The following is a 72,089-nucleotide window of genomic DNA, read 5'->3' as shown; positions in this document are numbered from 1 at the left end:
TTATCCTTTTTGAAAAGATAAGATTAAAGAGTTTGAAATTGAATAAAACTTTTCTTACTTTTGTTGAAAGTCCTAATTCTATTCGAATTGAAAGACGTTCAAAGATAGACAGATATTATTTTCGTGCCTCATAGTTTTTATCCAAATTTTATATGATTGGATATCCCATTAAATTATCTTTCCAATGAAATATTATAATATCAATTCAAGCTATAACGGAAAAGATATGAATAAAATATCAAACTCTATCCAAAACTGACACTATCTCACTATTTCGGCCATATCTTTTATTCTTAAAAATGTTTTAACCTGATTTTAAATGGGTTAGAAATTAGACTTCAAGAGCTTTCCAACGATATCTTATTTATCTTATTCTGATTTCTGGATCAAAAGATATGATAAAAACAAAACCGCAAAAACTGCAATCTATCGAATTTTATTCCAATTTAATTCGGACCTTATCTTGTTTTTTCGACCCTTCTTTTTTCTCTATAAATAGAGGTCATATCTCCCCATTTTTAGGGATCAACAAGCTTGATCATCAAATAATTCTCTTCTCCCTCTTTAGCCTAAATACTAGTCATCTTATTCTCTCAAAATACTTCCCTTGAGCACTCAAGGAGTTCATACTTAACCCGAGGTTCCGTCCTTAAACCAAAGCGTGAAAGGTATAATTAATTGACGGTTTGGAACGAATCAACTCTAATTTTTATTTAATTTAATTGTTTCAATTTGATTTATTTTTATTGAAGTTACTAACGGTTTATTCATGATGTAGCAATTCAAGGAAACACGGAAAGTGAGTAATTAATCACTTAATTACTCTTATTTTTATTCTTGTTGCTAGTATCATGATTAGGGTTCTTATTTATTGTTTGATTTGACTAACGCTATTATTATTAAATTGCTTACAATATTGATGTTTATTATATTATTATTTATTGATCACCATATTGCATGTTAAAGGGAATATGTAATTGAAACTCACGACTAATAAGATAATTTGGACAACCGGTTTAGGTTCCTTTTTAATCTTGTTATTAAATCAAGTGATCACGATATTTTAGAATTATATGTTGCATTAATATTCAACCAATTTAGCTTAATAATAGTTTGGAGCAAATTGAATATTTTGTCTATATGCCTTTGAGATCACAGGAATCACTTTTCACAATAAGAATCGAGTAGAGGCCAATACGGGCAAATGTGACTCCATGACTCACTTCGTACCATCATCCCCGATCCTCCTTTAGTGAATCCAAACCATATGGAGTTAGTAATCTCATGGATTATGAATGGGGTGTAACCTTCACGGGTCAATCATATCGTTGTTGCCTATCATTGTCCCTTTAATCATGGTTGCCTTTTATGATCCGTGAATGGTTTACAAGTTCCTTAAAAACTGTTGGCGGCTCCCTACTTTCCTTTTCCCTAATCGTATATGTCAGTTCTCACTTCCTATGAGTGTCAAGCATATTCACACATGCTTTAACGTAGGCATACTTCGAGCGACGCCTACACCACCCCTCTTTCAAAATTGACTAATATGGAAGATTTCATCACTCGGGATTTAAGCAAAGATGGAGTTTTTAACGTCAAATCTGCTTATCATTATCTTTTAAGAGGAAAGTGTTTAGTTTCCACAAATATAAAATCATGGAAGAATTTATGGAAAATACATGCACCTTTTAAATATAAGATGTTTTTGTGGAATTGTGCTCACTCTATATTGCCAGTAGCCAAACCTCTGTCTATTTACATGCCTTTGATATCTCCTACATGTACTAGGTGCAATTTCTACTCAGAGTCTCATATCCATATTTTTAGAGATTGCTTTTCTTCTTCAATTTTGTGGAATGATATATTTGCTAGAGTTTATCTTCCAAACAACTTTTTAATATCTTTAAAAATTCTTCTTGAAAGATATGGATAAATTATAATCTTGGTTTGGATAAAAATTGGAGATTGATCTTTGTGACTGTGTTGTGGCATTTATGGTTGCACAGAAATAGCACAATATTTGATAATAAGCAGATTAGTTCGGTTTCTCTTTTCACTAAATTTTGCTTGGACTATCAGATTACTAACTCTATTTTACAAGATAAAAAGAAAAGAAAGGGCAAGGAGCCATTCACTTCAACCACTGATTGGGAAGAACCTAAGGAAGGATACTTCAAAATCAATACGGATGGCGCTTGGATGAATTCTGATGTCTTTTCAGGAGGAGGTGTTATTCGAAGGTCAGATTTCTCATGGTATGTGGGATTCTCATGCAAGTATGATGTTGTCTCCCCCTTTCTGGCTGAATTGTATGCCATGAATGATGGTCTGTCTATTGCGGAGGATTTGAGAATAAAGAAGGTGATTGTTGAAACAGATGCTAAGCTTTTGCGTGATATGCTCCTTACAACAGGTCCTAATCCTCGCCATGAATTAGCTGCTGCAATTTGTGATGTTGCAGCTTTCCTGTCCAAATTTGAAGTTGTTGTGTTTAATCACATACCAAGGGAGAAGAATGAATTAGCCCATCGTATAGCTATCTTTGGACGAGTGATGGCAATTGGGTACAAAACCCACTATCTAATTCCTGATTGTGTGTCTAAGCTTTTTGAAGCAGAGAAGGCTATGGTGGAATCTACTTCTACTTGACAGGGTTGTTCCAGTGGTCCTGGTTATGGATGTTGTAAGCTTTTGGGTTGTTATGTAATGTAAATAGTTCCCTCTTATTAGGGTGTTTAACGATTTTAGTTGTTGCCTTCTCTTAAGGCTTATTTTGCAATCACATAAATTTTCATTGTAAATACTATGTGATGATTTATGTAAATATTAAGGCTTTAGCCTTTTAATATCATCTATATTTTCTTTGTGTTAAAAAAAAAGTTATTTATATATCAATTTAAGTCAAAAAATGCAAAAAAAAAAAAGTATTTATTTTTTTGGGGCATTAAGGGCACCGATTCTGAACTGAACCGATGCTAATAGTTGTGTTATTGCCACCGATTCTGAACCGAATCGGTGCTAATAACTGTGTTATTGCCACCGGTTCTGAACCGGTGGCAAAAACTCTCACTTTTTTGCACCCCTCAAATAAACACAGTTATTAAACCGATGCCTTTTTGTATTTTTCTACTAGTGATTATTCCATACCTTGGGATGAGAATGGTGCAAAGAGATACAAATAAGAGATTAGGGGAACGAAACATAAGAGGGGGGCACAAAGTTAGTCTAAACCCAAAAGGAAAGATTAAATGTAAAAGAAAAAAAATCGTTCTAAACCTAAAATAAAACTTGTCAAAAAAATAGAAAAAGAGAGAGAGAGAGAGAGAGAGAGGACAAGGAAAAGGCACCAAATGTAGGAAGTTGCCACACAAAGCAGAAAGGTTTTAATTTAATAAGCACCAAAAGTAAGGGATTATGGGAGTATACTTGAGCCTGTCCATTTTTCATAACCCCAAGCCTAGCCACGTTACAACCTTAGAAAGGCCCTCCTTGAGGTAGACCATAACCATATACCAAAATCATCATTCCATGAAAATATGGCCAATCTTAGGCCTTTGCACATATGGACCAACTATTGAGTAGTCATGCCCATATATAAAATGCATGAAGTGTTGAGTTATGATTACAAGATCATATAAAAAAAAAAATTCAAATGATTTGGATGATTTGATAGCCATTGGCTTGATTACATCATGTTAGTAAAGCAATCGAATCAAACTAAATTCGATGTGTTCCCTATCTTTTGCCAAAAAAAAATGAGATGACTATCATTTAAAAAAAAAAACACAATCATCTTATTTCCTTTTAATAATAAGGCTATTTATTACCAAGGTAATTCAGGTTCTATATACATTGCCTAAAAAGAAAAAAAGTTAATACAATAAATTGATTTGATATATCGACAGCCTCGACGTCAACTTTAGATGTCTGTTACAACTCTTGAGCATTGGTCTTCTCACTTATCATGAGCAACTAATATGTTCGTCTACGTGATATATCTCCATCTTCTCTAATAAGCGAGGAACATTGAATGAACATGATCGCTACATGAAAAAATGATCGTTATCACTATTACACGTATAACTCACTGCCAAGTCATCACAATGATTCAACTATTAAGTCAATAATCTTTGCTTTCGAAAACATGTCTAATTCTCTTTCTTTATTATTCTAAGGGAAAGTTGGATTCGCCTTCCTTTTTTTGCAAATCTGTCTTTTTTGTTCATTTCTTTTTTAGGGGGTAAGTCGGGATAATCCCTCCCATTTGGCAACTAAAATACTTGAAAATAGTATAATTTTTTTAAAAATAGTATAATTTTTTTAAAAATAGTATAATTTTTTCACTCTTTGCCTCAAACAGGGGGCTTAAAAAGCTTGAACATTCCTACTTCTGTCTATTTATAGATTTGAACACGCTATTTATACTGCGAAATCAATGTCATGCAAAGCTTATTACGAATCATCTTAATAACTTTAAATGACAAAGGGAAGAATACCACTTCCTATTATTTGACCAAGATAATTAATCATGTTACTTAATCAAACAATTTATGATAAACATATACTCCCTCCGCTTCATGTTACTCGCAACAAAGGACATGTTTGCGGAGGGCGAGGCAAAAGATTGAAAGTATGATTATGGAAAAATAAGGGTATATGTTTAACTATTAATCCAACCCAAAAAAAAAAGGAAAAACAAATTCGACCTTAATTAAATTAAAAACCCACCACCACCCACACCACCAAGCAGCAACCGAAGCTAACCACCACCACCTAACATCACCGAAACCACCCATCACCACCACCACCCAGCACCACCGACGCACCCAACACCACCTACAAACCCTCCATAGCACCAACCACCCAACACTGAACCCTGCACCACCACCCAACACAACCACATACCCAGCACTACCACGAACCCAACACTACCACCCAACACCGATGCATCCAACACTACCCACGAACCCTCCAATCAAAACCCCAAAACCATCGTACCCCACAGCAACTGAAACCAAAACCCCAATCCAACCCATGATGCCCAGAACCCCACTCAAACCAAGAACTAGCAATCAAACCAATTCCGAAATCAAACCCACAAATTGAAACCAAAACCAAACCCACAGTCGAAATCAAACCCACAATTTGAAACCGAAATCAAACCCACAATCCTTCTCTATAATCAATTAGAGCTTGAATTAGTTAAATGGATTTTTTTGAAAATAACACCACATATTTTCAAAAAAATGGACTATAACACCACAATTTTTCAAATTTTGATTATAACACCACAAAAAAATCAAAAAATTTGGTTTCACCACCATCTAACGATGTTTTGGATGGAATCCGTTAAAGGGACCCACAATGGACACGTGTCAAAATACAATTTGTTTTAAAAAAAGAAAAATATCACAAACCCTAACCCAACCCAGCCCACCACCAGAACAGAACCACCTGCCCCAGCGGTCGACAACCCAAACACACTCGCCAGAACCTCCTGACCCCACCAAAATCGCCGGAACCTTCTGACCCCACCAAAACGCCGGCTCCACCATCTTCCCCCTCCCCGAAAACCACTCCAGCAGCCTCCGCAACCACCTCACTCCCGCACCAACGGAAAGCAGCCGCTATACCTACCTTACGCACCGCACTGACCCTAGTTAACTCACGCACTCTCTCCGTCCTTGAATCGACAAATGTGGGCTTAAGTTTATCGATTTCAGTCATTATACGTGGGGAGGTGGTGGCTAGGGTGGTTTTCGGGGAGGAAGAAATGGGTAGGATCGGGTTTTCAGTGGTTGCGGCGGCTGCTTTCTGTTGGTGGATTGGTGCTGATGCACGAGGTGGTTACGGGCTGGGGTGGTTTTCGGTGGGTTGGTGCCGATGCACGAGGTGGTTACGGGCTGGGGTGGTTTTCGGGGAGGGGGAAGGTGGTGGAGCCGACGATTTTGGTGGGGTCATGATGTTCCGGCGGCTGGCAGGTGGTTCTAGTGGTGGGGCTGGGTTGGGTTAGAATTTTGGGTTTTTTTAATTTTTTTTTATTTATTTAATTTTTTAAACAAATTGCTGAGTGACACGTGTCTATAGTGAGCCCCACTAACAGATTCCATCCAAGAATCCGTTAGTTGGTGGTGAAACCAAATTTTTTGATTTTTTTGTGGTGTTATAATCAAAATTTGAAAAATTGTGGTGTTATAGTCCATTTTTTTGAAAATATGTGGTGTTATTTTCAAAAAAATCCTAGTTAAATTTAACCATCAAAACTCTTCAAAACTCTAGATCTAGACTTTTGATGGTTAAATTTGACAATAAACCTTTCGAATTTGGTTTCATCGCCTATGAGGAAACAAAAAGCAAAGGGAAGAGAGAGAAAATGAGACGGAGATGTTGGTGGTGGTTTCCATTAAAGATGGTGGTCGGTGGTAGTGGCGGTGGTGATGGTGGTGGTTGCTGTTGAAGGTGGTAGTTATTGTTGAAGGTGGTAGATTATGAAGGAAGAGAGAGAAAATTATGAAAGAAGATGTTGAATGTAGATGAGGAGGGGAATAAATTAGGATGGATGTGGTAGTAAGGTAAAATTAATTAACTTTAGGGATTAATGTAATAAGAATATATTTATAATTTAATTAGGATGTTTTAAAAAAAAGTAAGGGCATAATTGTCATTTTGTAGCCAAAAACTTACTAAATAGGGAAAGAAAATGATTTGTTGCAAGTAATGTGAATCAGCCATTTAAGGAAACTGTTGCGATTAATCCGAAGCGGAGGGAGTACAATATTCCACAAATTGAAAATACAAATCTTGGGGCTTTAAATAAACATGAGAAATATCCCCCTAGCATATGTATACATGAATTCTAAAAGCCACCTAAGTCTACACTTGGGGGCTTCAAATATAGGTCTCACCTTAACTTTCATTTTAAAATAAGACCATATTTTGGAAAGTGATTCGAATGATTTTAAAAATTATTCTAACACTTCACCAAACCTAGGTTTGATAAACATTCATTTTCAAACTACGGTGCTTTTTTAATTGAAAGAAATTCACTTTCAATTAGCAAAATATGCCAATGATGACAAACTGAAAAACATAAACAAAATCAAATATACGAAAGTGTGCTCACATTTTCATATCTTTGTTGAAATAAGTTGCAAATTACAACTTATCTTCATCAATCTTGGACAAAAAAGTCACACTCAATTAGGAGCTAGACTTTTCTTTCCATTTTGGGTTCAGTTTTGAGAATAATATAATTATTGGACCCCTTTTCAAACTTTGAATTCTAGTTCGAAGCAACATGTTTCTAATAAAAATAGTATTCAAAATTTCCTTTCTGAATTTTTGTTTTCTCAAATAAATAAATTTTCAGATTCTCAATAACCGTTTGGATAATACATGTATATACATAAATATTTCCAAAAGGAATGAATTAAGAATCGGCTTCTTCTTGACTCAAACTTATTCTCGCTTAGTTCTCCTGCAAATATTGGCTAAGGGATGGTAAACAAACCGCCTACAAGACCAAAATCAAAGATTGATAAGAACGAAGAAAATATTTGATGTTCTAAATCAGCTTTGAGAATAAAATCACCGCAATGATCTTTACAACCGTTTAGACTTAGATAAGATTACTAAACCTTAAACACAATTGTTTTGGTTTATAAACAAGCAAAGAACTAACTTACTTTCTTGAACATGACTTTAACTAAAATGCGAAAGCCATGTCATTGTCCTAAATATCTCAAAACAAAAATAGGACATATACATAGGTCCGTCTCAGTATCTTATGAATGGCCTAAACAATAGCAAGTCATTAGAAATACCCCAAATTGGGGGCTCCAAGACTTGTGAAATAGCAAGAATGCGCATAACCCGACACATGGGGGCTCCAATATCCACACAAAAAAAAAATAATAAAATGAAATATTCATGCCATTCGAGCTACTTTTGGGAATCCCCTAAGCTACAAATGGTTTACGTAGATCTCGAGCCTTACAATTTTCAAATGCATCACAATGATTTAATAATCATTTTGTTCCTTTGAAAACTAAGTTTGCAACTGAACTTGGCCATTAAACAAGTTACATATTCGAGCCATTTTCAAGTTCAACTTCAAAAACTAATCTTAGTGCATAATTGTTGTTTCGATACTTCAATTTACTCTAAAGGTTAGAGAGTAATGACTAGTATAGAGCAAATTAAAGAAACAAAATCATGATACATACTTGCTCATACAAAAGTTTAGTACTCAATCATTCATCATGAAAATTGTATCAAGACACTTTATTAACATAAGACAAACAATTTCATGAGTTAGAATGTAAACAAAAGACTCCTAAATTCTAAATTAAGGAGTCTTCATTTAAAATTATTCTCCATTGTTGCACACATTGGAATTTCGCAAGGAGGATAACATCTACTTTCTCGAGCTTCAAAACAGTGACAAAATTTGAACTCAAAAGAAAGAACTCAAAAGTAGCAAGAATAGACGAAAAATTTGAACAACATTTCATTTTTCCTCTCACCTGTTCAAATGAATGACCAATATTACTAGACTTAGCAAATTTCCTTTGTTAAAACTATGAATGGTCAAAAACGATTTTAACACACTTGTTTAATCGTTTCCAAGATCCTAGTTGTTATCATAATAAGAAGAAACACAGGATTTTTAGACTCATTTCAAGCAACATGAAAGGGTCTAATTATTAACAACAAGCAAATCATCGAAGTCACCCAACACCGGGGGCTACAACATTCGAAAATATAAATGGGGGCTTACGAACCCAAAATATAACCAAGCTACACCAGTTCGATGATCTCTTCAAGAATTTCCTAAACTAATTAGTTTTGTGCAAATCTTGAAATCACAGTTTTATAAGTGAATAATAATAACCATCGGTAATTTTTGTCATTGATAAAGCCAGATTTGCATCTTACGCATGAAAAAAAATAAACATGATTCGCAAGAACAAATTCATGCTATTATCATAGTTCAAAATTTCATTTATAATTTTAATGCATAATTGTTGTTTTAAACACTTCAATTTACATTAAAATTAACAAGTATAGTCTATGTGAGTAAAAAAGAGAAATAAAGTTCAAGCACAAATTTAAAATTAGAATGAACAAAAAAACACATATATGCTTGACATGCTCATACAGGATCAATACTTTACAACTTCACATGAAATTTGTTGCCATATATTTCTTAAAACAACGACAAACAAACAACTTCATGAAAACAAGTCGAATCAAAAACCTCAACTATAAGTTAGGATTCTTCATTCGATTTCTCCATTTTATTGACCAAGATCAAAGTCTGGTAAAATAAAAGGAGCAAGATTTACTTTCCTTAGCTTTAAATGACAACAAAAAAATGGTAAGAGATCAAAATTGGAGAAAGAGGAGAAGAGTGTGAGCTGCAGATCGCGCTTCTCCAACTCTTTTACTAATTCAAATGTTGCGCGTGGCATCCCAGTGCAACTTGGTTTCTTGTGGCGCCTGGCAGTGCGACTTACTATGTTGCGCATGAACACTGGTCACTTAAAAGACCAGTACTCAGATTTCGATTGGTTTTGAATTTTTCCCAACGGTTTTGTACGTTGTTAGACGTAATAACGCGCAAATTATCGAAATCTTTAAAATTGCTTTGCATCCAGTAATTTCTTTTCTTCTTTGATAGTATTTTACATTATCCTGCATGCACACCGTGCTTTGTGCCTTCCTTAAGCATGCGTTTTGAACGTTTTTCGTAAAAGTGTCTTAAGACGTTCCGTAGTGGTGCTTTACGTAAAAGCTCCCATAAACAGGTTTGTCATTTTACTATACTGACGTTATAAATGTCCAGCTTTTCTTATTTTTTTCACGTCCACAGCAAAAAGGAAGGCGTCATCATGAAGTGAAAAAATGCAAGGCGTTATCATACAGCGTAAAATTGTATGGCGTAGGTGTTGCGTAAAATTTCACTTTTTCCGATCCCCAGCTTTGCGAGATCTACCTCTCAGAACTAAAAGGTAGAGAATTACTTTACTTTAGGCGTTAGCTCACGAGTCGACAGGCACGCCGAACCATTCAGGAACAGACACTTCTTGATTGGAACCAAATATGATATTTAGTGAGCTTAGTAGCTTACCGGACAGTTAGGGTGTCGTCCACCCCCTATATAAAGAGTGACGAGACGATGTGGCACCTATGTAGTCACGTGCCCCTAGTCCCGAGACACGTGTACTCATCTTGTGGACAAAACTGCTGAGAGAGTTGCCGATTTTCTTCCTTCTCACTGGATTTGGATATATGCCTCCAGTCTTGAGACATGTATTTCTATCTAATGGACATCGAGTATTGCGTTTTGACAAGCGAATTGTCAAGAACTTTATTCCGGTTGCGAAAGCTGAAATGTTTAGGCTGCAAAAGCCGAAACATTCTTTTTATAATCTTTTCAAATTGTTAAAATCAGACTAAAGTTTCAATGACGTATCGAGGGACTTTAGACCAACGATGACATAATTGGGAGGACATCATCCCCTTTTAATCCTTTCTAAACCGATTTCTTCTCATGACATGACATCACCGAGAACACCTTTACTTGTGAAAGTGTTCTGCATTTGCAAAGGATCAATCTAGATTCTTTAGCGCACTTAGACTAGAAAATACTTTTTCTTGCCTTAATAGCTACTTGTCTCGAACACTTAGCGAATCAAGGATCGTTTCAACATCCTTAACATTTCTCAACGGTTCTCTATTCTTTGAGAACTTCGCAGAATGAGTCTCAGATTTATTTCCTTGACTACTTTGATCATTGTCTATTCTAGACAAGATCAAAGTGGGGGCTAACTGTAGACACCTTTTGGCCTCTTGTCCCGAAATGAAGTGCAATGATGTTACAAAAATCCGTTCTTCATGTTAGATCAAAGTTGAAGTAAGTTAAAACTCATATTTGAGACCAATTAATCTTAGAGACTTGTCCGATTACTAATTAGTCCTAAAACGTGCTCATACATGTTTAAACTTGATTAATAACGGACCAAAATGCGGTAAATGCAATGATTCGATCCAATGGATCTTACATTGTTGAAAACCAAGCCAAAAAGATATAACAACCATCATATTTCCATTCATGGCCTATACATATGGATATTCCTTTCAAAGATATTTCCAACGGTATATTACAAGCCCAATTCCGAGTTAAAACGAAGAAGTTATGATCAAAACACTAAACCGGGCCTTAAAACCGACACTCTTGCAGTACAACGACCATATCTTTTGATCCATAATAGATTTTAACCTAATTCCAACGGAATTGGAAAGTATACATTCAGAGATTTCCAATGGTATCTCACACGCTTAAATCCAACTTCGCAATCAAAAGTTATGAAAGTTTAAAAAATGCGTTTTCGTATAAGGCAAACCGCATCCCAGCGCAACTCAGTAAGTTGCGCGCAACTGGCGCGCGCGACTCATTGAGATGCACGCGGCACCCAGCGCGACTCGGAGAGTTGCGTGCGCCACCTGACGACGCGGCTCTAAAACCCTAAAACTAGATCCCTAAGCCTATAAATAGGGGTCTTCGTTCAGCATTACGGGGACCGAAAAGTCAGAATTAAAACCCTAGCATTCTCAAAACCCTAATCTCTCAACTTCTCTTACTATCATACTACTTTTTCTTCTCTCTTCCCAAATACTTTCCAACCCTAATCGAATCCATTGAAGTCATTGGAGGTACGAAGAAGAAAGAAAGTCCATAAACGCATTAAACGAAGACTTAACATAAAAGAAGAACGGTTACTTTCCCGAGCACTTAGATAAATCACTTTTCTTTTATTGTTTAAATAACTTTAATTGAATAAGTAGTGTTATTTGATCACTTTAAACAAACTTTTAATTAATTAAGTCACATAATATTCTTTCGTTTAATCAAGACTAGAATTTGATAATTAATTGTTGTTTTATCACTTTAGACAAGGCGAATATTGTTTATTTTGTTCTTTTCACGAATATTGATTAAACAAAGAATAATGACTTTTTCAATGTAATTCCTACGTTATTAATGCTTGTAAATAAAATCAACTAACTTATTCTTTAGGTATCATGTTGCTTATATTGTTTGGTAACGAAATTGTGAAAAAGGAAGAGCTAGTAGAGGTCGTACTAGGGCTAAGATAGCGATTCCCTTCTAAAGGGAACGTTATCTTAGTACCCTCGCTCCCGAACTCATTCCTGGTTTATGTAGACCAATTTGGGCATGGGTAAACTTACGATTCGTGCTAATTATCCCTTGAACTCTACTTGGGAGAAAGGCATGAATGAGGTTTATGAGTTTTCCTAAAACTCATTGGCGACTCCTACTTGTTTCTTACAAAAAAGCGTGATGAGAGTATCATTTCTAGTTCAAGGTCTCCCAAACAGTTAGGAATTCAAATCCTAATACACCCTAACAAGTTTAAAGTCCTAGCTAGGCTTTTAAAGGGCCATGGGCATCTAAGGAGAAAGATCCCCAACGATGGGAACACCCTCCTTACAATATTCATCCCCAAATTGTATGGAACCATCTCCTTTAACCCTTGTAAAAAGCCAGTACGCAAATTTACGAGGTAAGTAACTGATAGGTTTACTTAACAAGCCACCAAACCCCATTTCATTGACCACATTCTTCCTAGAATAATCATACCGCTCAACAACACCATTCAGATTTGGAGCTTACAAAAAAAAAAAAAAAAAAAAAAAAAAAAAAAAAAAATCAGAGAAAGATACATTCACCAATTGCATTCCCACTAAACAAAATTATTTCCATACAACCACAAGTCAGGACACACACCCCACATAGCTAAGAAACAACCAATTCCATCAAAAGTACACTAGCAAGGGCTAAAGCATTTACAGTAATTCATATATACGTATTTCATAGGAGCACAAAATAAACTTTTATTAAATTTCACAAGCAATTCTCAAATTTCTAACAACAAAATATTTAAATTATTTACAATAACGTACTTCTTACAATTACTAAGTTAGAGGACTTTAGGGGAAATAAATCCAAGTAGACTAAAAAAAGTAATACACAACAAAATTCACCGAGTCCCACAAATAAAAATTGGACTATTTTTAAAAATATACACAAACAATTATAAAAAGATACATTCACCTGTTGCATTCCATTAAATAAAAAAAACCTCTAAAAACAAATAAGGATACACACACACATTACACTAAAACAACCAATTCCATGAAAACAAGAACCTTAATACCTTCTACGTCCTTCGTGACTGAAATTTCACCACAATCTCCTTCGCCTTCGCCTTCACCTTTTCACCCGCATAGACATGCGACAAAATTAAAACCTTATTGAAATTATAAGCCAATTAACCTTCAATATTATCAACAAAAATTTACAATTTTCAAAACATTGATTACATTTACCTTTGCCCTCTTCCCTTTCTTTTTTTCATCCTGACCACCCTTACGTTTTCCACTTTTGACACGATTTGGCAGCAACATCACAAGAAGCTCCTCCAATGTCGGTTATCGAGATTCTTGTTGTTCATCCTCACTCTCAGATTCCACATTTTCCTCAGTTGCCTCATTTTTCCTTATTAGCACCATTTGAGTCAGTAGCTGCATTGGTAGAACAATCTTCTTCATAATCCCCATTTTGATCGTCAACATCATCATTAGATTCAAAATCACCCAACTCCTCTACCTCAAACACGAGATTCTCATTTATTTTCTTGCCTTTATTACCACCTTTGCTTTTGGGCACTTCTTCATTGACCCGACTCAATACTGCTTTCGATGACACCTACATCAAGGTTTTAAGATATTTAATATCACCAAACAAACACAAGTCCCATTCATATTTCACACACAAACTCACCAAATTCTTCCTCACAGCACCTGAGGACCCTTCACCACCTGAATTCTTCCTCTTCTTCATTTACACTGCCCTCACAACAAACAACAACTTCCACATTACCATCATTTCCTCATTCAATAGTCAAAACACGCTCAACACAACTAATCAAATTAATAATACCACAATCCATATCAAATTACTAAATCCACATTCCATATCAAATACTAAATCCGTAATCCATATCAAATACTAAAATCCTTTACTAAATCAAATACTTTACTAACAATTATATCACAAAACTTCAACAACATTAATAAATCCACATTCCATATCTAATAAACCCATACTTTACTAATAATTGATTAACAGAACTTCGTAAACGATCACATTATCAATTTCACAATGCCTAATATAAAACAATTTCCAATTTTACGTCAAATAACAAATTCATCCACTTGCCCCCAAAATGCAAACCCCAATTTCCTACAAAACACCACATTTCTTAAATTTTAAGCAATTACCAATTTACGAATCCAAAATTAAACAATATTAGCAATTTACAAACAAACTAAATCAATAATTATATGCAAAAACCTAACTTTGACAAAAACAACAATTTTCAACCCTAATTTCGACTACACTACTTCGTTGCATTAATTTCGAAGTATTTCACCCCTCACCACGTACACCTCTCAACACAAACTTAATGGATATATAAAAGGTTTTCGACCACATACTTGCAAACACCACGCCCTTTCGACGAATACCCGCACAAACTCACTTCCTTTCTTTAAATTCTCTGTCCCCGACAAATCCCATTGTCGACCAACAAAGGAGAATGTCAACAAACACCACCGATAATTAACCGCTCTCACGAAAATGGTCCTCAAGTAAAGAGCTCAGAGTGCGAGAAGAGAGAGAAAATTATTTGAGTTTTTAAAACAGGGAGAAGAGAGATAAACATTAAGTCCTCTGCCTTTTCACTTCCCTTTTAAAACTCCGTTACAATTCAAAATATTACAAGCCAGCGAAAGGTCAAACTACATCAACTTTTTAGTTTTTTAAAATGCCCCAACTGAAATGACTTACCTGTCCTCCTATATACATAGCTCACGTATAGGAGCTATGCGCCTAGGGATACTCCTTTAAATATATAATCCATAACCTTTCTTACCTTTATAGAACTCCAATGCCTAATCATAGATCCTTTCCAAGATTGCTATCATGTATAGTCAACAACATATTACCTATAGACAAAATAACTTTCTGATTCCAACTACTTATCTTTTAATACAACAAGCTATTTTGACAATACATTAAATTAAGCTCCCATAATTAGCATGTTAATAACATCCCAAACAACGAAACACGATCATATCCACGTAGCTTACATATCTCACCGTGAGGGTAGCGCGTGCTCTAACGACTAGTATATATAAAAAAAAGTAATCTAAAAAAATGTCTTTAAGTAAGGAAAAATAAGTAAAGCTGATAAGGCACTCTACACTTTATTTTTGCTATAATGAAATTATTTTTATTGAAATGAAATTATTTTTGCTGAACTAAAATTATTTTTGCTGAAATAATCTTATTTTTGTTGAACTAATTATTTTTTTTTACTGGTTTTCTATTATGTTTCTTCTGTAAAATTTATTGATATTTACTGAATTGAAATTATATTTACTAAACTAAAATTATTTTTGATGAACTAAACTTATTGAACTGAAATTATTTTTATCAAATATTTTTCTTTTTAACCTGAATTGAATAAGGCGTAAGTATTGTAACTTCCTTACATAATCCATGTAGCAATTACTTCCTCCGTATTCTAATAGTTGCAACACACACTTTTTTACGACATTTAAGAAATGTGGAGTTCACATGATATAATACACTTTAAAATGAGACGAGTGGTTATTAGAAGAGTAGTTTAGTGGACCATTTGCTTTAAATAAGGGAAATAGTTTAGTTTTTTCCTAAAATAAATTTCCATATATAGTGTGTTACGAGTAATGTGACATTTTTATTTTTAAAACTGTTGTCCAAAAAAAAAAAAAAAACAGGAAGTATGTAATAATCTGATTGTTCCACCTAACAATGAAAATTTATCCAAAATCTCAAATTCAATTTTTAGTTTTTTTTTGGGTGTGTATAGGTTGGATTTTATAACTTTTCCAAAAATGAATGATACTTCAAAAAATAAAACGCGGACGAAGGTGTGTGGATGTTGGTGAGCCACCACGTTGCCAGCTGGCTGTCGGACACTGCTTCTTTCCCCCTCTAAAGATCTCACAACAACAACACTCCTTTTCTCTCTTTTCTCTTTCTCTTTCTCATACCAGCACGTGACTCACGTCCTCCCTCCCTTCCTACCCCACCCTTTTCTCTCTCCTCCATTTCAATTTTCTCACTTTCTTTCAGATCATCTTCAACATTAACAAATTAATTCACTCTCTAATAAAATCGAAATCAATAAATCTTCCATTTTTCATTTCTCTCTTCTTTCTTTTGGATCCGACTACTGGGTTTTCTCATCAATCATCCGAGTTCTACATTTTTGCGCACTCTCAATTCTCCATTGAAGAAGCTTCTGAGTTTTCTCTCTCCATTCAAACCAGATTCTGAGGTAACATTTTTGTTATTTTTTTTGATTTCGCAATCTAGGGTTTCGTTGATTTGATTTAGGGTTTTATTTCTTCAACTATTTGTTATGATTATTCTGGATTATAACGACCGATTTTGTTGCTAGAGAATGATTTTAATGCGTCTAATCTTGTTTGATTGAGTCAGATTTGGTTGCTAATGTGTTGTATATAATCCTTTAATTGTTGTGATTACTCAAGATCGTATTAGGGTTTTAATCGTTCTGCTGTATTTTCGGAAAATAATTAATCTTTTGCTAATTCGTTAGATTTTTATTTTGGAAGAAAGCAAATTCGTTAGTTTAATGCTTACGAACTATCTGGTTTCGTCGTTGAGGGTCTTTTGATCAATGACGACTATGACATTTGGAAATCTTGTCAATGGTGTTAAGAATTGTGAACTTAAATTTTGTGCACCACTTAAAAAACTCTTGTTGTGTATTCTGTACTACTATGCATTCGATTCGTCGGGCAATCATCAGATATCCTTTTGTTAGGCTAACTAGTTGCGCCGAGAACTCTAAACATTTGTATAGGTTTTCAGGTGATGGTTCATTTATGACTTGCTGGTTGTAGTAATATTAGAATATCCTTAGCAGTAAGTTGTCATTGCAGGATTGCAGGAAGCCGGGGATTTTGTTGCTTCATATATTGAAGCATTAATTAACTATAACTAAATAGGAAAAGATTATAATGAGCCACTTTTGAAATAACATTGGTGGCTATGCTGATGCCACCTACTTCAGCTAAATTGATCTCGTTACTTGCTTTTGGTTGCTGACCTTTGTGTTAGTTTGTGAATTCAGAAATCTTAGATCAACATTATTGGGATGTCATTCTGTCGAGTTACCAACGATCGGGGTTCTTTGCAAATTAATTGATCGCAACAAAATGTGTACGGAGTTTCATATATTGATAATACCCTATATGTCGTTCTTGTAATTTTCGTGAGTAGTGTTCTTATTTCATATACTTCCTGTGTTTTTTTAGATGAGACACTTCTCTTTTCACGCTTGTCAATGCATGTCTCCAACCATTAATATCTCTAATTATCAATAGTTAAAAACTATTAAAAGAAAATATATACCGAGCCGAAGCTGAAAGGAACCCACATTAATATATCTTTCCTTAAGTATAAGTAACCAAAAATAGAGAAAGTAGAGTAAGTGTATAGTTTCTGACAAAGCCAAATCTATCATGTAAGTTGGATATCTCAAAGAACAATTAATAATCTTTCTAGAAGAATATGTAGACAAGGTTTTCTATTAATCATTTCAATGTTATTCTTTATGGAGGGTCTTCTCAACCTTTGGCTCCCAAGAGTGGAAAAATAAAGTATAGTGGGAAATTTTCTATAAAATATGTTGTCATGTTCTACTGCATTATTATTATGTATGTTGTTTCTTTAACCAGCACAAATATTATTTATTAAGATCTGTATTCTGTGAGGCCTTTGATTTAACCGTGTAAAATATTGTGAATGATATGAGAACATCTAATTTGTCGAGTTGTTATGTGTGTGCTTGTAACTTGTGTACTCCATTTATATCTTTTTTCATCCTAGTAGTGTTCTGGATGTAGCTTTGGGATGAAAGTCTGGTCAGAATGATTTAGATTAGACTTTACTGCAGGCATTGAAAGTTGGGTACTGGGTTTCAATTGTATTAGGTCATCTGAAGAGGATGTTTTAAAAAATATGTATCAACTGAGTTCATTAGCTGCTGTTTTCACCTGAGTTTAACTGATTTACTTTTGTGTATGGGATGCCAACCCTATTTTGTTGCCTTTACCAATATAGTTGATGGGAGGATTTTAATTTATAGGAAAACTGATTTGATTCTATTATCTGAAATGCACAGGCTGTGTGCCTCAAGGTCATGGGATGCAAAATTAAGCCAATGATTTGTTGTTTTGATACCACATCTGGATGGGAAGGGGTTTTTATGGGGTAATAAGTGGGGGCGAAATGGTTTTGCATTCCAAATATTTGACAACATGGAAGAGACACATGATGATACTGGGCAAACAGAACAGGGGTCTTCTAATTCTACCTGGTGGGATTCAGATTTTGTGGAAGATTTTGGATCGGTTTCTTTGACTTCTCAAGAACATAAGGAAGCCATTAGACACAATGAGCAGGATGAGCAGTTCTCTGAGACAGCATCTCAGATTCTCTGGAGCACTGGAGTGCTCTCTGAAGCTATTCCAAATGGCTTTTATTCTGTTGTTCCGGTAAGTAGCTTTGCTTGTACCTGTTTTTTCATCTGCTTTTATCATTCTATGTTATTTTAAAATGCGGTTTAGGTATACCTAAAATTTTACAGCTGTTAATACATTAGGTCATAGGCGGTGTTAGTAATGTTGGATTGTTGGTTGCCAGAGAAAAAATGATCCTTCTGTAATTTTTTATTTTTCTAATTTCTTCTATTTTATTTTTGCATGAATGATGGTTAGGCAAGGAAAGTTTTCTAAACTTTCTTATCACAATGGTTATGAGACTTATCATATTTATGCGTTATACTTTGCAGGATAAGAAGCTTAAGGAGATGTTTGATCGTCTTCCTACGCTAGATGAGCTTTCTACTTTGGAAGCTGACGGCCTCAGGGCTGATATAATTCTTGTAGATGCCCAGAGGGATAAGAAACTTCATATGTTAAAGCAACTTATAACGGCTTTAGTTAAAGGATTAAACTCAAATCCGGCTGCTATAATAAAGAAGATTGCTGGATTGGTGAGCACTACTTAACAATATTGTCTTGTCACTCCTACCTCGTTATTGTGGCTTTTAACTTGATATATATCATTTTATATATATACTCTAGCCTATAATTTGTTAACCTCTCTATCTAGTTGTTTGTTATTTCTCTTTATTGTTACAGATTCATTTGCTTACACAATCCCTAAATTAATACTCTCATCCTTGGATGGGGTGAACCAAAATGCCGCAGGAAAAGTAAAAATTTCCAAAGAAATAAGAAAGAGGAAGCCCCACCTTTGGCATCAATTATACAATCATTTCTTTCACCATTACTTTCGAGATTGCTATTTACAACCATTCTTTGCTATGTATCCACCATACTACTGTTTATTTATATGTGTGATCTTATATTATGTCCTTTCTATTAGAATTTTCACATTTGTCTAACAACAACAAAACTAAAGCTTTATTCTCAAGGGGATGGGGTTGGGCCACTCAGCTGAAAGAAGGAGGTTGAAGAAAGAGAAGGTAATTGATGCTAGGGAGGGAGGTGGGTGAGAGGTAGGAAGCTGACGAGCTAATTGTTAATGTGAGAGAATGAGAGGAAAAAAGGAGGTGGGTGATACAAGTGAGGGGGTTGGGTTTTGTTTTAAGGTTTGCTGGGTTGTCAGATTTGATGAAAAAGCATTGGTCGGTATTTCGGTTGATGTGGTAGGTGTCTAAAATTAGCCATAATTTCGGTTGGTTAATTTTATGGCTGTTAAGAACTCAATCTGTCAAATTACCCAGCCAACCTTAAAACATAAATAGACCTGACTTTAAACTAGACCAGAGTAGAAAAAAAAAAATCAAATTTCAGATATATTTTCTAGTTACTTCGTGTTACTTATTCTTGTTAAAACCACATCAGACCAGATGAGGCCATACCAAATCAGAAATATCACGACCATCCACATCAAACAATAGTATGAGGATGAGTTAGACTAGAAATAAAAATCAATAAAATCAACACCAGATGAGACTAGACCAAATCTGATCATACTAGACCCGACCGGACCAGAAATTGAAAATTCAGACGAGAATACATTAAATTAAATAAGATGAAGAGAACCAAACCATGATACCTCGGACATCTTAGTGGTCGAAAATTTCTGTTTAGAGTACGATTTTTTGTTGTGATATGAAATGCCCATATGCTCTGAATTTTTACCTTTTCCTCCTCTTTTGAAGGCATCAGATGGCTGATGTAGCCATAAAATTTAGATCATAATCTGCTTATTTATGTGTGGCAATAATGGTTTCCTATCATGGACGTGTGTGTTTTAATATGGGGTTGATTTGACAAAGATTCTGGTCAGCAAAGCTGAATGACCATGGACTCTTTCATATTGTTTCCAGCTATTGGTTTGGTGGCTGGGAAGATAGAGTGTTTATTGGTCCATAGGCGGCAGTGATGGGAGTTTGAGGAATTTTTTTGGTTTGAGTGGTGGAGCATTGGAGCAAGCTCAAAATGGAATTTGGATATGGCATTGGAGCTTTAGGGTGGAGGAAGTGCTGGTTGGTTGGACATAGACCTGATCAAGCCAAGCCCGGCCCGACCCAGCCCAAAAAACCCCGGGTTGGACAGATTTTGGGGCCCTGGCTCTAAATAGAATGGGTTTGGGCAGCTCGAAAAATCAATTTGCAGTCAAAATTTTGGCCCGGCCTGATTTTGTCCAAAATGGCGGGTTTGGACAGATCTTTTGGGCAAAGCCCGGCCTGGCCTTACCCATGATCACCTCTAGTTGGACATGACAACGGTATTGGGGGACTGGGGGTAGTGCAATTATGCTGCATCAGCTTGTAGTTATATGATCATTCAAATTCTTCCATAGTTCCATGGTGTTAATGCATTGCTCTAGATAATATTGTCTTGCTGGTCAGTTAGCATGGTGCTTTTGTAAACTTCTAAGTGCTTTTTTGATTAACCTTAAAACATGTGGGCAATGAAAATTCATGGGAATTTGCAAAGGGGGTTACTATTTGGTTGACAACAAATTGTGAAAATGGAGGAATTGGAAATTCATGGGAATTAAAACTTCCCACAAAACATGGAAAATAAATTACCCACCTCCCCCTTGGTCGTTCAAAATTCCTATGAATTACAAATTTCTTATGGCTATTTTCTAGGAATTGTGTAAAGGAAATAAATTCCCATGAATTACAAATTACCTTGAGAATTTTAGTTCCCATGTCATGATGTCAACCAAAAAAGCCCTAGGTTTTGCTTTTATTATCCTTTTCTGCTGGTTCTTGTCTATAAATTTAAGTTATGGTCTGTGTGCCTCAAGATTTTATGGGAAATTGACGACATAGAATCTCACAGAAGATACGAAAGGGGCATTTTGTTTCACATTAATTTTGTTTGATTTTACAGATTGCATCTTGTCAAGGTTTCTTTTTTGTTTAGTTACTTGACAGCTGGCACAAGATGCATTTAAAGTTATTAAAAAAAATATATATATTTACCAAACCAAGAGGAAGAAATTGCTTATCACATATCTCAAGTTCTCAACTGATCATAATTCTCACTTATCAAGCCCTCCAAATCCCAAGATTTTCTCTATGCTTCAGAATAAACTCACCATCAAAATTTTCTTGCATCACCAAATAAAATTTAAATACCAAAAAAGACACTCAGCAGCAACATCAATATCTGGAAATTGCTTTAAATCATATAATGCAGATGCAAATTGCTGAATTTCAGCATGGATACTAGAGTTAGTTGATAATTTATATCATTTAAATGGAAAAAGGGCACATAAGTCATATGAGTTCAAAGGATACGTGTCTTTCTGTACAAAACTAGGAGATACATTGACAATGAGCTTACTGGTTTTTCTCTCCAAAGAATTATTCAGAGAACTATGTTTTGTGCTTCATTGATACTTGCCTTATAGATTTTCCTCATTTAGCAGGTATTTTTATGTACATAATTATATATAAACTGATATTAATCTTCTTCTTACTGTTACTCTGACAGGTTTCTGATCTCTATAAACGTCCTAATTTGGAATCCAGTCCTGTGAAGTCTCTTCTAGAGGAAGCTTCTCAAGGTTCCATGTCTCGTGGGGTTCAGTTGCTTGGTCAAATAAAAAATGGTTCATGTCGTCCTCGTGCAATTTTATTCAAAGTTCTGGCAGATACTGTTGGTCTAGAGAGTAAGCTTATGGTGGTATGTTACCCTCATCTTGAGACTGGTTCAGAATTCTTTTCTCAATGTTATCTTGTCTTAATGTATCTAGTCTCTGTTTCCATATTTTCTTCTTCCAGGGATTGCCCAATGATGAAAGAATTGAGTGTGCAGATTCATCTAAGCATATGTCTGTGGTAGTAGTATTGAATTCAGTGGAACTTCTGGTTGATCTCATGAGGTTTCCTGGTCAACTGATTCCTCGATCTACCAGGGCTATTTTTTTAACCCATATTTCCGCAGCAGGGGAGAGTGACTCTGCAGAAAATGATTCTTGTGACTCTCCACTTGAGCCCAACAGTCCTATGTGTGGATTTTCTGAAAGAGTTGATCAAGAAAGGTTAGTTAGAGCAAGATTGCTATGTCCTATTATATGTTAAAAAGTAATCTTAATTTCTTATATTATTGGCAATTCAGGCTTTGATACGATGTCCAGAAAGATTGTATGTTAAGACTATATATTGCAAGTTGTGGTATATGATTGTTCATGACTGCAAATATTATATAGATCCTTGAATCTCCTACTAAAACAAGTGGAGTTTTTTTTTTTTTTTTTTTTTTTTTTTTTTTTTTTTTTTTTTTCAGAAAATGTTGTTCCTTCTTGCTAGTTTTTATATTTTCTCGTATTGAGCATCTGCATCTTATGTTTTGAAAAGGATATCCAGACATGATGTTGATAAAGGTTGTTCTATTTTGGAAGAAAGAAAAAATTGATGGTGGGTTTATTTGGAGCATATTGAAAACTTTAGGGTTTAAAGGGTTTGTTTTTGTGAGGGTTATAGTTTGTTGAGATGTGTTTTATTTATTACTACCTTCTCTTGGTTTTGTGGATATAATTATATTTCTAAACCATTGGTGTACACTGTCAAGTAACTGAACGAAAAAAAAAACTGCACCTGGAGGGATGGAATATGTATGTCTAGTTGTCGACTCGGGCTGTGAAAGTCCACTTGGAAATAATTATTTTTATATTGATATTGGGAGGTGTTCCTGGAGAACCTGTGATGATATGAATAGCCTGTTGCAATACCGCAATGTGTAAATAAACTGATCAGGCCACTAAGAAGTTTCTTAGTTTTTTAACCACTAGCCACTTGCCCATCAGATACTTTTTTTTTATCTCCTGTGGTCGTTCACAAAGATATTCTTTTTCAATTCTACTGAATATTGCTTGTTCTTGCAATTTCATTTTTTTCGTGTTATTTTTACCTCCCTCCATTCAAGTCTTCTTTGGCCTCCCTGAGCATCAAACATTTCAGTTATTTTAACTCTCCTCTGTCCTTGCTGGTGTATCTTTGGGTTGATGTAAGCGTCAATAGTTGCAACTTTAGCTTCAATGTATTCTTTCATAAATTGTAGTTGTTTAGGTATGCTTTGAAAATTGTTAATTTATATATTAAAATCTAAAACTAATTGAAGATTCAACATGATTAAGTATAGTTCTCCATCTTGTATCTCTTAGGTCCATTCAATGTATGTAACATAAAGGCGAGGGTTGCTCCATATCGACCCATAGACATGGTTGCTAGATACATTTTGTCAATGTTCTTTTATTTACTTCAGTGCAGAGAAAGATGATACTGGTCAATTCGCGAGGAGGTTTGATATGAATGCTGCTGGTCCTTCGCTGCAAAATAAAGTGCTTAGAACTGCTACTCTTGAAAGAAGATTGAGGTATTTGACCCGTTTCCATCTACTTCGACATTTTATGTCAAGGACTTGAGTCTCTTTCTCTCTCTCTCTCTCTTTCTCTGGGGAAGGGGGTATCTTAATGAATACATATACCAATTAAGGATTTGTGTGTCTTCCTAGTTCAATTTTTTGCCATATTAGTGCTCAGGTTGGGCTGATTTTTTAACAAGCCTCAGTTTATCACATAGTGAACCGAACATCGCGACTACATTTTGGAGACGGAGTCGGAGGAAGGTCATTGCTGAACAGCGGACTGCTAGTTCAAGGTGTTCCTTGGTTCCACTTCCATCTTCAAGTGATGAGGAACTTTTTTATTTTTATTTTATAATTTTTATTATTTTTTATGTGTTTGTTGAAAATGTATCTTAATTCTGCAGTTATTGTTCATTAGGTTTGAAATTAGCTACTAGAATTTGGCTGTTGAAATCTTAAGCCGTTTGGGCATCCTAGTTGACAATCTTGACATCTATTGTGAAGGTTAATGTTGCTTTGTGTAGAACTGAGATTAGTGTAATTGATTAATGATGTACAAAAGTGATGGTTAATTACTACTCCCTCCGTTTTTAAATACTTGCTTCATTTCTCTATATGCGGAGCTTTAGGAGAAATTGCAGAAAGTAATAAATTATGGAGGTAGTGGGGTAGGTGGAAGAATAAAAAATTGTAAAAAGTTAAAGTAGTTGAGAGAATTGGAGGAGAGAGAATATGAAATTAATAAAATATGATTTATGTTGGTCCACTAGTTGAGAGAAAGGAGTTAAATATTGTAAAAGCTTTCCAAATAAGGGAATGGAGCAAGTATTCGAAAACGGCTAGAAATGGAAATTGGAGCAAGTATTTAAAATGGAGGGAGTAATAGTCTAGTATACCAAATTAGCATCATAATATATAGTACCTGTCAATTTCCTGTTATCTTAAACTAAGGAGATATGAGGTCTTGGCATTTCATTTCTATTCCTCATATGTGGTTAAAATTATCTTCTGTCTACTACTAAGAAGCTTATTCATATTGATGAAACTAGATGGTGACTACATTTTGTTGATGTCATTCTTTGATTTGTTATGTTGTATCAGTTCTTTGTTTAGTCACACAAAATGTTAAGTTCCTTTGTTGATTTGTGTGTACTAGCACAAGTAGGTTGTGCCTTTGTTGCATATCAGCTCTCGTGCTATGTTGTTTGTCAACACGATTTTTTTTATAGAACACAAGATGCGATTGAGGAAAGTTAGCATGTTTGTCTTCTCATTTATTGCTGTCAAAATCAAATAGCTAGCTACTTTTTCAAATTTATTTATTTATTTTTTTTTCCAAAAAATTGAAGTAGATGCAGATCCTGTATCTTATAGCATAATTTATATGTTTCTGCAGTAGGTAATGCAACGTTTTTATACTGGCATTGAGAAATGAGAATGCAAGTCATGGACACTCTGTAGGTTCATAACTAGGTTTTATATTTCCCTTGTGGTGGAGAGCAGGGTTAAACTAGGTCTAATATTTTAATGGCTAAGTACTTGGGACTTGGGAAAATACATTTTTGGATCATTGGCTAATCCTGATGACTGATGTAGCCATTTATTGCCTCAGCAGAAGAAAATTTCTGCCTCCAAACTCTCATGTTACAATTAAGTAATCTGTCATAAAATTATTCTATCAAAATGCAGTGCTGCACTCGAGTTGCCTTTTTGCTTCTTTTTTGTATTGAGATATTGATAATATATGCTTTGTCTGAGCAGGGATGTCCGACTCAGTTTGACCTATTTTATTTTAATCATTGTTGGCAAACCCTATTTACTACCTTACCCTTCTTACTCCACACTGTTTACATCTCTCCACTCACTCTCTTACCCTTATCCGTGTTTTTCTTATACCCACCCACTTTTTCATTCTTTATACTAACTTTATCCACCATTTTCTTAAACCCCCTCACTTTTTTACAAACTGCAGCTAGGGGGCATTTGGTACAGGGTATTTTGGAAAGGGTAAGTGGATCAAAAGAGTTGATTCCCTTTGTTGATGTTTGCAGTAATATTTAGGTCATTGCCTTTACCTTCTCCATTCTCCCAAAGTTTTTCCTATGTTGATTCCCTCCTCCCCTCTACTCATTTTAATTTCCTTTCCTTAGCCACCACCACACTACCATAAATCTACCTCCACCCCCACCCCCACCCCCACCATTAATCTACCTCCATCCCCACCATAAATCTACCTCCATCCTCACCACTAATTCACCACCGTTGGCTCCTTTTTTTTTGTTTTTTTAATTTTTATTTTTATCAGCATCAACCCACCACCACCGGTCCACCTTCAGTGGCATCGGCCTCACCACCATTGTTGGCGTCATCATCAAACCCACCGAACTTCACAAAATCCACCAAATCACTACTGCCAGACTCCATAGAATCCACCCAACCACTGCCTGTAACCCTATAACACCCCAATCCAACTTGAAAATTCACCCCTCATCCGTCAAAAATTCACACACCACCAATTACGTACCCCCACAACTTAAAACCATTCCCATCACCACCTGCATTCCTAAGATCTAGATTTGAGAAAAAGAGTGAAAGAGAAAATAAATTTGGGGGGCGGGGGGATGATGGTTGTAGTCTTGTTGGAGGTCGCCACCTCTCTGGAGAGGGTGGTGTGATGGGTGTCTGATGTTAGTGACCCTAAAAGCATTGGATAGATTATTGTGTTTGAAGTCCTCTTAGTGGTAAAGGTTGTAATACGGTGAATGGTGATGATATTTTTGTTTCCCTTTCTGCTTCTTTAATCTACACAAACATATCAAACCAGGACTTTCTTCTTATAAATGTCTTATGATTGTGGATAAAATGTTAAAAACAACCAGTGCTCCTGAATCCCTAATTGTATAACAGATGTTCATGACAATGATTTTCTTGTGATTGACTGAATGATTTCATTACTTGCTTACCATGTGGCCTTTAGCCCATGAAATCAGTGCTTTTAAGAAACCAACTGCTTTACATTGCTTGGTTACATAAGTTTTTTCCCAAAACTTTTTAGTAGCTCTTTTTGTTAAACCTTTCTCTGTCATAGAATGGGAAAATATACAAATAAGGAAAAAAAAAAAGGAAAAGGAGCTTATCTGTTCTTGTAATGTTATTTGCACCTCTTATTTAAGAGAATGGGTCACAATGTCACATAAGTGTGCTTATGCTGTTCATTTGGTGGTATTTTATGTCAAAAAGTATGTCTACCTTTGCTCAATGTCAACCATGTCATTGAACTTTTAGATGTATGATAGATGTATGGCTTCTGGATTTTGCTTATCTATATAATTTTTTTATGGTTGTAGTCCTGAGCATCCTTCACTTCGCGCGCGAGGTCGGTCAATGCTTGGTGGTGAAAGAAAAACCTTTAGAGATTTTGCTGATGATGCTGGTTCATCAAGGTCTGTAACATCTAAATTCTTCTCTGCTAAGTGTTTGTATAGTAAAAAGGAAAAACCTCTGAATCATATTTTGAGAATTTGAGGTATATATTGAATTAGTGAGGCAGAGTCCTAAATTGGTTGAATTTGATTCTGATCTTTATTGGAATATCCTTCCTAACGATGGCATAACTTGCCTGTTTTAACTTTAGTAAGAACTCTAAAGATTTCATCTCTGAATTTGCTTAGGGATCTTCCATGGTTTGTAACATTCCCAGATTGTCCATTTTTATAACGATGGCATGATCTATCAAGGGATTGCATCTTGGAACATTAATCCTAACGATGGCATAATTTATCTGTTTTAACTTTAGTAAAAACTTAGAATTCATATTGGCATTTTCTTAGGGATTTCGTATGGTTTGTACCATTTCTAGGTTGCCCTCTTGAATTGAGGGAGTGAAGGTAGGAGGCCTTTGATTTGTTTAAGTTTTGTCAATGTTTGCACTCTTGTTTTTATGTGATATTTATTCCCAAATCTGTGAATTTGCTTTCTGGTTAGGGGCTCTCTCTCATTTAATTTAATTTATTGTTTATTTTAAAGTTTTTTCTGACGACTTTTTTTTTTTAATAAAAAATTCTGCTGTTGGTTCTTGTGTACAGATCAGTTGGTGTACCAACATCTGAAGCTCGTAGATTACGACGAAGGAGCATCAGCATCACCCCAGAAATTGGTGACGATATCGTGAGGTTTGTGTTTCTGGTGTTTGTGTTTAAGCTTGCACATCTGTCGAAGAATGTTGGTCAAATCTATCAGTCTGGGAATAAAATTATTTTATAGTGAGGCATCAGGTACATGGGCTGACTTTATCATTATACTGTGCAGGAAAAAGTTGATTAGTCTTTTAAGTGAATTGTGCCTGTATTTTATTTTTTTTTCATGATTTTCAACAATCAAACTTATTGTACTTTTCTGGATTTCATCCAGATTATTATTGTTTCCTGGAGAATGACTGACAGACGTGACAGTCATCTTTTGTGATGGATGCAAGTTGAGCTGTTCTGGCCCAAAATGCATCTGCTGTGATTATTTCCTTTTATGAGCCAGACAAATTATAAAATACTGTTCTGCCATCGGATACATGATTAGCCAAACTGACATATTATGCCTTTTGTTTTATATTATATTACTTGGAACAATTTATGTTGCTTGAGCAGGGTTCATATTAAAGAGAATTGTTTGACCATGGAAATCCTTAATTACTTGCTTTTTAATATTGCGGGTATGGTTTACATTCTTATGTATGTGTGTTTTAAATTTTCAGGGCTGTGCGAGCAATGAATGAGACGTTGAAGCAAAACCGTATTTTGAGAGATCGGGGCGAGGACAGGTCTCTTCCCACTTCGCCCAGCAGTACTAACGCTGGTGTCAATCCTGAGACAAATGTATGTAGGTTTCACTTTATCGTAGACTTTATGTATGTTGGTCTAAAAGGGAATTACTCTTTGATATACAGTTTCCTCTCTAGATTCTATCATGTTTGCTACTTAGAGCATGTTTGGTAAGAGTTATTTTGGGTTGGAAACAGATTCAATTTAACTATTACCGTTGCCAATGGCTTGGTTAGAAGGTTTAGGTAACAATAACCATTACCTAGGGGTAATGGTTTCCACCTATTTGTTACCTCTCTAAAACTTAAGGTAACAATTGCCCTTACCCCTCCTTGAACAAAAATAAAGGGAGTTAGGTGTAAGTGATTCCTTTTCATGGTTAAACCAAACAAATTTAAAGGTAAGAGTTAAATGATTCCTTTCCTCCCTCTTATATGTTTCCTTTCCACTCTATTTCCAATACTCTAACCAAACGCCCCCTTAATGTATGAAAAAAAAAATGTTTATTCTACTGTTTAATATGTACTACATAGTTCTTTGATTTAAAAATCTTCCTTTTTCCTGCCTATTTGCTTTTTTTTTTTTTAATTTCTTTTTATTATTATTATTATTTTTTTTGAGTTGACTACAGAAACTTGTAAGGTGGATTCTGTTGGTCAATATCCTATCTGATAGCACATTGTTGCTCAAATCTCCGTCTAGATTTTCAATTTTCATTTTATTAGTTTTTTCTATTTTTCCTTTGGGAACAGATGTAAAGTGTTGCATGTGTCTTAGGACCATGTAAGCCTGCTTGAATAAGAAAATTGTTCTTGACGAGAGTGTATTAGACTGCATAGAACTTATCAGTGTTACTGACCAATTTATCCTTCCACATTCAGGCTTCTGATTTCCGTCTTGGGAATCGAGATGAAATTTCTGGGGCCAGATCTGCTTTATATGCTCTGCATGGGGAGCAAAGTACTCAAAAAGCTGTATCACTACCATCATCTCCTCATCAATACATGAGTCGAACCTTAGAAAGGAATATGACATCAGGACAGGCTCCAAGTGATGAAATGGTGTCAACATGGAATAAAATTTTGGAAGCGCGCATGTATCGTGACAAATCCCTGCTTCCTTATGATGAATGGAATATTGATTTTTCTGAGTTGACTGTTGGAACTCGTGTTGGAATCGGTAAGCCCTCTTCTCTTGCTCTTCTGTTGTGTACTGGAGCTGTGAAACTGTTAGGAACTGCTGATGCTACTGTAAATATGCTGTAACTGTGGTCCAGGTGTTCATTGCAAGTCTAAGCTGTCTATATTTGGTACTCTTAGCTCTTAGCTGCATAACAATAGCAATGTTAAGGGTAAAATTGATTAATTAGCCTAGGAATTAGGAAACGTAAGATAGATTGAACATGTGGATAGTAATGTATAAACGATGTGCCAAAGGAATGGTTGTGGAGATTGACAGGCCTAAAATTTTGCAGTTGTGCAGCTGGAAAAGGATAAAATCAGACACTTGTATGGCAGGCCTCATGTGTCCTTCATAAGGCTCTCTATTAGAAACCATATCCACGTGACTTGTCGACTACCTTCTGTCTACATTATTTTGTTTGGATTCAGTGACAAACTGATAGGCTTTGATTATTGGTTTATAATTAAAAGGAAATTGTTAAACCGAAGGTCTAACTTGGGTTTTGAATGCTTTTATGGCATGTCTCTGATTGAAATCCTTATTTAGTCTATGGGAGTGTCATTCCTTTGCTACTTGTCAGATTCTAAGACTTGGTCAAAGATCTTTATTATGTTGTTTTTCTGTTACTACGGAGCAAAATATAAGATACAAACAAATCAAATTGTTTTTAATGAAAGGTGATAACTTTCTCCACAGTTGAAGATGTAAACATAAAATAGTATATGTGACTATTAATTTTGATTGAACGAGTAATTTTTAACAGATCTTTTTGCTACACCATTTATAAAGTATAATTACCATTTTTTGTTAATTATGTTATCTTTCTTCATTAACTAGGATTCTTTGGGGAAGTTTTTCGAGGAATATGGAATGGGACGGATGTTGCCATCAAATTGTTTTTAGAGCAGGATCTGACTTCTGAAAACATGGAGGACTTCTGCAATGAAATAGCTATTCTTAGGTACTACATTTTTTTTTTGTTCTTTTTTGCATTGTGAAATCTAACACCTTTTCTTTTTCCCGTGTTGCCTCCAGCCGCCTTCGACACCCAAATGGTAACCATCTTATCTTGTTATAATTGCATTTTCAAAAATAATATCTGCATCTGGCTCGTCATTTTCAAAATTTGGCCCTAGATCCAAGTATAAATTGTATAATCAAAATCATCCGAGATAGATAGGAGTAAGCCTTGGAATTTGGCAAACATGGCAACGTCGCAAAATTTGAACATTTAGTAAAATTATCTGAACAATCGCAACGTCCCACGCCTATACTTTTGAACATTTAGTAAACAATTCTAAACAATTACAAATTTTGAACATTTTGTAAAAAAATATGAACATCGTAAATTTTGAGCATTTTGTAAAAAAAAAAATCTAAACAATCGCCTAGGTTTTATCCAAGAAAGGAAGTTTGTAGCATAAATGGGCTGGTGGTGCGTTACTTATTACGAAAAATATTGTTAATTGGGATTTTTAATACTCATCTGGGAAGCCTACTGTGCTGCGTTACTTATTACGAAAAATATTGTTACTACTGAACACCATAGTACTTCATAGTTTGTTGTCTTGTTATATTCTCATTTACTAATTGGTATTTTCTGCAGTTATTTTGTTTCTTGGTGCTTGCACAAAACCACCACGCTTATCAATGGTCACAGAATACATGGAAATGGGTTCTTTGTATTATCTGATCCACCTGAGTGGTCAGAAGAAGAAGCTTAGCTGGCGGAGGAGATTAAAAATGCTACGTGATATATGCAGGTTTGTCTGATTATGCTATTATGTTTAAAGCTATTTTTTGTCATTCTTCTACTTCGTATTGCGTTTGTGACTGATACTCTTGCTACGAGACAAAAACTAAATTCCTCAGTCGTTGAATGATTACAATTTTCTGTGTTGAACTTCAATTGAAGTGTTACGGTTATCCAGACCAAATTATACAAATTTAAGCTGTGTGTTGAAAATGGCGATTATGCTACTCATATGGGGTATGATTGTATGATGTAAGTATGTAACAATGATAGTACTTCTCAAGTTCCCAGGGTTGCTTGAATAATGTGTAATTCAGGAGAAAATAGTAAGGTATATTCTTCATGGGTCATTATTGCTAAAAAGGAGAACTCTGACAGCTTAGTTAAATGTCCTGCTTTTTTATCATTAGCATCTACATTTACATTTGGATAAAATTATATCTCAAACTATAATATGCTGTGTGATTGATGTATTATCGTTGGCTTTTGGCTTAGGTTGGACCACTCTCATCTATTTAGGTTTGTTAAATCTTATGAATGCAAACTTACCATAGTTTCTGTGTGCCACTTACAGAGGGTTGATGTGCATACACCGAATGAAGATTGTTCACCGTGATTTGAAGAGTGCTAACTGTCTTGTGAACAAACATTGGACAGTAAAGATATGTGATTTTGGATTGTCAAGGATAATGACAGACTCACCCATCGGAGACTCTTCATCTGCTGGAACTCCTGAATGGATGGCTCCTGAACTCATACGGAATGAACCTTTTACAGAAAAGTGTGACATATTTAGCCTTGGTGTCATCATGTGGGAGCTCTGTACTCTGAGCAGGCCTTGGGAAGGTGTACCACCGGAAAAGGTATTTAGTATTTACCTTGCTAAGTTTGCTTGTTGGACTTGAAGAAGGTAAAATTTTGCGAACTAATTTTGGTTTTGCCTAATCTGGACATTACTTTGCAGGTGGTTTATGCCGTTGCAAATGAGGGTTCACGTTTAGAAATTCCCGAAGGACCTCTTGGTCGGCTCATTACTGGTACTCTTCTGATTATTGCTACATCTTTTCTTCTATAGCTGAGAGTTCATTGATTTGTCAACTATTTACTTGAAGTGCATGACATATAGTGAGCTATAGGAAATAGTTCTGTGACTTCTGTCTGCCTCAAATATTTTGCCATAAAATCAGTTTGGTTGACGTATACAGAATAGGTAAAGTGCTGAGCTGGTTTAGTAGAAATAATGAAATAGAGTACATGTTATGTGATTCTTGTTCACTATATTGTTAGAATATACTTGAATTAAGATTAGTAAAAAAACAGTAGCTATAGACCAGTAGAATATTGACCTTGTTCTAATCTAAAGATTTGCATCCTCTAGTCCATATAGAATGTTCACCATGGTTGAGAGTACATGACACTCGAGTCAACTATCTTTGCTGGACTAATGTCAGGAAACAAAACCCATGTAAATTTTCTTGAACCTTAACTTCTACTACGAAGTTAAGTCCCGTGAACCATTGTTTTGGAGTGGCACTGCCAGTAAAAGTCAATTGTTGAATTCTTCATTTTCTATAGCCTGATTATATTGAAATTCTTCATTTTCTTTTGGCGTCATAAGATTGTTTTGTTGGGACTTAGGTGCTCATTGTCTGATTTGATTGTTGCAGATTGTTGGGCAGAACCACATGAACGACCAAACTGCAAGGAGATACTTTCCCGCTTGCTTGACTGCGAATATGCACTTTGCTAATTCACATCCTTGTATAGCGAGAGAATGTTAGTTGAGGAATAGAGTTGTCACCATTATTATCATGTTTCCGGCTCTCTTTGTTGTAAACTTAGTAGATGATATTTCAAATTTTGAAATGGAAAAAGGGGAGATTATAATTTGAATTGCGAAGAGAATTACATCTTAGAGAATTTCACATCAGCAGTAAACTGTTGAAAGAGTTACAGCTATAGTATATTGCTTACAAGTATATCACACAGACAAAAACCCCAAACCCCGTTGATAATTTACATTGCCCATAGAGGTAAGAAACTAAAGCAAGGCCATCATCATTAGAGATTTTGGGAAATATATCCCGGCACGAGTAGAAAAGTTAAAATACAGTGAGTTGTTATATTTGCTTGCAAAACATTTACACCAGCTATACACTTGTAATTCAAAAAAATAAAAACAAAAAAAACAATCAGGATTCACGAATTTGACGGGCATTCAACCTGTTGACAATCGAGAACAAGAGTTTGCTCTCATTTCGGTGCTCATACCGCTCTCAGGAGCAAGGTAGTAATCCCCTCTCAGCTGCACATCTCTCAGTTTAGGAATCTTGATGAGAAACATCATAAAGTGGTCATGAGTTGTTCCATGAATGAAGAGCTTCTTTAATGTATCACATTGTGCAAGAAGGCCAGCACCAGGAAGTGAGAGACTCCTTAAATTCAATCTCATTCAGCCTCAATTCTGAATTCCATTTCTAAGGTCTATGTGCCCAGATGGGGCAGTCAATGCATAACCTATTGTATCCCCACAATCGAGCTTCATTATTTTAGACAGCAAAGGATATCTCCTGAGTGTGCTAATCCTAAAAGTATATCTTGATAATCTCCCTCGACTTTTATTTGAATTTCTCTCCTCCTCGAGCCCTATATCAGGTAATGGTGTCAAGATCTCTCCAGCACCAATACAAATCGAGAGAAATTCAAGGTTTTCCCATAACTTGATGATAAAAACCCATTGCTAGTACTACATAGGTTCATGTTGGCATTCAACATAAACCAACTCTTCTCTTTCTTACCCAACTTTCATCCTCAGTTCCATCATGATCACTGTTCTCCATTTCATTAATATCAACACCTAGCAATGCTGCCTTTTCCTCACACTCCAACTTCTCACCATTCCAATTCACAAACACAATCAATGTGGAGGCTCCTAATCCGATCCCTAATCAAGGTACCTGCAACAAGATATCTTCACTTCAACTACTCAATTAGTGTTCTCTTAAGCAAGCACACCATCGTCCTTAAACCACCTCAAACTTAGCAAGTTTAGAGCATCCCCTCCCATTCGCAATCAACCAAACTTTAGACCATTATCCTAGCATGACCCACTAATATTGGGTCAGGCTAGGCCTGGGCCCAAAGAGGTCTTTGGCTGGCCCAACGCAGCCCAATACTATGTTTAGTTGTTAATTAGTTTTGGAAAAACGTTAGCTATGAAAGTGACGATTGATAGTATGAGTGATTGACAAAACTTGTGATTACAATACTAAAATACATTAAATCCGCACATATTAATTTAGAAAGTAACAAAAATTTTATAAACTACGGAGTATCTCCTACTTCGTATTATCTTTAACATTTGATACCTAAACGCTATCTCTACCTAAATCATTACCTTTGTTAGTCACTATTTTTTTTTAGTGGTGTTTTGTTCAAAACACTAACGGTTACCACTGAATGTCCCCTATAGCTATATTTTGAAGTTTTTAAGTGAGGAGGACAATGCCTTACTAAACCCAGCCCAATTAAGCAATTACCATATCACCCCCACCTTTTCTCCCCGCCGATCACAAACCATAATTCCTTCTTGAAAAACAATTTCTCACAAAACAAAATTCCCTCATTATTATTTTCTCTCTCCTACACCCCTTAATCATCTCACCGGCAACTTTCCATGGCCACCAACGCCGACGGCACCTCACCGTCGCCGGCGACCCGATCACGACCTCAACCATTGCCGGCAACTCTCACCCGCGCTTCCCCCGTTCTCCGGGAAGATTGCTGGTCGGAAGATGCGACACACGCTCTCATCGAAGCTTGGGGCTCCCACCACCTCTCTCTCAATCGCGGTAACCTCCGTCAACACCATTGGCTCGAAGTCGCCGCCACCGTCAACGCCGCCGGTGACCGGCGCCGGCGCACCGACATCCAGTGCAAGAATCGCATCGACACGTTGAAGAAGAAGTACAAGATCGAAAAATCTAAGACTGTTGATTCTTCCGGCGGTTACGTTAGTCCATGGCCGTTTTTCTCCCGCCTCGATTTCCTCATCTCCGGCGACGGCGAGAAACCTCTCTCCTCTGGTCGGAAAATATCGCCGGATACTCCGTCGACGACGACGGCGCTGACGAAGTTTCCGGTGGCTCCGAGGTCGGCGTTGATACGAAAACGGCCGGTGCCTGTTGATGATTCGTTTTTCCGGCGGCAGTTTGCGGCTGTTATTGCAGCAGCAGCCGAGGTGGAGGCGCATGAGTCGTCGGAGGAGAGAGAAAGAGAGTCATCGGAGCGAACCGGCACATCGAGCGATAGCGGTGGGAGAGAGAGAAGAGATAGTAGAGTAGAGGATGAAGGTTTCAACAATGGATGTAGGCAGTTGGCGGAGGCGATAATGAGGTTCGGAGAAGTGTATGAGAGAGTAGAAGCAGTAAAGCAAGAGCAATTGATTGATTTAGAGAAGCATAGGATGCAATTTACTAAGGATTTGGAGTATCAGAGGATGAAATTGTTGATGGATACGCAGCTTCAGCTTGCTAGGATTAAACGGTCCAAACATTCTGATGATGCTGGTATAATTTTCTTTACTTTATTTTCGAGTTCTTTATTATAGTAATCATGGCTTTAATTATAATTAGATTAGTTTAGACTCGGATTGTGCATGTTTCCAGCTTTCTAATGAATGCAATTATGATATGGTTTTGTTTGCGTGTGTTAATTAGCAAGTTTGTAATTATGGCCCCGTTTGGTTTAATGTAAAACATTTTCAATGGAAAATTAGTTTTCATGGAAAACATATTTTCAAGGAAAAACACAATTGCAAATTAGTTTTCTTTTTTTGGTTGCATACAAGAAAAGTCCAAGAAAAATAAAAAATAAGAGTGGAAATGTAAGGATGAATGAGAGGGAAGTAAAAAAAGAGGTATGGAGGAGAGAGGAAAATGTGGCTTCCCTTGGTTGGAATTTGTTTAAATTTTGAAGTTTGAAGCTAATGTTAAGCATATTATTTGTGGGGAATTTAGCAATTATGGCAATGATCATGATGAATATCTCTAATTTACTGCTGGAATTAAAATGAGAACCGATTGTATTTGAATAATTTGAATATGGCATAGCCAAATCAAAAGTGCACTTGGTGTCTCTTTTCTTTTGGAGATGAAGAGAAGGGGAGGGTGGGATGATTGTGCTTTTGTCGAAGATGAGAATGTGTTGATCATGTTTCAGTTTTTTTTTTTATTTTTATTTTTTTATTTTTATTTTTATTTTTTATTATTATTATTTTTTTTTTAGCAAGAAAAAGAAATATATTACATAAACACTAGATGAATAAAATCATCTAGGTAATACCAAGTTTGTTGCCAAAATGAGGTTCCATGATTGTGCTGAAGCTGAAAATTGGCAATCATGAACCCAGCCCACAGCAAATAGGCATAAAAGAAGAAAACAAAAAAGGCAATAGTTAAACTAAAGCATAAACTGGCATAGTAAGAGAAAGAGGGGGAGCCTCGAAGAGACTCATGAGCAGCCCCTGAACACTGGTAACTGTCAGTTGCCATCAGTCATGGCAACGGTGTTAGCAAGCTCCTTCATGTAGGGGTGAGTGAGATCAGGTGGAGCGTGGAAGTGGTACACAAGCTCGTCATCCTGCATTCTCCCAATATTGGCCAAGCCATGGGCTAGCTTGTTTGCGGTCCTCTTGACATGGAGGATGGTAACACTCCATTCCCTTTGAAGCAATTGAGAAACATCGTTGGTGAATGGTGATATTAGCCAAGTGATGGTCCATGTAGTAGCCTGGATTTTGCAGCATATAGGTGAGGGCTTGAGCGTCAGTTTCTAGTTCTAAAAACCGAATCCCCCTTTCCCAAGCTGTAGTGAGGCCTTCTCTTATGGCTAGCAATTCAGAAGAAGCTGGCCCAAGAGTCTTGATTTTCATTGAGTAACCAATCTGCCATTTCCCTTTTGTTGGAGCGGATAACACCACCAGCTCCTGCTTCTCCTAAGCTTATCCAAGACCCATCTGTGTTGAGTTTGTAGTAGCCTCGTTGCGGGGGAGAGCAAACTCTAGGAGAGACACTTGAACTTGATGAAGCAACATCAATATGAACCTGTGACAGCTTCATAGTGATAGCATAATCCGAGTAAAACTTATTAAAGCAAGTCGAAACGAAATCCATAGATTGATCAAAAACCATATTATTACTGATGGACCATAGATGCCAAAGAGCAACACAAAATAAAACTTTCCAGCCTTAATCATGATTGAAGTTTAGGGAAATCCAATTTTAAAAATTATCATTGTAAATCCAGTAAAATAAAAATCAGTAGTAGGGAAGTGAGAGAAAATGAAGGCCCAAAAGGCAATACTATTTGGACAATCACGAAATAGGTGGATATTATCTTCATTATGCCAAGTGCATCTAGTACATTTAGGGTCAAAATTTGGAATTTTAGTGGCTAGGACAGCCCCAACAGGTAGAATGCCTCTAATAATATTCCAAAATAGCATTTTATACTTAAAAGGGGCATGGATTTTCCACATTCGTTTCCAAGGAAAGTTAGACAGGAAATGGCTAGGGGAAGTGATGGGAGTAATAGAAGAGTAGTTAGCCGATTTAATAGTAAAAGCTCCATTGACATGAAGGAACCAAGTGAGAGTATCCTTAGGGGAGTGGAAAATAGGGAGAGGAGTAGCTTCAATATTAAGAAGAATGCTAGAGGGAATAAGGTGAGAGATGTTGTTGGCGAACCATTTCTTGTCTCCTATGATATTAGAGACTCTCCAATGGCCTTTACTATCCAGGATGGAGATGTTTTCATGGAGATAGAGAGGTTTATCTCCTAACCATTTGTGATACCAAAGAGAGGTGACTTCTCCATCACCAATACGAATGGTCAGACCTTTTTTTTTAATATTTCTCTACCCTGAAGAATGTCTTTCCAGATTTGAGAATCAGAAGGTTTACCATTATAATCAAGGAAGTTAAAGTACTTGAGATATCTTTTGGTTAGAATTTGAGCCCAAAGTTTGTGAGGTTCGGTAAGAAGCTTCCAACCTAGTTTGGCCATGAAGCAAAGATTCCAAACTCTAAGGTTCCTAATCCCCAACCCCCCACAGGCCCACAGTTAGTGAGATTGCAAACAATACCCCAGGAGGTCCTAGGGATGTATCTAGCCTTGTCGACCCTATTCCATAGGAACTTCTTAATGTTTTTTTTGGAGATCTTCAACAAGGGAAATAGGAAGGATGTTCATTTGCATAGCATACATTGGTTAAGAGTTCAGGCCAGATTTAATAAGAGTTGTGCAGCCAGCCATATTTAGCAATTTGCTTTGCCAACCCCTTATTCTAGAGTTGGTTTTGTCAAGGAGCTCATAGTAGTCTTTAATTTTCAGTTTATTAGGGCTTATGTTAATCCCCAAATATTTCCCAAAGGAAGAAGTCTTGATATTGCAGAATCAAAAATCGACTTCCTTTTGTCGAAGTCCATTTTCCTAGGAAAAATGATAGTAGATTTATTAATGTTTATAGTAAGGTCGGATATGTTTTTGAATTCATCAAGGACCTCCATCATGGTTTCAATATTAGCCAAGTTAGCTTTTCCGAAAAGGGAAACGTCATCGGCATAAAAAAGATGGGATAAGTTGATGTCTTTTGCTATTTTCATAGGTTTCCAATCGTTATTGTGGACTTTACTTTGAATCATACAAGAAAGGCGATCAAGGCAAAGAACGAAGATATAGGGGGAAAGGGGACATCCTTGCCTAATACCCCTAGTTGGATTAAAAGCATTAGTGGTTTGGCCATTTCAAAGGACAGAAATTGACGGGGTACAAACACAGCTTAGAATAAGAGTAATGAGAAATTCAGGCAGATTAATGGCCCTAAGGATATCCTCGATAAAACTCCACTCGATGCTATCAAAAGCCTTTGTGAGGTCAATCTTAAGGGCCATAGTGTTAGCTTTTTTGGACGACTTATGGAAGAAGTGAGATACCTCCTTTATGATGTTGATATTTTCATCAATAGAGTGGTTGGGGATGAAGCTAGATTGGAAGGGGCTAATGAGGGAGTCCATAAGCGGTTTCAATCTAGAGGCTATACGTTTTGGCTGCTGTTGCAAAAATATGTTAAAACTTTTCTTAGATGGTTGATCTTTTAATGATTACTCATGAATATGGCTACATGAGCCATTGTTAGAAGAATTAAAGTTTGAAATATCTGCTATAAATCTCTGTTTTATTACGATGTTTTACCATGGGGACAGAAGGGTATCCAGGAATTTCGATTTGGTATAGCAATCAAATTTAGGCTTATGTTTAAACCACAATCCATAACACAATCTAGACACGAATACAACTAATGCAATTGCATATTATGATCAGTCCTTTTTTTTTCTTCCTTTTCATTAGTCAGAGTCAATTATCTTCAAACAATATTATTCCAACTTTAGACAAAGACTTCATTAAATATTCTCAACCAAAATAGCTTCAACATTCACATGACAACTAGTAGCTATAACCTTTGCTCCTATATTACATTATTCCTTTGGCATATAACATGAATCTACAAGGCCTACGACATACATATAAGTTGAAAATTTCCCCAATTGTAGTTCATAAATTTGAAGTCTAGTCTTGTTTACAAAATAATGGATATTAATTTCAACTTGTTAGAGGGGGATTAAATTTGAAGTCTGGTCTTATTAAAAAAAATTGAATATTAATTTCTACTTGTTAGGGAAAAGAGCTGAGTATAGGTCAGAAAGAATTGATTTGTGCATCTGTTAGCCTGCCAAGCATCCAATCTTCTGACTGCTCACCAACATGTTCAACTGCTTGCTTAGAGTTGCCATTACCTACTCCTGGTTTGGCTGTTCGCAACCTGAGAGAAGATGATATGATTTTTTTTAATTTTTTTTTTTTGACAAAAGCAAAATATATTTATATTATCAGAGTTTACAACATACCAAATAAGAACTAAGACTTACCACTATCAACTTCGAAATTAAAACAACTTGAGAATTGAAAATCTGGCTTTTAGCACTTAAGCCTTTACAACTTTTGAAATTAAAAACAACATTAAACTGGACTTGGCCAACATATTGCAGATAAGGATTTCCTTATAGAAACATAAAACCCACCCTAAAGAGAGTAGCGGAGAGAATCGAAACTGTTTGACCATGGCTAACATTTCCTTTCTTGGCGGGATCAACTCATCACCAAGTAAGATCTTCAAACAGGTCACTTGAACTTGTGACCTTTTCTTCAATAGCTTTCCTTGTTGGTAAGAAAGCTTTGACAACGTCGAGGCTCGTGAAACCCTAAAACAAAGTTTGGACGCCTGCTTTGGATAGTAAATTTCAAGAGTAATGGTTATAAGAATCATTACAAAGAAGGTAAAATAAAGACACCAAATACCACTCCAACAAAACACACACTTCACCTTAGCCAAGGCTAACTTTTTGTTCATCCCCCCAACAACAACATAACATGTAAACTCTCTTAACATTATAGCAAACCCAAGATCCTTAACAAAGGATCCTAACTCCTTCTGCACACAACCATCCAAATGACTTTAACCAAAACAACCAGAAAACATACAACAACTTAAAAAGACAAGTAAACTCTGATTATTAGCATTTAGGAAAAACATACTTAGCTAGAGGAAGAGCACCGTCAATCGAAAACCGCAACCAAACACAAAGGACCTCGAAACCCCAGCCCTAACTTCACCGTTTCCGTCACGATTACCTCCCGACGGCGGCGTTAGGCCTAGCCCTCCAGCGCAAGGACCCACGAAACCCTAACTTTACCGTTTCCGTCACGGTCAAAATTACCAATATCCTATGACGGCGGCGTTAGGCCTAGTCCTTAGGCCTTGTTTCACCGGTGGAGAGACCCTTTGAACGAACAAACCCTTCCACGCGAAGGAGGGAAATGGCGTCGGAGTTGACGATCTGAAAACTCCCCTCGAAACCTTTGTAAACTAGGATATGCTCACACTAACACCTCAAATTAGGATTAAAAATCCTCAAGAAAGAAGGGGTCGCCTTCTTTGGCTTTTAGAGTGTGAGGAAACCACCTTAAACAAGAAGGGGAAATGAAAAGAAAGGAGAGGAGAAGCAGAAGAAAAGAGAAGAGAAAGAAAGAAGGGGAGGAGGCTTGCTGGAGTACGGCCACGGCGTCGGAACTCTGGCGAGCTCCTAGGGTTTTATAAGGGAGGAAACTGAAACCAGAGAAGAGAGGATTTCAAGAGAGGAGAGAGAAGCGTTTTTGATATGATTGTTTTTAAGAGAGGAGAAACTGAGGATTGCATAACTTAGAACTAAGGAAGGTGAAAAGGCAAAATTGGATTCTAAATTTTAGGAGTGAGGAAGGTTAAAGTCTTTGCAAATCTTGAGTTGGTTTTTGAATATTGCAATTGGCGTGGCAGAGTGAGAGTCCGAAATCGAATGCTTGAGAGAGACAAACAAGATTAATTTATTTATTTTTATTTGAAAAAATTTCTGTTTTCTTCGTGGTAGCTATTAGCTTCTGCATGGTATCTATGTTCTGGTGGATAGTTTTGTTACAGGTGTAGTGCGAATGTCCTTTCTGTTCGCTCCAGTGCTCTTATTTCAATAGGGAAGTGGTCAAAAGAACCATTTTTTGTCACATAAGTCCCATATAGGATGTCTTGTTTTCTCAATATCAGATATAATATTATTTGTACTGATTGGTTCATATATGGATGTTTTGGACTGCAAACCTTTGGTTTTTCCTTTTGACTGATCTATAGACTTCTTGCTATTAGTAGCAGAATGCATTATCTTGCTGAGGGAATTAAGGAACAATGATGTCGATGCATCTGAAGTGCATAGGTCATAAAGAATTTTTAAATGTGTTACCTTGAAATTTGATTGAACTAGAGAAACTACTCGGATCATTATTATTAATTTTTTTCTTTTTGAATAAGTTAAAAGGAAATATTATTAACAACTCAAAACAAATACTTCGTACAATCAAAACTCTGCCAACTGAAGCAGACTGTACAACATCATCAGACAAACCAGGGAAAACAAAACGAATGTTTGAACCAATTCATGTTATTCCTGCTGGTCATAACAGGCATATGAAAACTGATTTTCTGGAAGATATCAAGATTATCAACCATCAAATCTCTGATTGCAGCTCAGGCCTTCTAACAGTTCTAAGGCATTTCTCCCACACCACTTTGTTTCTCTGCTGCCAAATACAGTAGATAAGACCAGCAAAGCAACTCTGCATTACTTTCCTTCTAAATCTTCCTTTAATCTGCACAAGCTTAGTATTACAGTCTTCAATATGCTCAGGGTTTATCTGGAGATTATAGCATTCTGCAACTAAAACAGCATCTTCTGCTGTACTGGCAGCTAACGAAACTTGGCATTATTATTGCTGGTTCAATATGTAGCTTGTCTTATTGGTCTTCCTTATTTGCAATGAGATAACTATAAAATGTTAGAATAGCTCTTTGTATCATAAGGTTGTTTTGCTGCATGGCACGGAGAGAAGATAGATCCTTTTGCTTCATGTAATTTAGACAATTTGACTGAAATTCAACTACATACACAAAAATCTCAGATTTGATTATTTCTGCTGTTGAATTGTCAGAGCATTGTTGAGAAAGACCAGGTTAAGTTTTCAAATGTGCCTTGCCCTGAAACATTTTTGGGAATTTTTTATTTATAAGTTTTGTCAGCCATGCTTAATTTTGCCCCTGCCTTTGCGTTGCGATTGGAAGATGCTTTTCTTATTTTATTTGGCAGTTTGGCAGAGAAAGCTTGATCCAGATTCTAATGCGGGTTTCTTTTCTTGTGGCAGACAGTTACTTGTAGCTTGTGCACTGAGAAGAAAGAGAAACGATGCAAAAGTTTGTTAATACTTCATGTGTTAGGATATATTGCGAATCTTCTCAAAACTAGCAAATCCACCTTTCTGGTTCAGACTGCTGGTGATTTACAACAAAACCCAGATAAGTTTAAAGATACAAATCTAGTCTTTTGAAGACGTATAGCTGCGTCAAAAGTCCCTTTTTATTTGCTATAGTTTCTTTTTGCTTAATAGGAACAACTTGATCTCAGAAATCCATACATAGTTAGTTCTTAGTACGTTTAAGGTATGCGTTGTTTGTCATGTTACAGTCTGAAATTTAGTATGAGTAACATATCTCCTTGTTTCACTTTGGTGATGTCCGTCATATGGCTTGTTTAGATCACAAGACTACAAGTTTGTACAGTTAGTTTTGTTATCATATACTGAAAGCAATAGAGTTTTATCTTCAACTAGTTTGGCTTGAATTTCTGATTAAATTTATAGTTATGCATTACGTTTTTTTTAACAAATAGTTATGCATTACATTATTGACAAGGGAAGGCTTACCCCTTATACACCCTTGTGGTGGGACCCTTCCCTGGACCCTCGCCTAGCGGGGACGCCAATGTGCACCGGGCTGCCCTTTTTTATGCATTACATTATTCTTAAATTTTGCTAAAATGCTACTTGTAAAACAATTTAAGACATTTATAAATTGTAAATAAAAGTTAAAATTTACAGCCTTTTCAATCAAATAGAAATATGAAGTCAATATTTTACCTACGCCGTAAGAAAATATAGAAAGAGGTATGAATATCCCATGCAAGAAATTTTTTCACGTGACAATAATGAACATAATCTAGCGCAGCCTCATAATTCTCTATTTCTCATGTCATGCAATGATGCAACTCTCATATAGGTGCATACTATATGTGCTCATACTCTATGATCTTGAGAGAAAATTAGTCCAACTTTACACATCTTTCCTTACAAAAATATTACGCTCACTACATATCCTGTGTTTAAAAAATTCATGAGAATTATTACTCCGTAAGTCTTAATTAACAAGTTATGGTGGAATGCAGAATAACCTTAGTCGAGTAAATCAAGAAGAACAATATGAGTCCCAAGTGATTGCTTCTTAAAAGTTACCGAGTAAAATGTAGCAAATTATCGTTTCCAGCTACTGCAAGTATAAAATGAAATTACTTCATACTTTTATATAATACGAGTACATATTAATATGGGTTCACTTATGACATAGTCCATAATCATAACCCCTTCGCTTTTTTTAATTGCATTATTTCTTCGTTTAAAGTTCGTAGCATGTTTTCTCTTGGTATTGACATATTGTCCATGTACTTTAGGATTTTTGCAAATTAAACCATGATAATACGTACATAATGTTCATTCACCAAAAGACCATAAGGTAGTGTAATCAGGTAATATTTCCGTATGCATTGGTAAACATTCAGTGTGAAGTGAACATCATATGCATGTGTCCATAGTTCATGAAAAAGCTCAACGATTCAAATTCTACTAGAAAAAGTAAGTGCAGGGCTTCCAAATATGGAAACAGACTAATCCTAGTGAGCAATCGCCATCAATAATAAAAGGCCGAGAAATGACAATAACACTTCCAACTGTTCCAATGTGTCCTGGTTTCAGATGACTCAAGAGCAAAGCAAATAGGCACTACTCTAGTACTCTGTAGTCTGTATCATGTATGTGGGAAACAATGAAAGTGGCAGACTAGCCGTCATTGGTCCTTATTATTTACCAGGTTACGTAATTTAATGCCTTACAAGCCCACCTCCAACGAAACTACACAAGAATAAAGCAAATGCATATGCACTAAGGGAGAAATCCCCACTTGAAAACTACCCTAGTACCTGTTTCCAAACCACTATCGCCATAAGGAGCACAGCATCCCCATGTTTTCCAAACAGCAAGTACACGACAACATGCACTCAAGAATCTTAAAAAAAAAAAAAAAAAAAAGAGATAAGAATCTTAGTTAAAAAAAAAAGAAAAGAAAAGAATCTTAGTTTACTTACTGCACTTACCAGAACATGAAGGCTAGTTTGACTACTAGTACCAACAGCTCAACCAAGGTATCATGTAGTTTTCAGCTGTGTTCTGTGCACACTATTAACAGCACCAGGTATAAGCTATAAACCACAAGAAGCCATACATCTCCGGAACACATGATACAATCAGAAAAATAAATAACAAAGCCCACCATCACAACGTAGCCAAGGTTAAACAAGAGAACTAGACAGTTTCGACATCACCCCCTGATCAACTCCCTTGTTCGCAATCAGACGAGAATACCAAATTCTTCAAAGGATAAGGAAGAGGATAACAGATGTCCAGCAAATTAGCAACGGCATCATACTCCTTTTGAAGGCCTTCTTCCCCCTGACATACTATACTAGTTGTACAAAGATCAACATTGTAGACATATTATCAGCCAAAATATTAGTACGTTACTGTTAGAAAATTTTTAATAATAGAAAACCTAGATGGAAACAGGAAGCTGATGATAAAGGTTATGTAATATCAAGACATTCATCAAAGATTATAATTACATGCATCTGAAGGTGAAATAAAGAAATGCCATCTAACATTAGTAACTCGGTAGAATAGCCCCCCTACAAAATAACAGTTGAATAAACTCTATACAATAGAAAACAGTTACAAGGTAACATAAAATACCAGGCAAGTAGGCAAACAACTCAACAGGCACAGATTAAATTAGCAAATAACAATTCTTATTGTTTCACCACACTCAAAAAGGCACAAGGTGAAATATCTAGGCCACCACAAAGTCAAACATGTGAAATAAGGATCAGGAACAAAGATCACAGAGAGTTAAGTAGTAATATAGCTTATCGATGGACTATACTATGCAAAACATGCAAAAATCATATAGGTTCATGGCCTAAAAAAACCTATCAACTGTAATTGGAACATGTCAATGTGTGTGCTCGTGTACATCTTTACAGCATACCTATTGTCTCACTCAAATGATTTCCACTTGATATTTTGATAGTGTGACTAGAACGTCAATGGGGGGGGGGGGGATTATAGAAATAGGTAGGTGATGGGCATAAGAAAATGACAAGGCAGAAAAACCAATCAAAAGATCAATACTACGGAGTAGTATTTCATCACTTATACCTACAAAATCTACATACTAGACAAAAGAACCCGACATAAAACATCTAAGCCAAAGGCTCACTTTAACAACAAAAGAAAGCAAAGAACACACATAACAACATCAACCATTGTATGTACACTTGGATTTGGTTCAGCTGGATACTATGTAAGGAAGGTGATTGGAGGATTACAAACAAGGCTAGTTTATCTAGAACACCTTGACAATGAAATTAAGGGTATAAGAAAAACAGGTCACCTATTTAGGTTGGATTTGTACCTTCATCCCCGAACTACCAGTCATGGTTCCAGACCTATTGGAGTTGACGATCTCCTGGATCGTTAAGGGGTGTAACCTTCACCTCGTGAATGGTTTACAAGTTCCTAAAACTTGTTGGCGACTCTTTTGCTCTATCTTCTTTCCCTTTGGACGCCACCGTACTTTAGTGTATGATCACAGTGGGGTTCAAGTTAGGGGTAATGCTTGAAATATTCCCTACATTTTTTTGGCGACTCCACTGGGGAGGATTTCTTTTTTAATTCCTGAAATTTATTTCGGCAATGATTTAGAATGAGTGGATGAGACTCGAAAAGTTCTAAGTATTTCATGTGCGTAATTTTGATTAACATTATTGTCATATGCATTAAAAATATCTCATTGGAAAGACCATCCTTAATGAGTTAAAAACATAGGATTTTTACACATAGAAAATTTGAGGAATATCTTTCACAACTAGGACCGAAATAATGCTGCGCGAAACAGGAAAATTTTATCGAGCACAGAAAGCTGCTGAGGTATGTAGGAACTAGCGTAAGAAAACAGAGTCTGTCGCCGAGAATTTGACTCTGGCGCCGGCCTCTGTTTGCTGGCGCCAAGTTTTTCCAATACCGAGCCAGAAATATGTGTTCTAATAATTTTGACCAGTTTTTAGCATTGTTTGCTCGATCCTACTTCCTGATTGAGTTTTTCTCACTTTTCTGAAACCCATATGTGTTCCACATATGGACATAACCCTCTGGGAATTCATGCTCCATCTACCTGATTGAACGCTCTGTGCAACAAGGGTACATCCGAGAATGTTGAATTCACCAAACCATGGAAGCGAGTTTTTAACTCGCGGTGTCCCATCCACTCGCGCCAACCCTTCAAAGGTAAGGCTTCCGCGCGGTGCATCCGGACAATTAACCATGGACCCTCTTTGACTAACCCATATCCTGAATTTTGGAGAACTAGAGCCATGGTTAGGTTACAAACTCATTGCATCATGTTGTGACTACTTGACTACTTGTGCATCTCTTACTTATGCATACTTATTATGTGACTAAAATAATGCATACTTGTTACTTATGCATACTCATTGCATCAATACTGTACCCAATAGCCTTCTTATGGGTTTCTTTTTCCCCCTTTACTAAAATAAGCATTTATTTCCTTATATATGATCATTTCATTATATTGCATTAAAAAAAATAAAATAAAAAATAAATTCATGTCAAACTAAGCACAAGGTATACCAATGTTTGAGGCACCCCTTATATCCACATCATATTGCCTTTCACCTTTCTAATTTACAATCCTTTCTTCATAAACCACTTTGAGCCTCGTCTAACGATAGACCTTTCAGTTTTCAACCTACATCTACCTAACTTTGGGATGGGATTGTGTGCAACTTATGCAATTTTCAAAAAAAGCTTGAGTGGCTTCAAAAGATTAAAATAACAAAAAATAAATAAATAAAAAATAATAATAAAAGTGTACAAAAGGGCAAGTGTTCCAATGTCTTTGACATGAACATGTCTTCGATATGAACACGTCTCAGATTGCGTCTCTTATCGAGTGCTCGGTACCGTGCCTGAGAAACATGAATACCAAGTGAGTGATAGACCGCATGATCGGGATTTCCCACACTTATAAAAATAAAATAATGCAAAAGCAAAAAACAGAAGAGAGCAAAAATAAATAAAGCAAAAAAAGAGAGCTAAACCTCAAGCATGAAAATACACATATTCCAAAATCAAAGTTGCACACCTTGGGGGCTTATCTAGGGTCTTGAGCCTTTTATCCCTTTCTTTTTCTATAACCTTTAGCCTAACCACATTACAACCCTTAAGAAGACCTTTTTGAGGTACACACACTTGTGCGAGGTTCGGCTAGAGCTACGTTCGGCCTGATTCCTAACGGATACGTAGGCAACCTCACATTGAGGTGCGACCGTAATAAACATGCATTCATATTCACATTCACATTAACACATCATGATCATATCAAGGGATCCCCTATGCTCATTCTTATTTACTTAGAGCTAAACTTGGGGGCTTGATCCTTATATCATTAGCTTACCCAGCCTAGAGTCACCATTATTTGACTCTTTTCAATATATTTTCCACACACTTAGCCCTTGCGGCCTAACTTTAGTATCACTTTCACACACCGCACAGATACATGACCAAATATACTTCCCTTAGGAACCCTTTGTCATGAAATCTTAACACAACGTTGAAGCATGCCTTGTCATATCAACATCACTCGTCAATCAATCATCATTACATCACAAAGTATGAAGTACTTAGCCTCCGCGCCTAAGTTACCTAAATACTTTCATTATAGAGTCAACTAGGATAGTCTAAGATGTTACAATCCTTGTACTGTGAGAGACAACATTTGATTAAGCTCATTCAACATGCATCTTCAAAAACCTTCACTTCGATTCTTTTTCGTGTCTTTCCTTTTTAGGAGAAAGTCGGTACCCTCCACAAAAATGACGGAAAATTTTTGCCTTTTTTGCATTTTTCGAGTCGCATGATCACATTACAATGCACACACGAGTCATGTACACATTGAGTCATGTCGTGTTATCACATTAAGTCAACACTAAGTCTTAGGTCAACCCTAAAGAAATAAGGGAAAAGTCCTATAGTCAAAAATATAAATGCAGGTGCATCCCAGCAAGCGAAGACATTCCCGGATTTTTTTCGAAAAAAAACCGCGAATATGACATAGGAGATTCCTCCAAGATAAGAGGAGTTACATAGAACATTATATTAGAGATGAAGACCTTTAATTTACAAAAGATTTGAGCAGATTTGGTTGAAAGGAAACGACCAATCTCAAAGTTCGGAGCAAAACCGAGCAACAGCGGCAGCAAGAGCTGAATAGGGAAGACCCGACTCCAGCGCCAGACGACTCCAACGCCAGACGACAAGGCTGTCGCCTGGAGACAACATCTGTCGTATGGCGACAAAGTACACCGCCTGGCGCTAGATCCCAGCGTCTGGCGACAGAGCTAATTCTTGGCGCCAGCGATATTTCAGCAGCGACAGAGCTTAAAGCCTCTCAGAATGGTTATTTCGATCTCATACAACAATTTCGATTTCCTTGGTACGCTAGCTAGCCCCTATAAGCAAATTGACATGGTTAGTGTAGTTGGCCCGATTACAATCGTAGTAAGTGATTGACCTGAAAAAAAGCGTCTCACTTAGCTTAAGCGCCTAAGCATTGGCTCATTACAAACACCAAGGCATCAGTTCAAAAGCAAGCACATCACTTATACGACAATTTTTGTAAGATTGGATTGTCATCTCCAACTGACAATATTTCTAAAATATGGATTGTTGCGCATCTTCTTCAAACGACAATTTTTCCAAGATTGGATTGTCATCCCTGGCAAAGTTTCCAAGCGTGGATTGTCATTCATTTCAACAAGTGGCAAATTTTCCCGAAGTGGATTGTCGATCGACTCTTTTTTGGCAAATGTTCCAAGACACAGATTGTCAATTGTGGCAATATTTTCCTAAAAGGATTGTCGCATAGCATTGGCAAATTTCCAAGGTGGATTGCTTTCAAGAGTTATATTCCAAGATGTGGATTGTCGATCGTAGCAAAGTTCTTATGACAGATTGTTACGAAGCATTGACAACTTTTCCCAAAATTGGATTTTGGCAAATTTTTCAAGATACGGATTGTCGCTTCATCATAGCAATATTTCCAAGGATGGATTGTTATGTGGCATTGACAACTTTCCCTAAATCTAATTGTCATACATCATACAAGAGTTGTGTTGCCAACTATTCCCAAAGAAAAGAGGATTGTCATCACCCAAAGCATCAACAACAAAATTCATGCAGCATTATGACAGGGTAAAGTCGTATCCCCTAATCAAAAGTAATTACCTAAGTCCTCTAACTAAAGTAGATAGGGAAGTAGGGTCGAACTCCACAGGGAAACAAGTCTTTCTACTCCTAATAAATTATTATAATCTAAATTATCAAAGTAACCAATTTTGTTGTAAATAAATTCTATACTACGAAGAATAAGGTCGAAATAAATAAAGTAGGGGAAAATAAAATATTAAAAGACCTAGGGCATAGGTTCACTAATAAACAATATTCCAGGGAAAATCATAATAAGCAATCATCAAGCATTGATTAATCAGATTATAAAGGGCTTTCGCTACGTATTATAATCACAGAGTTAATTTACCGGTATTAAATCTCATCTGTCGAATCTCGACTTAACCATTTATAAATTAATCCGCCTATTGAAACTAAACCTAAACATCAATTCTCATCTGTCGAATCTCGAATTAATATTGCTAAACTCATACAATTAAATCTGGCCCGGGAAAATGCTCCAAAAGTGCAACTTCCTGAAAAAACCAACTAAAACTACAAAAACACTAGAAAACACAAATTCGTAATAAAAGTGGCCCTAAAGAGCCAAAAACACTACTAATTATGACTGCGGGACGGGGATAGAACGCTATATAAATTGGACATATCAAACTCCCCCAAGCCAAACCTTTGCTTGTCCCTAAGCAAAGAGCTCATCAACGAACATATAAAACATGCCTCATCCCAATAAACAAAATCAAGCACAAACGATTCAAGATAAATCTAATGAACATGCTTCAATGTCAATTAATCTCATACATCTAATTATCATTCATCCCCAACAATTGTCAAGTAAAGCAAACCACATGAGCATATAGAATTCAAGACTAGTGCTCACGCACTCAACTCTCATTTATGTGGCGAGTAAAAGATTTACTCGATCGCTCTCCAACCAACCCCTTTATTTGTGAACAATGCCCACCCATCTCACACTCTCGTGTGTTTAAAACAATGAACGCTCAACCTACTAGTCGACTCGAAATATGTCAAATCATAACTTGCATTGATAAACAACACTTTCACATTCACACAACTCTATGCACAAAGGTCGGAAGGTCTTTAAAGCTTGTAATGTAAGGCTAGGGTAAAGGGTAGGATAAATTTGGGAATATGTGAGAGAAAAGCTATGCATTAAGGGAGCCAAATCCTACTAAACCCATGATAAAAAATAAATGATGATCATACATCTCCAACAACGTAACTAACTCCAACAAGAATCCACCAAATACAACTCCAAACAATATAAACAATCCCAACACTTACAATTTCACTCATAAAAATATAATAATATGGAATAGAGTGAATTGAAACAAACTTTGAACCACTTATTCTTTTTCTTTTCTTTTTTTTTCAAACTTGAACTCTTTTTTTCTTTTGAATTTTTTTCTTTTTTTGAACAACCTTCAAATAGAACATTTGAACATATGGAACAACTTTTTTTTTTTTTTCTTTTTAACTCATATTGGAAATTTCAACATTGTAACACAATATATCAATATTTTCCAATCATAAAATCAAAGAACAATCACTCTTCTTTTATTTCCACATTGTGCAAATAATGTGCACACCACAACCCCCTCACCTCACCAACTAATAGCCCCCCCAAGCCAAGCTTGGGACTAGTAACCAATGGGGCTCATATAGGCTTGTAATGTGGCTAAATAAACAATAAAAGGGGCACAAGCAACAACATGGGTAACAAGAAGGGAACAAATGTATCTAATATCGTCTGAAGGCTTCCTAAGAGAACAAATGCCTTCGTCCTCCTCAATGTGCATAATATGGAGTTATATAAACATTACTAATAGTTGCAAACCAATACTCAAATTCATTGACATACCAGGAACTATCACACATTCCTAACCAAATCAACTAGTCAAACACTATATTCACAAATAGTTGGCAAAATTGACGCATGTTTAGGAATCCAAACAATTAAACTTCAAATCATGATCAACAAATTCACAAAGCTCATTATCATATACCAAGAATCAAAACAATATTTTCTAAGTATGGGACACAGGGAAGCATGAATTACAATTCATTGGAACGTATTTTTGGATTTTTTTTTCAATTTTTTTTGTATTTTTTTCATAAAACTACACTAGGAAAGCAATAAATAGAGAAAAGAGTAAGAAATTTACCATATATACAAGAAATCTCCCCCCAAGCCAAATCAAGAAATGCCCTCATTGACTTGGGGAGGTAGCTAGGAGAAGCTACTCCTCATCGTCATCCATCCTCTCATATCCTCCTCCATAGCTCGAGCCGGCACCACCCTGGCTCGGTCCACCACCACCATAACCCGAACCACCTGCAAAGTAGTTTGGGTTCACATTTCCCCCCATACCCCCAAAAGGAGCATCACCCCCATATCCATGGACTGAAGAGTAGTCCACATAAGTACCAAATGCACCGGGGTGAGAATACCCTCCTTGGGGGTATTGGAACCAATCGGGAACTAATGCCTCGGGGGGAATAGCCCCTCGGCGTGCATGATCATCGTACATGGGGTATAGACCCCTCCCGAGGTTCCTCTCTATATGCCCTACCTGACTATCCAAGGTGCTTAACCTAGAATCTAGGTTTTTCACCACGCTCACAAATCTCCCTTGCCCCATCTCGATACGGTCCAATTGGCTCCTAAAAGCCGAAAAGTCATAAGGGGCATTGGGGTCGACGTTATAGTCGACCGAGGAAGTGGGTACGCCATAGGTGAAGGGTGGAGGTGGTGGGTAGTGTGGTGAATGGTGATGGGGGGAATGGTCTTGGGGAGATTGGTGGGGTTGTGGTGAAGGGTGAGGTGGTTAAACCTCACCTTGACTGTTAATCTCAAATGTATAAGAAGGCTTCCCCTTCTCAAATTTGGTTAAGGCGGGGTTGGGTAAGGTGAAGGCTTGGTCCCTCCTACCTGATTGTCTGTGGACTATCCACCAAATGTCACCCCCCATGGGTTGCACCCAGTTTAGACTCCCAAAATAGGCTAGGTCCATGATGTTTGAGCCTACAACTTTCCTTTGCCCATCCGGGTTCCAAACTAGGTGTTTTTTTGTAACACCCTAGAAATTCCTTTATTTTAAAATACCTGTTTTGCCCTGTATAAAACTTTAAATAGGAATATCTAAGACATTACCGCCACCGTGAAAACGGTTAAGGAAAATACCAAAGATACACAGCGGAAGACTTAAAAACCAAAACTATTTAAATAACATAATTTAAAAACCAAACCAACGAAAAATAAAGTTGAAAATCAACAAAACCAAAGTCAAATAAAACCCACCACAACTTGGAACCATTTAAGGCCCTTATTCAAAACCGAAACAACCAAACTTTTTGTGTTAGTCCACAAAGTAATATAATAAAATATTCAATGCATCAACAAATCATATCCTAATGGAAGCTAGCATGATTCCCTCTTCACTCATGCCCCGTCATGAACATGCTTCAATACCTGAAAGTGTATCTCTACTTGCCCCCACTACTCTCCATTAAAATGGATCATCGTAGGGCCAAGATAAAGACATGGGCAGACACAAACAACACACACAATCAGCAAAACTGAGTACATAAGCGTAACTAAACACACTAACATGCATTCTCCTATCATCACACACACTTACCTCATTGTACCTGTTTACAAGCACACACAACAATCAACAAGACACTTTAACTAGACACTAAATAATTCATTTAGCGTTGATTACGCATCGAACGGGTTTCCAACTATACATCTCCCAATAAATTGGGGTTAACTGACACGGGAGCTAACCGTGCCAGCAACAAACCTGTGCCACACATAGGTGGCGGAATTCCAGCGCATAAAAATAAAAAGGAATATACATCGTCCTGTACTCCGTTAGAAGTTATGATCAAATATAAAGTCACATAACTCCCCCCATATGTTCATACTCAAGGTATATACGTTCCAAGAGTTTTGGTGCATAATCTCTTTCACTTTACGTTATTTACATATTATTAGACTTGGTGATGACTCTCAAGGCATAATAAGTCAATCAACAATAATTATTCAATCAAACAAATATACCAACTTAATTCTTGAATAATTAGTGACCACATAATATTTAATGTTGAACCCTTTTTAATTCTACCTCAGTGTCGAAGACACCTTAAACGCATAAAGCGCCAACAATCCTATAGCTCGGTGTTAAAACACCTTAAGTGCACAAAGGCACCAACATACAATTTATTCCTTGTGTACATAGACACTTATATAGCTCCTTTCTCATGCTTAAAGCATCAATAAAAATTATATGAACCATAATAAAATTTCTTTTCAATATTCCCAACATAATTAAACAATTAGTTTAATTAAACATGCTCTCTATCATGCCATAAATAAATGTGTAGTCCATATAATCTTGCCAAAATATAATTTTCCAATCCATAAACCATCACAAATAATTCATGCTTCACAATTCAATCACCAACACCAATAATTCACAATTCAATACATAAACCTTAGCATGATACTACTTGAAATTGATTGAAAATTAAACCTAGCATGATTCTACATCATCAAAATATGCTAAGTACGCGAACGTACCTTGAATACGATCTTAAAATCGTCACGACTAGTAAAAATTGCTCACTTCGAAGTCTCCTACACATTAAAATTATAATAGAGCATTAAAACCCACTCTAAACAAATTTCCAGCAATATATACTATCCTAAAACCCCTCTGAAAATAATTAGAATAAGCTGAAATTATATTTAAAACACTCTAATTAAGTCCCACTTAATGGGTAATTTAAATTTCCTTCAAAAACATAATATTAAGTGCTCTACATAAAATTCCAGCACTTTATTTCTAATTAAAACTTGTTGTAATTTAGTCTTAAAACACTTAAATTGAAGATCTAAACATTGATACCTCATATGCTTTCATAATTTTCATAAATCAAGGACCTAGGGTTTCAAAAATTGGGGCTTTTTAATTAAAAACCAAATCTGAAAATTAATTCATACAATTACAATTATCAAACATCAAAATTAAACCCCCAAACTCATAATTTATATTTAGATCCAAGAATAGATTCAATTAAAACAAGAAAGCTTCAATTTTTTTTTATAAGGTTCGAAAAAGAGAAGGGGAAAAAGGGGAAGGAGGGCGGCAGCCACCACCGGCTGCCGGCTGCTGGCGGCGGCGGCTTGCGCCTGCTGGCAGTGGCGGCCACCAGCCTGCTGGTGGCTGGCAGCGGTGGTGAGGGAGGGCAGCCGAAAATTTAAGGGGAAGGGGGAAAAAGAAAAAGGAAAAAAAAAAAGGAAGAGAGAGAGAGAAGTTTACCTTGGGTTTTCTCCACTCTGGGCAAAGTTTGATTTGCCTTATAAGTGGGATATTTATACCCCTTCTCTACTAACCCTCTTCTAGGTTTTCCTAATTCCTTCCCTAATAAAACTTGTCGAAAATTAAACTTTCCTAAAATAAAACCCCAACTTTTAAATAAAATAATTAAATAAACTTTCCTTTAATAATAATATTAATTAAAATACTTTAATTAAAATAATTACTACTATTTAAATACTTTATAAAAAACATACTTTAAATAAAATACGTATAAAAATATGGGGTATTACAGTCTACCCCCCTTAAAAAAAGTTTCGTCCCGAAACTTGGGGAACGAAATTCAAACCTTTTTCCTTAATATGTATAGTATTGCTGTACTTTTTGTCACTCCTTTACTGTTTTATGTCTCTTTGAGAGCATAAATACTCGAAATACTTGTTTAAATTCGTGCAAAGAGCACAAAAATAACTGAAATATAGGGAAAAAGCGCGAAATTCTACCGCATTCTACCCCCCTTAAAGAAAACGAGTTACGCCCCCGTAACTCTACATACCTGAAACAACTCTGAGTATTTCTTTTTCATTTCATCCTCTGCCTCCCAAGTGGCTTCCTCATATTCTTGGTTAGACCAAAGTACTTTTACAATCTTAACGTTCTTGTTGCGTGTACTACGCACTTTACTGTCAAGAATCTTGACAGGTCTTTCTTCATAGGTTAAACTTTGATCTAACTCGATGGTTTCGGGTCGTAGCACATGGGATTTATCGGGGATGTACCTTCTCAATTGGGACACATGAAATACGTCATGTACTTTACTAAGCTCCATAGGTAAGGCTAACCTATAAGCTACTTTGCCTATTCTTTGTAGTATTTCATATGGACCGATGTATTTTGGACTGAGCTTTCCTTTCTTCCCAAATCTCATCACTCCTTTCATCGGTGAAAATTTTAGTAACACCTTATCGCCAATTTCAAATTCTTCTTCTCTTCGCTTTAAGTCTGCATAACTCTTTTGGCGATCTTGAGCTGCTTGGATTTTAGATTGGATTTCCCTTACTTGCTTGACTGTGTCCTCAATCAATTGAGGCCCAAGAATCATAGTTTCACTAATGTCGTTCCAACAAATTGGACTTCTACATTTTCTCCCATATAAAGCCTCGAATGGTGCCATTCCTATGCTTGCGTGGTAACTATTATTATAGGAAAAGTCAATTAAATCCAAATTGTCTTCCCAACTTCCCTGGAAGTCTATTACACAAGCTCTCAACATGTCCTCTAAGGTTTGGATGGTTCTTTCGGTTTGCCCATCTGTGGCAGGGTGAAATTCTGTACTCATCTTAAGTATGGTACCAAAATTTTCCTGAACACTTTTCCAGAATTTTGAGAGAAACCTGGAATCCCTGTCAGAAACAATATCTTTTGGAACTCCATGTAACCTTACTACATGCTTGATGTAAGCCTTCGCAAGTTGCTCCATCTTCCAAGTTTCTTTCATTGGTATAAACACTGCCGATTTCGTAAGTCTGTCCACCACTACCCAAATGGTGTCATTTCCACTCCTTGACTTAGGTAAGCCAGTCACGAAATCCATAGAAATGCAATCCCACTTCCATCCTGGGATTTCTAATGACTGTACAGTCCCTTGAGGCCTCTTGTGCTCTATTTTCACCTTCTGACATGTTAAACACTTTGCCACAAATTCAGCAACCTCCTTTTTCATTCTAGGCCACCAAAACATCTTCTACAAATCCTTATATAACTTGTCTCCTCCCGGGTGTACTGAGTAAGGTGTGTTGTGTCCTTCTTCCATCAACTTTTTCTTCACTTCCTCACATTTCTGTGGTACACACCATCGACCTTTATACCTCAAGCTCCCATCTTCGTGAATTTTGAAGTCTATAGCTTTTCCTTGCTTAATTTTCTCACGAATCCTATCCAACTTTACATCCCCTTCTTGGTTCTGTCGAATCACGTCGAATATTGTTGGTTGGATACTCAGATTCGCAAAAATACCTGCTGGTACTCCCCATTCCACGACTTCTAAATTCAATTTTGCCATTTCTCTACATAACTCATTAGCTACTACTAACGAGTTTAATTCATGACTAGTTTTACGATTAGAGCATCCGCAACCACATTTGCCTTCCCTTCGTGGTATTGTATGTCTAGATCGTGATGCGTCGTATACTCTAGCCATCTCCTTTGACGAGAGTTCAAATCCTTTTGGGTGAAAATGTACTTTAAGCTCTTGTGGTCTGTGTAAATTCTACATTTCACTCCATACAAATAATGGCGCCAAATTTTCAGTGCAAAAATGATGGCGGCTAATTCCAAATCATGAGTTGGATAGTTTACCTCGTGTGTTTTTAGCTGCCTTGATGCGTATGAAATCACCTTTCCATTTTGCATAAGCACACACCCCAAGACATTCTTTGATGCATCACTATATACATCATACAGTCCACTATCATCCGGAAGTGTAAGCACTGGTGCTGTAACTAATTTGTGTTTTAAGAGTTGGAACGCCTCTTCACACTTTTCATCCCATTCAAACTTCTTGTCCTTCTTCATTAGAGTAGTCATAGGTTTAGCAATCTTGGAAAAATCCTTAACGAAACGCCTATAATACCCTGCTAAACCTAAGAAACTTCTCACATCAGATACTGTTTTGGGTGTCGGCCAACTCTTAACAGCTTCTATTTTGGCTGGGTCTACCTCTACCCCGTCCTTGGACACAAAGTGTCCTAAGAATGCTACCTTCTCCAACCAAAACTCACACTTAGAGAACTTTGCATAAAGATGGTTTTCTCTCAATGTTTGCAGAATTGTCCTTAGATGTTCTGCATGCTCTTCTTTGTTCTTTGAGTATACCAAAATGTCATCTATGAACACCACTACAAACTTATCCATAAATTGATGAAACACTCTATTCATCAAATCTATAAAGATTGCTGGAGCATTCGTCAATCCGAAAGGCATAACTGTAAATTCGTAGTGTCCATATCTTTTCCTAAATGTCGTCTTAGGAATGTCCTCATCGGCAATTCTCAATTGGTGATATCCAGACCTCAAGTCAACTTTCGAAAACACTGTGGCACCCTTTAGTTGGTCAAACAGATCATCTATCCTTGGTAAGGGATACTTATTCTTTATAGTCACCTTATACAGTCTCATGCTTCCATCCTTTTTCTTCACAAATAGAACTGGTGCTCCCCAAGGGGAAGCACTTGGTCTAATGTACCCTTTGTCCAAAAAATCTTGTAACTGATCCTTTAGTTCACTCATTTCTGCAGGTGCCATTCTATATGGTGCCTTGGATATTGGGGCTGTTCCGGGTACCAAATCTATGGTAAAATCGATCGCCCTTTTAGGTGGCATCCTAGGGATCTCTTCCGGAAACACATCCAGAAATTCGTTGACCACTTCTATGTTTTCTGGATTTGCCACCTATTCATGGTTCATGTCCCTAACGCTGCAGAAATATACTGGATGTCCCTTCTTCATGTACTTTGCTAATTTTAACACTGATATTACCCTTGGACACTTTGTTTTACCATCCATCCAGTAAGTCACTGATTCATTTCCATTTGTGATCATCTTCACTTTCTGTGATCTACAACTAATCTCAGCATTATACTTACTTAGCCAGTCCATCCCCAAGATAAGGTCAAAGTCGCTCAGCCCAAACTCAATAAGATCAGACGGAAATATCTTTCTTTCTATTTCTAAAGGCACGTTTCTAAAAGTTTTGGTACAATTCACTACCCCACCTGTCGGGATGGTTATAGGTAAATCTACTGCCTCTACTATTTTAAAGCAGTCCCTAAGTTTTGAAACAATACCCTTAGAAACAAAAGAAAAAGTTGCACCAGAATCAAACAATACTTTAACAGGAATAGAGGTAATAGAAAAAGTACCAGTGATAACATCTTTCGTGGCCTCTGCCTCGTGCCTACTCAAAACATTCAGTTTTCTTGCAGTTCCTCCCTTTTGTTGGCTGTTACCATTGTTGGTGTTACTGTTTCTCACCCCATTCTGTTGTACTCCCTTATTCCCAGAAAAATTGTTGTTGTTCCCCTGGAAATTCTTCTGGTTTCCTCCTGAGTTGTAGTTGTTCTGTTTATTCCCATTAGCATTCTTGGAGTAACACTCGTACTCCCTATGCCCCAGTTTGTTGAAAGCGCGACAAGCAACCAAATTGCCTTCACAATCCCTCCCAGGGTGATTGTTCCTACACCTCTTGCAGAAGTAAGTCCTTCCATTCTTATTATTCCCCTGGTTATTGTTTCTAGCCCCTCCATTGTTGCTACGTCCCCCTTGGCGGTTATTATTCTGGAAATTATTATTATTGGGGAAATTATTGTTATGGTGGTACTTCTGCTTCTTAAAACCATTCTGGTTTCCCTGTTGGTCTCCAGAAACTTGTCCCACTTCCTTCCTCTTCTTTCTCCCTTCTATCTCAGCTAGCTCCTTCTTCTTCTTTTCTTCCAGAGCATAAAGGTGTGCGGCCCTTCCATATACTTCATCCAGGGTCTCAAATACCTGCCCGCACAGCTCCAACTGCAGATCAGTAGTTAACCCACTCTCAAACTTCCTAACTTTTGCTTTCTCCGTGGAGACGGATCCTTCAGCAAAACGGGACAACTCAATAAACTTGGTGTAATATTCTGTAACTGTCATCTTATCCATCCTAAGGTTTGAAAACTCCTCAGCCTTCTGCTTCTGCAAAAAGCTAGGATAAAACTTGTCTCTCACTTTTTCTTGGAATTTGGTCCAGTTGAACCCAGGTAACGCTCTAATGGTAGCCTCGTTTTGTTGCCACCAAAGGTCAGCTTCACCCCTCAAATAGTAGGTAGCACAACCTACTTTGGAGTTTTCAGGGCACCCCACAGCTCCAAACAGTTTCTCAAATTCCCTTAACCAGTTTTCCAACACCACAGGATCAGGCTCGCCCTGATAGGTTGGTGGCTTGCTCTGCGCCACCTTTTTAAAGAGATCCCCTTGAGCATCCCCGTTACCAGCTGCCAATTGTCTCACTACATCATTCAAATCATTTCCACCACTACATGAACTTCGTCCCCCTGCCATTTGGTTTCTCCTGAATATAGGACAAGGATAACTATTAGAAATGGCTAGGTTTAGCTCTCAAGACGAACACCCTTATATATTTTAACAACTCTTTTAAACATTTACAGTAAAATGTGAAGCTAACAATTCGGGATAGCGATTGCTAAAATTTCCCTTAATGTAGCTTTATCAATTAATATTGATTGCTAACCAACCATCAATTAATAAGGCATCACAATAAATATAAAAATAATTCCCATGGACGTTTGCGGTTTATAAATGTTTGTGGGAGATAAGTTGCTTGGAATGGTGATTAGCATTTCAATAATTGCCTGGAATCAAAAACTGCTCAAAAATCGTATTTAGAGGCTGAATTTGGCCACGAGAGGGTAGTGCTCACTACCAAACGTAGTGAGTCTTTCTTAAAACGTTGTTTCCACTAGAAAAACACTACTTTTTCATCAAAATCGGAGGAGTTTAGAACCTGATCGGTATTAAAATGAGATTAATATTAACGAACGGAAACCTAATTATTTGCGTGTTCAAATAATGGTGTGAAATGGAATATTTGTAAAACAAAAGAATTTATAAATAAAAATTTGTCAACAAATAAATAAGGTTTATTAATTAAAATAGACTGAAGATATTAAAATAAAAAGTGTGTTCCAAAAACGGGTGTGGTCATGCCACTTATTTGCTAAAACTAAAATAACAAATAATTTTTTTTAAAAATAAAGAATATGAACTCTTTGCGAGGAAAGTCATAAGATTTAATCCTTTCGAACGTTGTCCCTTTTGTCGGTGGATTGCTTGTAGCTTGAAGGATCGAAGTTAGAATCATTTGACTCCTCCATTGGTTCAGGTGATTCAGGTTCAGGTTCTACTGGAATAAACTCCCCTTCTTCTTCCTCATCCGATGAAATATCTATAATTATTGGAGTTGGAGGTGGGTTTGGATTAGAAATGTCCATAAGTGAACTATTACCCTCTTGTTGTTCTCCATTCTCTGCTGGATTACCCCCCGACGAAGAAGAAGAAGAAGAAGCAAAATTTTCTGGTTGTTGATTTGGAGGAGGATTGTTCTCTGCTGGGTTATCAAAGTAGTAGTCAGGGTAGGGAAGGTTTAAGCGCTGACAATAAGCTTTCTCCACCCTTACGAGATATTTGGTTAAGAAAATATAGTCTGGATACCACTGGCCATAATAGTCTCTGTATTTATGGTAATTTGGGATGTCTCCTGGAAGATAAAAATCAGAAAATCTTTGTTTGACAGCAAAGTAAGGGGGCTCCTCTGGAAGACAATGGACAATCATTGCCGAAATACGATCAAGGGTGTCATAAACTTTCTCCCGTAGGACATTGCTCATGTAGGAACAAAAGTATCTGATCTTTTCTACAAAGTCATAGGGTGTTCATTATTTTTCTTTACGAGAGATCCCATTTGGGTAAACTTGCTAGGAAAGATTGGCATCCTGTAGAGAAAAGGTTTAGAAAAGATTTCCCTTCCCTAATAAAATAAAATGAAATAAATGATACAAAGTTCAGTGGTCAATCATACAATCTGAAGAATCACATAAAATAATACATATATTGCATGCTTTCATCACAAACATTTAGTCATACAACATGCTTGAACACTCTAAAATAAAATTTATGCACACAGGGAAGAAATTAAATTCTAGCCTATATGCCCTTTCCTTTTCTACCCAAGCTCACCAACATATTAATAAAAACTTTTAACACATAATTCTTACCTCAATCCTTGCTCCCTGCAAAATTAACAAACTAAAAATATTTTATTTTGCTAAAAAACAATTTCGAAATTATAGGGAAGGGCCAAATTTTCGGCCTTCACAATAATTAGAAAAAAAAATAAATTTCGGACACTAAAAAAAAAAATTTTCGAGTGTCCCTAAAAAAAAAATTTTCGGACCAAAATAAAAAAAATAAAACGAAATAATAAAAAAAAATTCGGTCCTCTTAATAAAATAAATTAAAATAAAATAAAATCGGAATGAAATTGACATTGTAAAATTAAATTAGCACTTGGCCAAGTTTAAATCATAATAAAAAACGTTTTCGTGTTAGTGGTAATTTAAAATCTCAACCTAAGCTCCCAGATACCACTTTGTAACACCCTAGAAATTCCTTTATTTTAAAATACCTGTTTTGCCCTGTATAAAACTTTAAATAGGAATATCTAAGACATTACCGCCACCGTGAAAACGGTTAAGGCAAATACCAAAGATACACAGCGGAAGACTTAAAAACCAAAACTATTTAAATAACATAATTTAAAAACCAAACCAACGAAAAATAAAGTTGAAAATCAACAAAACCAAAGTCAAATAAAACCCACCACAACTTGGAACCATTTAAGGCCCTTATTCAAAACCGAAACAACCAAATTTTTTGTGTTAGTCCACAAAGTAACATAATAAAATATTCAATGCATCAACAAATCATATCCTAATGGAAGCTAGCATGATTCCCTCTTCACTCATGCCCCGTCATGAACATGCTTCAATACCTGAAAGTGTATCTCTACTTGCCCCCACTACTCTCCATTAAAATGGATCATCGTAGGGCCAAGATAAAGACATGGGCAGACACAAACAACACACACAATCAGCAAAGCTGAGTACATAAGCGTAACTAAACACACTAACATGCATTCTCCTATCATCACACACACTTACCTCATTGTACCTGTTTACAAGCACACACAACAATCAACAAGACACTTTAACTAGACACTAAATAATTCATTTAGCGTTGATTACGCATCGAACGGGTTTCCAACTATACATCTCCCAATAAATTGGGGTTAACTGACACGGGAGCTAACCGTGCCAGCAAGAAACCTGTGCCACACATAGGTGGCGGAATTCCAACGCATAATAATAAAAAGGAATATACATCGTCCTGTACTCCGTTAGAAGTTATGATCAAATATAAAGTCACATAACTCCCCCCATATGTTCATACTCAAGGTATATACGTTCCAAGAGTTTTGGTGCATAATCTCTTTCACTTTACGTTATTTACATATTATTAGACTTGGTGATGACTCTCAAGGCATAATAAGTCAATCAACAATAATTATTCAATCAAACAAATATACCAACTTAATTCTTGAATAATTAGTGACCACATAATATTTAATGTTGAACCCTTTTTAATTCTACCTCAGTGTCGAAGACACCTTAAACGCATAAAGCGCCAACAATCCTATACCTCGGTGTTAAAACACCTTAAGTGCACAAAGGCACCAACATACAATTTATTCCTTGTGTACATAGACACTTATATAGCTCCTTTCTCATGCTTAAAGCATCAATAAAAATTATATGAACCATAATAAAATTTCTTTTCAATATTCCCAACATAATTAAACACTTAGTTTAATTAAACATGCTCTCTATCATGCCATAAATAAATGTGTAGTCCATATAATCTTGCCAAAATATAATTTTCCAATCCATAAACCATCACAAATAATTCATGCTTCACAATTCAATCACCAACACCAATAATTCACAATTCAATACATAAACCTTAGCATGATACTACTTGAAATTGATTGAAAATTAAACCTAGCATGATTCTACATCATCAAAATATGCTAAGTACGCGAACGTACCTTGAATACAATCTTAAAATCGTCACGACTAGTAAAAAATGCTCACTTCGAAGTCTCCTACACATTAAAATTATAATAGAGCATTAAAACCCACTCTAAACAAATTTCCAGCAATATATACTATCCTAAAACCCCTCTTAAAATAATTAGAATAAGCTGAAATTATATTTAAAACACTCTAATTAAGTCCCACTTAATGGGTAATTTAAATTTCCTTCAAAAACATAATATTAAGTGCTCTACATAAAATTCCAGCACTTTATTCCTAATTAAAACTTGTTGTAATTTAGTCTTAAAACACTTAAATTGAAGATCTAAACATTGATACCTCATATGCTTTCATAATTTTCATAAATCAAGGACCTAGGGTTTCAAAAATTGGGGCTTTTTAATTAAAAACCAAATCTGAAAATTAATTCATACAATTACAATTATCAAACATCAAAATTAAACCCCCAAACTCATAATTTATATTTAGATCCAAGAATAGATTCAATTAAAACAAGAAAGCTTCAATTTTTTTTTTTATAAGGTTCGAAAAAGAGAAGGGGAAAAAGGGGAAGGAGGGCGGCAGCCACCACCGGCTGCCGGCTGCTGGCGGCGGTGGCTTGCGCCTGCTGGCAGCGGCGGCCACCAGCCTGCTGGTGGCTGGCAGCGGTGGTGAGGGAGGGCAGCCGAAAATTTAAGGGGAAGGGGGAAAAAGAAAAAGGAAAAAAAAAAGGAAGAGAGAGAGAGAGAAGTTTACCTTGGGTTTTCTCCACTCTGGGCAAAGTTTGATTTGCCTCATAAGTGGGATATTTATACCCCTTCTCTACTAACCCTCTTCTAGGTTTTCCTAATTCCTTCCCTAATAAAACTTGTCGAAAATTAAACTTTCCTAAAATAAAACCCCAACTTTTAAATAAATAATTAAATAAACTTTCCTTTAATAATAATATTAATTAAAATACTTTAATTAAAATAATTACTACTATTTAAATACTTTATAAAATACATACTTTAAATAAAATACGTATAAAAATACGAGGTATTACATTTTTGGCGATATGGGTCACTAACCCCCCAAAATAAATAGGTGCCCTAGACCTACTCGCTTCGGCCGCATTGGCCGCCCTTTGGAAGTGATTGGCTATCCTATGGGGTATGTTCAATTTTTTAGCGTTAGGAATTACATAGGATGCCAATAGTTCCAATTCATCCCTCCTCACATTTGCCGGTTCATGCCTCCCAAAAATAGTGAGGCCGACAAATCTTTGCCAAAATTTTTGGACGAGATGTTGAATCCACGTCCCTTGGAGGTTAGCCAAATCCTACCCAGTTAGCCTCTTGTAGACCACGGCAGTGTGGTCTTGAGAGGGTTCGATTGGTTTATCCAATTTCAAATCAAACAACTTTCCAAATTCTTTAAGAGTTAATCTCACATCGTTGTTCAATAATCGGAATTGTACATGAGTGATTAATGCATTCATTTTAATAACATTAAAACTTGAGATAAATTCTAATGTTAAATAGTCATACGTATCATGACACATTTAAAAGAAACCACTCATGCCTATACCTTTAAACAATTTTTCCACATATTTATCTAGACCTAATCTAGCTAGTGTGGGATGATGAACAAAAGGGGTTGAGATTACCTGTCGATCAATGAGTTTTAGCGTCCTAGCCCGTTGCTCCTCCGAGGTGATAACAACCTCCTCCCATCCCGGTACTTGAAGCTCCGGGTTGACCGTGGGTTGTTGTGCCCTTGAACTTTCACCCCTTTGTGTCCTTGAACGCTTTGAAGCCATTGTATGTGGAAAATTGGGTATTTGGAGCTTTCTCTATCTAAGGGTTTGAAGGAAGTATGAGAGAAAGTGGGAGAAAATGGGTGTAAAATGTAGAGGAAGGTGTGAGGATTAAGAAAATATGTAAGAAATTTGAGGTTTTGATGGGTGAATTTGAGGAGATCTTGGATTGAAGGTGGAGTTGAAGGTTTGAAAATGGAGGTTTTAGAGAGAGAAAGTGTGAAGGAGAAAGAAGAAGTAAGGAAGAAAAAGAAAAGAGAAAGGGAGAAGGGGGTTTAAAACCCCGGATTAAAAAGGCGCGCCCGATCGGGCGAAGGTGGCTTATGTGGATTTGCAAAGTGCGCGCCCGATCGGGCGCGAACACGATCCTTAGAATCGCCATTTCGCCCGCCCGATATTTCTTTTTTAAACTCGATTTCTCCAAAAATCCGCCCGATCGGGCGAAATTTTCCTCAATTTTTCCCTGACTTGCGCGCTCGATCAGGACTCCTTGCCCGATCGGGCGAAATTATGCTCCGACAAAATCGATATTGCGCGCCCGATCGGGCCTTGTTTCCCGATCAAGGCCCGATCGGGCGAAGTTTTGCTCAAATCTGACTGCAGGTGCGCGCCCGATCGGGACTCCTCGCCCGATCGGGCGAAATAAACTCGAACTTTGGACCTTAGGTGCGCGCCCGATCGGGCGAGCCTAGCCCGATCGGACCCGTACCCAGATCTGGAGCTTCTCTTTCTTCGCCTTGTTCTCTTGAAAACCTCCATACTTTGTGATCTAAAACCTGTACAAAACACTCATGAAAGGTAAAATTCACTCTCCTCACCTCTCTAAGGAAACGTAAAAATAAAAAAAAAGAAAAATATTAGTCTAGAAAGCAGGAAATACGGGTTGCCTCCCGCAAAGTGCTGGTTTATCTAGGTCCCGCATGACCCTCTTACCATAGTGAAACTCAAAGTGAATCGGAACCGCTTAGGTGAAGTAATTCAACTGCACCAATCGTAGCCCCCTCATGATATAGCTTAAGTCTTTGACCATTAACCTTAAACTCGTTACCATGTTCGTCGAAAACCTCCACAGAACCAAATTTATTGGCCCTTTTTACAATAAAAGGACCCGACCACCTTGACTTTAACTTTCCTGGGAAAAGCTTAAGTCGAGAGTTGAATAGTAACACTTTATCACCCTCCTTGAATTCTCTCGGAAGGATCATCTTGTCATGCCACCTCTTTGTCTTCTCCTTGTAGACTCGAGCACTATCATAGGCCGTCAACCTAAACTCATCGAGTTGGTTAAGTTGAAGTAACCTCTTTTCTCCCGCTAGTTTGGCATCTAAATTGAGCTCCTTAATAGCCCAATATGCCTTATATTTCAATTCGACCGGGAGATGACATGCTTTGCCATACACGAGTCTATACGGAGTAGTACTTATAGGGGTCTTGAATGCAGTTCTGTACGCCTAAAGGGTGTCGTCCAACTTGTCGCTCCAATCTTTCCTTGACTTTGCCACCACCTTCTCTAGAATGGCCTTGATCTCACAATTAGAAACCTCAACTTGGCCACTAGTTTGGGGGTGGTAGGCTAAACCTGTTCTATGGTAGACACCATACTTTTTGAGGAGGGTGTCTAACTTCCGTTCATGAAAGTGATATCCTCCGTCACTTATTATTGCTCTAGGTATGCCAAATCTTGGAAAGATGGTCTTCTTGAAAAGTCTGTGGACCACCTTGGCATCATTGGTAGGAGTGGCGATGGCCTCAACCCACTTGGATACATAGTCGACGGCGACAAGAATATAACGATTCCCTTTTGAAGAAGGGAACGGTCCCATGTAATCAACACCCCAAACGTCGAAAATTTCAACTTCTAAAATTCCTGTTTGGGGCATCTCATGCCTCCGCGAGATGTTGCCAGTCCTCTGGCAAGAGGCACAAGCCTGCACAAAAATGTTAGCATCCTTAAACATTGTAGGCCAATAGAATCCCGACTCATTAATCTTGACCACCGTTTTAGTGGGGCCATGATGTCCTCCATATGGTGAGGTGTGGCAACTAGTAAGCACACCGTGGACTTCCCATTCGGGAACACACCTGCGAAACAATCCATCTGCACACTCACGAAACAAAAAAGGATCATCCCAAAAATAATGTTTAACATCATAATGGAATTTCTTTTTTGTTGGTAGGACAGGTCAGGAGGTAGAGTACCACCCACTAAATAATTAGCAAAATCCGCATACCATGGGTGTTGCTCTACAACTGCATAAAGGTTGTCATCAAGGAAAGAATCATCTATAGGTAGAGAATCCTTACCCTCATCATACCTGATACGTGACAAGTGGTCTGCCACTACGTTCTCTGCTCCCTTTTTATCTTTTATTTCTATGTTGAAGTCTTGGAGCAAGAGAACCCATCGGAGTAACCTTGGCTTTGATTCCGCCTTAGCTATCAAGTACTTTAATGCTGCATGGTCAGTAAAAACAATGACTTTAGAACCAACAAGATATGATCTAAATTTTTCTAAAGCATAAATAACAGCAAGAAACTCCTTTTCCGTAGTGGCATAGTTGACTTGAGCTTCATCCAAAGTTTTTCTTGCATAATAAATAGCATGCAAAACCTTGTCCTTTCGCTGTCCAAGCACGACTCCTAGCGCAAAGTCACTTGCATCACACAGGATATCGAAAGGAAGATTCCAATCGGGAGCACATATGATGGGTGCCGATATCAAAGCCTGCTTAATCCTGTTGAAAGCCTCAAGACAGTCGTCAGTAAAAATGAAAGGAGCATCCTTGAGCAAAAGCTGAGTCAGTGGTTTAGCAATTTTAGAAAAATCTTTGATAAAACGGCGATAAAACCCCGCATGACCCAAGAAACTTCTAACTCCCTTAACATTACCTGGGGGAGGTAATTTCTCAATCACTGATATCTTAGCTTTGTCTACTTGTATGCCCTTATCAGATACAATGTGGCCTAGAACTACTCCCTCTGTCACCATAAAGTGACATTTTTCCCAATTAAGAACTAAATTGCACTCTTCACATCGTTTCAAAATTTTAGCGAGATTAATTAAACATGAATCAAATTAAGAACCATACACGCTAAAATCATCCATAAAGACTTCCATAATAGACTCTATGAAATCAGAAAAAATGCTCATCATACAACGTTGAAAGGTAGCGGGTGCATTACATAAACCAAAAGGCATTCTACGATATGCAAAAGTGCCATAAGGGCATGTAAAAGTTGTCTTTTCCTGATCTTCAGGGTGAATCGGAATTTGGAAAAATTCCGAATACCCATCCAAATAGCAAAAGAATTTATGTTTAGCTAGCCTCTCAAGCATTTGATATATAAAGGGAAGAGGGAATTAATTCATTTTTTAGTGGTCCTTTTTAGTGGCGATATTTAATCTACGATAATCAATGCAGATACGCCACCCTGTTACAGTTCTAGTGGGAATTAATTCATTTTTTTCATTGGTTATCACAGTCATCCCACCCTTTTTAGGCACTACCTGCACAGGACTTACCCATTTGGAGTCAGAAATAGGATAGATAATACCTGCATCAAGTAATTTCATAACCTCCTTCTTGACTACTTCCTGCATGTTGGGATTTAATCTTCGTTGGGGTTGAATGCAGGGCTTATAGTTGTCCTCTAGATGTATCTCGTGCATACAAAAATCAGGGCTAATACCCTTGAGATCATCAATACTGTACCCAATAGCCTTCTTATGGGTCTTCTTCTGAGGGTGCTCCTGCTGCACCGGTAGGAGAGGCTACCTCGGATTTCAGAGGTGGTGGGATGTACGAGGTTGGCTCGTCATCGCAGCAGCCTCCGCGGTCTCAGCCTCAGGTTGACCTTGGCTGGAGCGGTCCTGTTTTGAGTTTCCCTCCTCCTACGGAGACTGGAGCTGGTGCTGAGGCCGGAGCTGGTGGAGAGGTGACTCCTCGGACGGCGCAGTTTTATGGCATGATGGGCCTACGTCCTCCGGCGCCGTAGTTTATTTCTGTATATGCATTTTATTTTGACTTTTTATAGAACTTTGCCTTTGACTTATTATTTAGACACTTTGTACTTTATGTTATTGTAAATTTATCTATTATTATGTTAGTGTATGTTAGTGTGTGCAAATGTGATAAAAATTTTGCGCACAAAAATTCCGTCATTTTTATTATTGATGGAGGGTATTATCCGACTCTCTCCCCCAAAAGGAAAAATAAAAAGGAAAAATAAAACGGAGAAAAAGGCTGATTTTTGAAAATTAATATAAAATTCAAAAAAAAAAAATAATTTGCTATATTTAATTAATTAAGAAAAGGATAGAAAGATGTTTAGAAGAAATTAAAACGGGGTCATAAAGCCATTAACCGACTCCAATTTAATATCAAAACGCAAACTGAGCACGCGCGGCTGTCCTGCTGACTTGGCGCCAGCTAGCGCCAGCCTGTGGCGCGTGGCGCCAGGCGCTATTTCTAGCGTGTGGCGCCAAAAGCTGATGGGTGACGCCAATTCTCGGTGTGTGACGCCAATTTACGCTTACTCCGTATTCTAGTCAGATTGAAATTCCTCGCAATTTGTGCATAAATAGCCCCCTGCTCAGCCGATTCTTCACATAATTCCAGCGAAAAAATTATTCTTCTCTTTAGAAAAAATAATAATCATGTCTTTAGCCACTAAAACCTTCACCCAATATTCTCATGAATGGTGTCGATCCCTCAATGCTAGAGAAAGAAAAGAATTGGATTTATTTCACTTGGGGGGAATATATGGCATTAAAGGGGTAGATCTAGACATAGACTTCATACATACCGCTTTAGAATATTGGAACATTGATACACATTGTTTTAGAATAGGGTATGATGAAATTAGCCCTTTGCCAGAGGAATTTGGTGCTATTTTAGGCTTCCCTGCAATAGACCTAGTAGTAATCCCTAGAGTAGATGCATATTACTATAAGGATTTTGAGCGCTTTTTTAACTTGAAGGAAAGGGATTTATCAAAGATAGTAGATGGCAATGTGGTGAACTTAAAAGAATTCGCACGCTATTATTTTGATAAATCGTTTTCTGAATCTTTTCACATATATAGAAGAAGGGCGTTTTTATTCTGCATGTTTAATCAATATTGTCTTAGTAGTGGTAAAATTAACGAGGGTCAATCAATTATAACCACTGTGCTAGAACAAATTGAATCAGGGAGAAATCCAATGCCATTGATAGTTGGAGAGACTATGATTAGTCTAGATGAATTGAAAAGGAACCCAAAAGCACCTCTTCGCGGTTCTCCAATTTT

General features: G+C 36.8%; 2 protein-coding genes across 6 annotated transcripts; both read left to right on the top strand.

Moving 5' to 3' along the window:
• Positions 1 to 16,193: 16,193 nt before the first annotated feature.
• Positions 16,194 to 33,789, top strand: LOC145558561 (putative serine/threonine-protein kinase SIS8). Of its 5 annotated transcripts, XM_081619836.1 has the most exons (18): positions 16,194 to 16,475; positions 17,298 to 17,386; positions 18,351 to 18,723; positions 19,020 to 19,223; positions 22,213 to 22,404; positions 22,503 to 22,762; positions 23,986 to 24,096; positions 24,291 to 24,380; positions 27,435 to 27,530; positions 28,173 to 28,259; positions 28,835 to 28,955; positions 29,783 to 30,080; positions 30,921 to 31,044; positions 31,119 to 31,138; positions 31,690 to 31,846; positions 32,411 to 32,699; positions 32,801 to 32,873; positions 33,504 to 33,789. In XM_081619836.1, the coding sequence occupies exons 3-18, from the start codon at positions 18,487 to 18,489 to the stop codon at positions 33,584 to 33,586; spliced, it is 2,442 nt and encodes an 813-aa protein (XP_081475962.1). In that variant the 5' UTR covers positions 16,194 to 16,475; positions 17,298 to 17,386; positions 18,351 to 18,486; the 3' UTR covers positions 33,587 to 33,789. The 5 variants fall into 5 exon arrangements, with proteins under 5 accessions (XP_081475962.1, XP_081475961.1, XP_081475963.1 ...); XM_081619835.1 differs by lacking the exon at positions 17,298 to 17,386; XM_081619837.1 differs by lacking the exon at positions 17,298 to 17,386 and having other exon boundaries at positions 16,195 to 16,475; positions 24,303 to 24,380.
• A 1,588-nt stretch (positions 33,790 to 35,377) lies between these two features.
• LOC145559860 (trihelix transcription factor ENAP2-like) lies at positions 35,378 to 44,138 on the top strand. The gene is made up of 2 exons (XM_081621139.1): positions 35,378 to 36,404; positions 43,678 to 44,138. The coding sequence occupies exons 1-2, from the start codon at positions 35,513 to 35,515 to the stop codon at positions 43,689 to 43,691; spliced, it is 906 nt and encodes a 301-aa protein (XP_081477265.1). The 5' UTR covers positions 35,378 to 35,512; the 3' UTR covers positions 43,692 to 44,138.
• The last annotated feature ends 27,951 nt before the right edge of the window (positions 44,139 to 72,089 follow it).

Source organism: Chenopodium album, chromosome 9 (genome assembly GCF_948465745.1).
Source record: "Chenopodium album chromosome 9, dcCheAlbu1.1, whole genome shotgun sequence".
NCBI lineage: Eukaryota > Viridiplantae > Streptophyta > Magnoliopsida > Caryophyllales > Amaranthaceae > Chenopodium > Chenopodium album.
This window is presented reverse-complemented; position numbering and strand designations above follow the sequence as displayed.

What these genes read in the sequence shown, in the direction of transcription:
- LOC145559860 (XM_081621139.1), top strand. Translation starts at nt 35,513, where the DNA reads ATGGCCACCAACGCCGACGGCACCTCACCGTCGCCGGCGACCCGATCA.
- LOC145558561 (XM_081619835.1), top strand. Translation starts at nt 18,487, where the DNA reads ATGGAAGAGACACATGATGATACTGGGCAAACAGAACAGGGGTCTTCT. An exon ending in TAAAGAAGATTGCTGGATTG is followed by an intron (nt 19,224 to 22,212) that starts GTGAGCACTACT and finishes TTACTCTGACAG; the next exon opens with GTTTCTGATCTCTATAAACG. An exon ending in GAAAGAGTTGATCAAGAAAG is followed by an intron (nt 22,763 to 23,985) that starts GTTAGTTAGAGC and finishes TATTTACTTCAG; the next exon opens with TGCAGAGAAAGATGATACTG.